The sequence below is a fragment of the Miscanthus floridulus genome, chromosome 17 (genome assembly GCF_019320115.1).
Source record: "Miscanthus floridulus cultivar M001 chromosome 17, ASM1932011v1, whole genome shotgun sequence".
NCBI classification, from domain to species: Eukaryota; Viridiplantae; Streptophyta; class Magnoliopsida; order Poales; family Poaceae; genus Miscanthus; species Miscanthus floridulus.
In genome coordinates, this window is record NC_089596.1 from 50,655,270 (window position 1) to 50,727,358 (window position 72,089).

General features: G+C 44.2%; 1 protein-coding gene and 1 long non-coding RNA gene across 5 annotated transcripts; both read left to right on the forward strand.

The window, feature by feature from the left end:
* The first annotated feature begins 10,277 nt into the window (after nt 1–10,277).
* LOC136514935 (uncharacterized) lies at nt 10,278–11,915 on the forward strand. The gene is made up of 3 exons (XR_010773895.1): nt 10,278–10,334; nt 10,464–10,604; nt 11,681–11,915. It is a non-coding gene; the product is annotated as an uncharacterized lncRNA (long non-coding RNA).
* Nucleotides 11,916–14,041: 2,126 nt separating this feature from the next.
* Nucleotides 14,042–21,048, forward strand: LOC136518989 (uncharacterized). Of its 4 annotated transcripts, none has more exons than XM_066512657.1 (3): nt 14,042–14,296; nt 19,597–19,737; nt 20,814–21,048. In XM_066512657.1, exons 1-3 carry the CDS (start codon nt 14,152–14,154, stop codon nt 20,873–20,875), a joined length of 348 nt encoding a protein of 115 aa, XP_066368754.1. In that variant the 5' UTR covers nt 14,042–14,151; the 3' UTR covers nt 20,876–21,048. The 4 variants fall into 4 exon arrangements, 3 of the variants coding, with proteins under 3 accessions (XP_066368754.1, XP_066368755.1, XP_066368757.1); XM_066512658.1 differs by lacking the exon at nt 14,042–14,296 and adding an exon at nt 16,392–16,516; XM_066512660.1 differs by lacking the exon at nt 14,042–14,296 and adding an exon at nt 16,426–16,456.
* The last annotated feature ends 51,041 nt before the right edge of the window (nt 21,049–72,089 follow it).

Consider the following 72,089-nt stretch of genomic DNA (forward strand, 5'->3'; position numbering starts at 1 on the left):
CATATGTTAGGATTTGGTCATTTTCGTTTTAATCTTTTTCCAGATTTTGTGAGGATCTTGTAAATTCAATATCTAGAGCTACAGAGGTCCGATTTGAGTGATTCCAATTTTGTTGGCTTCCTTAGGAAGTGTAGTATTTATTAAAAAGATAAAACACACAGTTTATGGTATTTTTCATGGTGATTAAAATGTATTTAAATAAGTGCTTTTTCTATGTTTACAATCTTGTAAAATAGATATCTTGAGCTAGAAAAGTGATAAAATTGTGATTCCAAGTTTGTTGGTTTTGTATTGACATGCTTTAGCTAGGAAAAATAGTGAACTTGCTGTAAACTTGATTGGAATAGGGTCTTTCTAATTATCTAGTAATAAATGGTATTTTCTAAGGAAAATGGTAGGGATAAAAATATGTAACATATTCATATGGAACTTTTTGTACAGTAGTATGGCACTAATATGGTGCTAGGAAAAATATATAATCTGTTGTTTGACACTTTTCTATAGGGTTTACTATTTTCGCTAAAATAGACCTTGCTAGCTTGTCATTTTTGTAAAGAATATTATACTTGGTAAAATGGTATGAAACTTTTACAGTAGTTTATTGAGGGCACTTGTAAGCCACCGTAATTTTCTGAGAATTTATTATGCATATTTGGTATAGGTTTATTATTTAACCTAATTATCCAAATAAATTAATAAAGGCAATTAAATCAATAGTTTGGGCTTTGCCATTAGGTTTTCTTGAGTGTATTTGATGTCCCTGAACTGTTGGTGTACTTGGTGGTGCCAAATTTTGAGTGCTTACATGTAGTAGAAATATTGTTGCTTTATAATTCGAGTTAGAAGGGTTTCCGGACAGATTCTGTGGTTTGTTATGTTGCATAGTGAAAATGATGTTTACTATAAAAATGGTTAATAACAAAGTTGTAGGTAACTTCTTCATCTATCTTGTGTTAAAATTTCAGGGTAATAGACCAAAGGGTTTAGGAGTTATAGCTGTTTAAATTTAGTATTCCGAAATGCTTGCTCTCTGGAATTTCTGGACAGCACTGGTTTGATTGTCTGTTTTGGTTATGTTAGATTGTGAATTAGCTTTTGGTGATTCAATAAGAGTTGTAGGAAATTTTATATGCTTTCCAGAAAGTCTAACATCAAAGCATTTGGATAAGTATAACTTCAGTTATGATATAAACTTCTAACTGTCATGTGTAACTGTAACTTAGATATTGCTTTGTGTGAAATTTGTAAATAACTAGAGAAGAGATATGCACCTACTAGGCAAATAAGGAGTTAGCATTTTGCTAATTCAGTTATCATTTTGCTACTAAACATCATTGTCGCTGTATGTACATTCCTTATCACATCCTCCGTGATCCATCTTATGCATTCATGGTACTTACTTATGCATATGCATGCAATAGGTGCAACCGAAGGGATCACGCTTGTGGAGCTCGACGCCGAGCCGCAGGAGGAGAATCAGGAAGTTCAGCACCTAGAGGGTCCCGGAGAAGGAGAGCCTAAAGCCGATCACCTTCCCGAGTGCCCCGATCACCAGCCTTCGACGTTTGTGAAAGGCAAGCCCCGGAGCATTATAAGCCTCCCTATTTTATTAATGTCACAGTTATTCGTATTGCATCATTACGTGACAGGAGTTGTTTGGAAACCATTGTTGTATATTACCTTCCTTGACTAGAAATATTTACCATGAATCCTATTTAAGTCCAGGAACGTTTATCTTGCTTAGCTATGCTTAGACCGGTAGAAGTCGTGTGATTTCCTGTCACCTACGAGCTATAGGTGATAACTTAATCACGGTTATTGTGCTATCGTGGAACATAACCTGGTAATGTGGAGTAAATGGAGACCGGGCGGAGTCTTATATGTGGTATTGTAGTGATTCCGTCTGTGTCATTTAAGGACCGAACATTGGAGGTCATCTTGTCATGTTGAACGCAGCCTCTCACATAGTTGGCCAGATAAGTCGTTCCGACCGTGAAGCCGAGTAGTTCAATTCAGGCTAGGACCATGAGCGATAAAAGTGTGCACTCTGGATGGTAGTAAGGATGTGCGAAGAGCCATTGGCGTAAGCCCAAGGGCGGGTTAGAGTCCCGATCACCCTTGGCTGAGTGGTTCTCTGATTGTGCGGCGCTGGTCGTACCCGCGAATTTGGTTCCTAAGTTGTACCAAAGGTGACCTAAGGCTACCTTCACGAGGTATGCTTGGGTGTGTGTTAGGAATAATTCCCCAGCTGGGTAGGAATCGATTCGAATCGCCGTCTCTCCCGGATAGTGAGAACTTGACTTGAGTTCCTTTCATTGTAGTAAATTATGGAAATGATGGTTATGAGATTATGCAAGAACTCAACTGGATATGGTTATTATTGTGATGACTTAATGGTACCAACATGTTTAGCATAGGATAGTTGCTTATCTAGTATGAGATAGGATTAATAACTGGTGATTCACAATTAAAGAGATGTTGGTTAAATTATGCTTGTTCTGCAAATAATGTTTACCAGCTCTACTTATAAAGCCTTGCATACTCCTTGGTGTCTTAGTATATTAGTTGGATGGATAAGTCTTGCTGAGTACCTTCTCGTACTCTGGGTTTTATTCCCATTGTTGCAGATAACGTTATGTATCATGGCTACTACAAGAACTGTCTTGCTCCTACTGTGGATGAGGACTAGGACCATGGGCAATGGTCATTCTGTATTTCATCTCACCTTTGTGCTTTTGGTTGGAGATGACTATGACACTAGCTTTGTATTAAACTACGTGTGATGTTGATGTTAAACTACTTTGCTTCCGCTACTTTCAAACTTGGTTTGTAATAATTATTCGAACTCTGATGTATGAGACCTAGTTGTGAACTGTGATGTAACATGTGACTGGTTGTGTTGAATCTCTACGATCTTGGTTTGTATGTTGGTTGTTTGAGATCCTTCGTGATTTCGTTGGACTACCGGGTTTATATGGGCTCAAGTATGACGGTTTGATCGCTTCGGTGATTGCTATTGTACTTGTGCTCTTATAAATTGGACGGTTCTGTGACAGCGCGTTCGGCACAAACCGTGCACCTATCTTGCATCAAGACTAGCACTATCTTTAAATAGAACGAAACGAGCTTGCACTTGAGCCTCATCACCTAGGAGTACCATTGGTGCATCCAAAATGGTTTCTGAGCCTATGGTACATTGGCACAAACCGTGCACATGTCTTGCACCGACACTAACACCATCTCCAAACAGACCAAAACATGATTTGACATGACCCGTGTCACCTAAGAGTTCCATCGGGTGCGTCCAAAATGATTTCTAAGCCTATGGTACGTTCCACGCAAACCGTGCATCTATCTTGGGACAAGCCAAGCACGATCTCTCAACAGACCAAAACGAGCTTGCACTTGAGCTTCATCACCTAGAAGTACCATTGGTGCATCCAAAACAGTTTCTGAGCCTATGGTACATTTGACGCAAACCATGCACCTGTCTTACACCCACATGAACATCATCTCCAAATAGATTGAAACGTGATTCAACATGACCCGTGTCACCTAGGATTTCCATCACGTGCATCCAAAATGATTTATGAGCCTATGGTACGTTCCACGCAAACCATGCACCCATCTTGAGTGAAGATTAGCACTATCTCCAAATGGACCAAAACGAGCTTCCACTTGAGCCTCGTCACCTAGGAGTACCATCTGGTGCGTCCAAAATGATTTCTGAGCCATGGTATGTTTGCCGCAAACCATGCAACAATCTTGCACCGACACTAACACCGTCTCCAAATGGATCGAAACGAGATGCGACATGACCCACTCACCTAGGAGTTCCATTAGGTGCATCCAAAATGATTTCTGAGCCAATGGTACGTTTGGCACTAACTGTGCACCTATCTATGTCAAGATTAGCACTATCTCCTAATGGACCGAAACGAGCTTCCAATTGAGCCTCATCACGTAGGAGTACCATCGGGTGTGTCTAAAATGATTTCTGAGCCAATGATATGTCTGGCACATACCATACACCTATGTTGGACTAACATTAACACCATCCCTAAATGGATTGAAACGAGATTCCACTTGACCCACATCACCTAAAAGTTCCATCGGGTGCGTCCAAAATAATTTTTGAGCCTATGGTACGTTCGGCGCAAACCGTGCACCTATCTAGCGTCATGCCTAGCACAATCTCTCAACAGACCGAAATGAGCTTGCACTTGAGCCTCATCACCTAGGAGTACCATCGGTGGATCCAAAATGGTTTCTGAGCCTATGGTACGTTTTGCGCAAACCGTGCACCTGTCTTACCCCAACACAGACATCATCTCCAAACGGACCGAAACGTGATTCGACATGACCTGTGTCACCTAGGAGTTCCATCAGGTGCGTCCAAAACCATTTCTGAGCCTATGGTACATTCCATGCAAACCATGCACCTATCTTGAGTGAAGATTAGCACTATCTAAAAACAGACCGAAACGAGCTTCCACTTGAACCTCGTCACCTAGGAGTACCATCTGGTGCGTCCAAAACGACTTCTGAGCCATGGTATGTTTGCCGCAAACCGTGCAACAATCTTGCACCGATAGTAACACCGTCTCCAAATGGATCGAGATGAGATGCGACATGACCCACTCACCTAGGAGTTCCATCAGGTGCATCCAAAATGATTTCTGAGCTAATGGTACGTTTGGCACAAACCATGCACCTATCTTGCGTCAAGACTAGCACTGTCTCCTAACGGACCAAAACAAGCTTGCACTTGAGCCTCGTCACATCGAAGTACCATCGGGTGTGTCCAAAACGGTATCTAAGCCTATGATACATTTGGCGCATACCATGCACCTATGTTGCACTGACACTAACACCATCTCCAAATGGACTGAAACAAGATTCCACATGACCCACATCACCTAGAAGTTTCATCGGGTGCGTCCAAAATGATTTCCGAGCCTATGGTGCGTTCGGCACAAACCGTGCACCTATCTTGCATCAAGACTAGCACTATCTCTAAACAGAACGAAACGAGCTTGCACTTGAGCCTCGTCACCTAGGAGTACCATTGGTGCATCCAAAATGGTTTCTGAGCCTATGGTACGTTGGCGCAAACCGTGCACCTGTCTTGCACCGACACTAACACCATCTCCAAACAGACCGAAACGTGATTCGACATGACCCGTGTCACCTAGGAGTTCCATCGGGTGCGTCCAAAATGATTTCTAAGCCTATGGTACGTTCCGCGCAAACTATGCATCTATCTTGCGACAAGCCTAGCACGATCTCTCAATAGACCGAAACGAGCTTGCACTTGAGCCTCATCACCTAGGAGTACCATCGGTGTGTCCAAAATGGTTTCTGAGCCTATGGTACGTTTGATGCAAACCGTGCACCTGTCTTACGCCCACACGAACATCATCTCCAAACGGACCAAAACGTGATTCAACATGACCCGTGTCACCTAGGATTTCCATCGGGTGCGTCCAAAATGATTTCTGAACCTATGGTACGTTCCACGCAAACCATGCACCTATCTTGAGTGAAGATTAGCACTATCTCCAAATAGACCGAAACGAGCTTCCCCTTGAGCCTCATCACCTAGGAGTACCATATGGTGCGTCCAAAACAATTTCTGAGCCATGGTATGTTTGTCGCAAACCAAGCAACAATCTTACACCGACACTAACACCGTCTCCAAATGGATCAAAACAAGATTCTACAAGACCCACTCACCTAGGAGTTCCATTGGGTGCATCCAAAATGATTTTCTGAGCCAATGGTACGTTTGGCACAAACTGTGCACCTATCTGCGTCAAGATTAGCACTATCTCCTAATGGACCAAAATGAGCTTCCATTTGAGCCTCATCACATAGTAGTACCATCGGGTGTGTCCAAAATGATTTCTGAGCCTATGATATGTTTGGCGCATACCATACACCTATGTTGGACTGACATTAACACCGTCTCTAAACGGACTGAAACAAGATTCCACTTGACCCACATCACCTAAAAGTTCCATCGGGAGCGTCCAAAATGATTTTTGAGCCTGTGGTACGTTCAACGCAAACCGTGCACCTATCTTGCGTCATGCCTAGCATGATCTCTCAATAGACCGAAATGAGCTTGCACTTGAGCCTCGTCACCTAGGAGTACCATCTGTGGATCCAAAATGGTTTCTGAGCCTATGGTACGTTTGGCGCAAACCGTGCACTTGTCTTACCCCAACACAGATATCATCTCCTTACAGACCGAAACGTGATTCGACATGACCTGTGTCACCTAGGAGTTCCATCAGGTGCGTCCAAAACCATTTTTGAGCATATGGTACATTCCACGCAAACCATGCACCTATCTTGATTGAAGATTAGCACTATCTCCAAACAGACCGAAACGAGCTTCCACTTGAGCCTCATCACCTAGGAGTACCATCTAGTGCGTCCAAAATGATTTTTGAGCCATGGTATGTTTGCCGCAAACCGTGCAACAATCTTGCACCGACACTAACACCATCTCCAAACGGATCGAGACAAGATGCGACATGGCCCACTCACCTAGGAGTTCCATCGGGTGCATCCAAAATGATTTCTGAGCCAATGGTATGTTTGGCACAAACCGTGCACCTATCTTGCGTCAAGACTAGCACTGTCTCCTAACGGACCAAAACGAGCTTGCACTTAAGCCTCGTCACATCGAAGTACCATTCGGTGTGTCCAAAATGGTTTCTAAGCCTATGATACATTTGGCGCATACCATGCACCTATGTTGCATTGTCACTAACACCGTCTCCAAACGGACTGAAACGAGATTCCACATGACCCACGTCACCTAGAAGTTCCATCGGGTGCATCCAAATCGATTTCTGAGCCTATGGTGCATTCGGCACAAACCATGCACCTATCTTGTGTCAAGACTAGCACTATCTCTAAACAGAATGAAACGAGCTTTCACTTGAGCCTCGTCACCTAGGAGTACCATTAGTTCATCCAAAACGGTTTCTGAGCCTATGGTACGTTGGCGCAAACCGTGCACCTGTCTTGCACCGACACTAACACCATCTCCAAACAGACCGAAACGTGATTCGACATGACCTGTGTCACCTAGGAGTTCCATCGGGTGTGTCCAAAACGATTTCTAAGCCTATGGTACGTTCCGCACAAACCGTGCATCTATCTTGCGGCAAGCCTAGCACGATCTCTCAATAGACCGAAACGAGCTTGCACTTGAGCCTCATCACCTAGGAGTACCATCGGTGTGTCCAAAATGGTTTCTGAGCCTATGGTACATTTGACGCAAACTGTGCACCTGTCTTACACCCACACGAACATCATCTCCAAACGGACCGAAACGTGATTCAACATGACCCGTGTGTAACACCCCAGGTGTTTGGCTTCCACATTTGCACTGCATTTCATGAACATGAGCATCATGCATCCATTCTTGAACTTATATCACATGAAACATGATTTTGAAACATTGCAACATATTGTGTATTTCATGTGTATTGTTTCTTTTATGAAATGTAAAGTGTGCAACACTTAAGTGCAACATGTGACACTCACTTAGTGAAACCAGATTAGTTAATACTATGCAACAAGATCATGAAACATGTGAAACATGACTATGAAACATTTGCAACATTTCTTGTGTTTTTCATTGTTTCAGTATATACCTTGATCGATTCTTGTGTGACCAATGCATGGTGTGGCTAGAAATGCTTGTAAGTAACTTAGTTACACTTAGAATGTCATTAGGAACAATGTTCATGTTGATCATTTTGCCTAATTAGGTTTCCAAGTCATGGTTGACCAATTTGGAACCCTAGAGCTCCTGTGTTTGACTGTTTAAAAAGTGTAGCTTAGAATGTTTGCATGTCTGAGCCACCTAAAGCAAAGTTGTAGTAAATTTAATAAGGAACAAACTTTGTTTAGAAGCCAACTCATGAAAATGTGTGGAACATTCTCAAACATGGCCCACAAGTCAGATTTGGGGTTGAATTCTACACTTAGAAATTTTCTAAGTCCAAGGGCTGATTTCCAGTTTTGAAGGAGCTGACTTTGGCTTGATATAACTCGTGATCCGTCGAGAGTTAGCTGTTGATTTCTAAATAAAATTTGTAGCCCTACTATAGATCTACAACTTTCATCTTTACGGATTTCACTTTTGACCAACGAGTTAGCCGTGCCAACGCGATGAAGTTTCGCTGTCAGGCTGTTCACCGGCGTTGATGACTTAACTGATGGCGAGCTACAGTAGCCCGACCGTATTCAGATGGTCACCGCCGCGTGGTGCCGCGCGTCGCCGGTCGCCTGAGCACGCTGCCACGCGCCGCGGACGCCCTGGCGTGGCCGGCCACTACATGAACCCACCCGCGCGCGCTCTGCCTTTCCCATTCACTCTCCTTCCTTCTCCGTCGCAGCCGCAGCAGCACACCGCCGACGCCGTCAGCCCGCCGAACTCGCTCGAGCTCGCCGCGGCACCACAGCCATCACCGTCCCGCCCAGAGCGCTGCGAGCACCCCCTGAACCGTGACGCCACTCTCTCTGAACCTGGCAAGCTCTAGGTAAGCGACATTGCCGAATCGCGCACCACCGTGACATGGCCGCCATGATCGCCGCCGGTGACCTTCCGTGGCCACGTTTGAGCATTTCACCTCAGCCTTTAGCGGTAGCATAGATAGGTCCGTCGTGATCCCTGGAAGCTTTCACGCGCCTTTTTCTGGTCACCGATTGCCGGGGTTCACCGGAGCTCCGCCACTCGCCATGGCTGAGCCGCCGGGTGCCATGGCCGGCGTGCTTAAGGGCCGCTAGGGTCTAGTATTAGGGTATCAATCGACGCGGGGTAGCTTAGGGAACATGCCGGTGTCCTTGATTTGGCCGGAGACCCCGCCGCCGGCGAGCTGCGCCGTCGTCCGCGCATCGCAGCCGCCTCCTCTGTTCTTGGCTCACTGACCGGTGGGGTCGGCTGACATCGGGACCCAGCTGTCAGTGACTGAGCAGTCTTAGGGCTAGTTCAAATTTTCAGTTTTGAATGCTGATTTGTGATTTTTGTAACTCCTAATTGGTAGATCCAAATTGAGTGATTCCAATTTTGTTAGACTCACAGTTAGGTCTAGTATTTAAGAAAAATATATCTTGAGCACATTTTGTAGAAATTTTGGATGAATTAAATAGGAACTTAAAAAGTGTTTTTGAATGCATGCAAACTTGTTTAAATCATATCTTGAGTTTCTGTGATCCAAAAATTATGAAATTTTGTGGGTGAGCTAGTCTTGTATAGTAGAAGCTCTGGTTAAAATTTAAGAGTCATTGCATGTGTAGTTTTTGAGTTATAGATTTTCCTTTTATCATTGGTAGATACTTGGGTAAATTTTAGTAAATTAATTATGAGTCCTATGGCCATGAAACTTGGTAGGTAGTATCTTGATACCTTATAGATGCTAGGAAAAATATGAAATCTGTTGCTTGACACTTTTCATTAGGGTTTCCTAATTATGCCAATTTAAGCTATTATGCCTTATCATTTTTGTGTAGGCTTTTATACTTGCTCAAATGGTGTGAAATTTTTATGGTAGTCTACTTAGAGCATGTAGTGTCTACTGTAATTTTTGTAGAATTAATGGGGTAGTTTTCATATATGTTTACTATTTCCACTAATTAATTAAATAAATTAAGAAAGGTAGTAAAAGAAATGTTTTGGTGATGGACACCCTACTTTCTGGTGTTCTTGTGATATGTGTGATATATCAGTAAAGTTAGTTTTGTCCAATTAAGTGTTTATATCATAAGTTAATAATTAATTGTTTGCATCATGTCCCTCTGGACAGATCTGGGGACTTTAGAAAGCTCCCCATGATAATTTGGTTTTCTGTGAATGAGTTGAATACAAGAGTTGTAGATAAATGAGGTAGCTAGCTCCTGTCAAAATTTGAGGGCATTTGGCCCAGTAGTTTAGAAACTACAGCTGTTTAAAGTTAGGTTGCAGTTTTTGCTGATTCTCTGCCTTGTGAGGATAGACTTCTGTTGATTGATGAATTCGACCTGGTAAAGGTTTGAATCATGCTTTGAGGTCTGAAAATGTTGTGTAGACAATTTTATAAGCTTTCCATATTGTCTTGTTGCATATCAATTGGATTTATAAATCTCCAGTTATAGCTAGTTTACTGCACCGCTACATAGTATTCATTTTGCTGAAATACAGTTGCTTGAGTGTATGTGGTTGCAATGTTCTCGTTGATTGTTTAGGGGTTAGCCTAACTTGAGAATATGCTTAGGTGCAGGTGCTAGGTCGTTAACTGAAGATGAGCAATTATACATTAGGTTGTATAAACTTGGTAAGTAAAGTGATTTGAATAGGGCTTAAGTTGGAATATGCAAACTACAGCGAACATGTGCATTCCCCGAGCATCCCTGACATTCGTTCATGTGCATCCATGATATTTATCTGCGCATTCATGCAATAGGTGTGCCGGAGGGAGTGACGTTGCTGGAGTTCGAGGGAGCCAACCAGGAGGAGGAACCCGAGGTGCAGGAAGCCGACGAAGCAGTCGCCGCGGAGGAATTGCCCGAGTGCCCTGACCACCAGCCTTCCTCGTTCCTGAAAGGCAAGCCCCGAAGCATATTAAGCCTCCCATGTTTTTACAAATACATTGAGTATCTTTTATTGTTGATGATGCATTAAGTATAGGAATTGGTTGGAACCAATTGCTGCATTATATATCCTTCCTTGTCCAGATATCGCACTGGAATCCTATTTAAGTTCAGGAACGGGTTAAATGCTTAGCCATGCTTAGTGCGGTAGAAGTCAGGTGATTTCCTGTCACCTGCGAGCTTTAGGATGAGGTGGATCACGGTTGGCTATATTTGCTATCGTGGAAAAGAACCATGTGAATAATGAATTAAGACCGGGCGGGGTCTTGTGTAGGTTTGAACATAGTGACTCCGTCTGAGTCGTTTAAGGACCGATACGCTGTACGTCCTCATGTCATGTTGAACGCAGCCTAACACTTAGCTGGCCGGATAAGTCGTTCCGACCGCGAAGCCTAGTAGCTCGACTCAGGCCGAGGACGCGAGCGGTGGCGACATTCTGGAGGTAGTAAGGATGTGCGGAGAGCCATTGGCATAAGTCCAAGGCGGGTTAGAGTCCCGAACAACCTTGGCAGAGTGGTTCTCTGAGAATGTCGATCTGTTCGGACTCGCGACTCCTGAATCGTACCAAAGGTGACTTGTTTGCGACCCTGACGGGGGAAGCAGGGTTTGTGTTTAGGAATACCCCTCCAGCTGGATAGGAATCGATTCGAATCGCCGTCTCTCCCGGATAGTGAGAACTTGACTGAGCAGCGGCAACGTAGATTCAATTAATTTAACGATATGGTTAAATGGATGATGATAAGGTTGCCACAATGAATACCTGATATGGTTATTAATGTTTGCACCCTAATAAAATGATTGCTTAGTACAGGTGCTAATATAGATGACAGGTTAATGGCTAAAAAGTCACTGCTAGTTCAGGTTAAGAGTTGATCATTATTACTTATGCTCTTCTGCAAAAAAAAGAAAGTGTCAGCCAGCTCCACTACATTAAGCTATGCATAATCCTTGGTGTCATTTGTTTGGTTTTCGACGGGTAAGTCTAGCTGAGTACATTCCCGTACTCAGGGTTTATTCCCTCTTGTTGCAGATGACCTTCTATATCAGGGATTCTGCAAGTACTGTCTCCACCCGGCGGGTGATGAGGACTAGATCATGGGCATGATCTCCTTTCTCTTATCTGAATGCTTTTGCGGTCTGTGATCAACCAACCAGTATGTGTATTTGAACTCGGTGTGTGAGTTAAACTATTTGCTTCCGCATGTTTTACAAGACTTGTTTTGTAATAACAATGACTCTGTGATGATGTAATCTATTTGCGAACATCTGTGAAATGTTGTAACGTACGATATGTTATGTTGGATTACTGTGATCTTGGTTGTATGCAAGTTGGTTTGAAATCCTTCGAGATTTCGGTTGACTACCGGGTTTATATGGGCTCAAGTTCGAGAATTTGATCGTTTCGGCGATTGTTTTTGTACTTGTGCTCTTATAAATTGGTCGGTTCCGTGACAGCTGGTATCAGAGCTAGATTCAACATTAAACATATCTTACGGCTATTTAAAACAAAAAGCTTTTGTTGTAAAAATGGTTTTCAAACTTATAGTTATATATAAGTGTTCAAAACTCAAAATTTTTATGGTATACTGGTGATCACATCCCTTATAGCCCACTTAAGGACTTCTAGGTGGCTTATATATAATTACTAACTGGGGGAATTGATTGTTTCTATTTCGTCGTCCATGCGGCGTGATATTGCATGGATGCCATTCGTTTGAATGGTAATGTATGGATCAATTGCCTCTATGCTAAGGTAAGTGTGAGTTGCGAGAGCATGACCGTCCAACCGTCGGTCTAGGGGAGAGTTAGTTGTGGTTACTGGAGTATTTACATGTTGCATACATGTATATATGAAAGTACTTAATTATGGGTACATTTCTCGGGTAGTTTGGATACCGAAGTATATATATCGGGGGATGTATATATGGAGAGTATCTTAGTACTACTTGTGTAATTAGCATTATATCTTGTTGGGTTGGGCTGCAATGAAGTTTTTCTGCAGGTACGCTAACAACGCACCGTGTAGATCGACTAGTTACCGCTAATTGAGAGAACGTATGTATGCCACCGTATAGTCCGCTAAAGCTTAAAATTTCTTAGGTTGTGAGGACGTACGGAACGAGCATGCATCATATTCACTCATGACCTTCATATTGCATTACTCCCTCCCTTATAATTGCTTATCCCAAGTTTAAAGTGAAATCTCTCGGCAAGAAGTTTGAAGAAGAGGAATACCAGAAAAAGTCCAAGGTGTTTCCAATGTGGGCAGTAATCGCTTCGACAAGTAGTTTGTTAGCAAGTCTCACTAGTTAAGCTTTTGCAGACATACTGGAAAAGTACCTCAATTCGCTCCCTTCGGGATGCGTATCGTAATGGTGAAGTTTAAAACTTGTCATGTTGGAATGCACTGCGTATAGCGCTAGTAATTTACTTGATGATGTGGTGATTGGAGAAGGAATTATTGCCTCTGTTTATTGTATGAAGTTTTCATTCTCGTCAGTAAATACAGTTTGGCACAATTATATTGTTCTTCTCCAATGTGCTGACATCATCAATAATTACTGGTGGCGCATTGTGCAGATGCCTCGTACTCGTTCCACCGGCGCGAGTGATGATGATGATCTTCCGCCACCACCACCCACACCAACGGAATTAATAGCAATGCTTGCGGAAGGACAGCGCACTATGGCCGAGGCCCTTCGTACGATTGCGAATCGTGATGGCCGTGGTCCACGCCAAGGACCGGATCCAAATCAGTACAGTGATTTCAAGGATTTCCTTGACACGAAACCCCCAATCTTCAAGGAGGCTGAGGAGCCTCTACAAGCTGATGAGTGGTTGAATACTCTCGAGCAGAAGTTTCGCCTGCTCCGCTTGACTGAGGTGCTAAAAACTGAGTACGCATCGCACCAACTGCATGGGCCTGCTGGCATTTGGTGGAGTCATCATCGGTCCACTATGCCTGCTAATGCCCAAATCACTTGGGATCAGTTCAAGTCTGCTTTCAGGGGAAATTACATTCCTCCTGGTCTTATGGCGATCAAACATACAGAGTTCATGAAGCTGACTCAGGGAAACAAGAGCCTGAACGAATACCTGCAAGCTTTCAACAACCTTGCAAGGTATGCTACCGAGTTTGTGGACACAGATGCCAAGAAGATTGCAAGCTTCAAGCGGGGACTTAGCCCCAAACTGATGAAGACCATGGGAAATTGCAAGTGCGCTCATTTTAATGAGTTTGTGAGTGATGCTTTATCGCAAGAGAACAACAATGCTATATATGCGGCTTCAAAAAGTCGTAAGAGGGCCTATGAGGCGGGTGCCTCACAATCTAAGGCTCCCGTCGCACAAAGGACTCCATTCCGTCCTCCAGCATCAGCCGCCAAGTTTCGCCCACCGCAAAAGAAGAATCCCGCCAAGACTGGGTTTCGCAAGGCATTTACAGTTGCTCTTCCCAAGGGCACTACCAGTCAGGGCAGTTCCAGAGCTCCACCAAGCAACATGCCGTGCTGGAATTGCAATAAGACAGGCCACTGGGCAAGGGAATGCCCTTACCCTAAGAAGAATAATTACCAGGGTGGCCGTCAAGGACAAGTGAACCACACTAATATTACTGAGATTCCTTCAGGAGAGGTAGTGACTGCCGGTAAGTTTCTAATTGACCAACACCCCGCAGTTGTACTATTTGATTCAGGTGCTTCGCATTCCTTCATTAGTCCATCATTTGCATCCAAGTTTATGCAGAAAACATATACTGTTGAGGGTGAGGGTTATTGTATAAGGGCTGCTAGTGGTATTATTCCAACCAAGCTGGTAGTTGGGGATGTACAATTTGTGATAGAAGGGCGAAGTTATCAGGTTGATCTGGTAATTTTACCGGGGCTAGGTATCGACGTGATATTGGGAATGAACTGGATGAGCCGTCATGGAGTGCTTATCGATACATCCACTAGGGTAGTTATGCTCAGAGATCCGAGCAATCAGGAGGGTTTTCTAGTACAGTTACCCAAGGATATCAGTCTTTCTTGCACGACCAATGCGGTGCAAGCAAAGTCTCTGGCAGATATCCCTGTCGTGTGTGACTTTCCGGATGTTTTCCCTGATGATTTGCCTGGATTGCCCCCGGATCGAGAAGTAGAATTCAAGATAGAGTTGCTTCCTGGTACAGCTCCCATCTCTAGAAGGCCATATAGAATGCCTCCCAATGAACTAGCTGAACTTAAGACCCAGTTGAATGAACTGCTAAAGAAAGGCCTTATCCGTCCTAGTTCATCTCCGTGGGGGTGCCCAGCCATCTTTGTGAAGAAGAAGGATCAATCTCTACGCATGTGTGTAGATTATAGACCCTTGAATGCAGTTACAATCAAGAATAAGTACCCTCTGCCACGCATAGATATCTTATTTGATCAGTTGTCTAAGGCAAAAGTCTTTTCCAAGATTGACTTGAGATCTGGGTATCATCAAATCAAAATTCGGCCTGAGGATGTCCCAAAAACCGCATTCTCTACAAGATATGGTCTATATGAGTACCTGGTTATGTCTTTTGGATTAACCAATGCCCCCGCACATTTTATGTATCTGATGAATTCAGTGTTTATGCCCGAGTTGGACAAATTTGTGGTGGTATTTATAGATGATATCCTGGTCTATTCTGAGAATGAAGAAGATCATGTTGAACATTTGCGGGTGGTTCTTACTAGATTGCGAGAACACCAGCTGTATGCAAAGTTCAGCAAATGTGAATTTTGGCTTCGTGAGGTACCTTTTCTTGGACACGTGTTGTCCGATGGTGGAATTATGGTTGATCCCACCAAGGTGCAAGAAGTATTGAACTGGAAGGCTCCCATCTCGGTGCACGAGGTTCGGAGTTTTCTGGGGTTGGCTGGCTATTATCGTCGCTTCATCCCGGATTTCTCTAAAATAGCCAAGCCTATGACTCGATTGCTGCAAAAAGACATGAAGTTTGTCTGGACTCCTGAGTGTGATGCGGCTTTCCATACCCTGCGAACTCTTCTAACATCAGCTCCGGTTTTGGCGCAACCGGATATCGAGAAACCTTTTGATGTGTTCTGTGATGCATCAGGTATTGGGTTAGGAGGTGTTCTTATGCAAGAGGGTAGAGTCATCGCTTATACCTCTCGCCAACTTCGGAAGCATGAAGTGAATTATCCAACGCATGACTTGGAACTCGCTGCAGTTGTTCATGCTTTGAAGGCCTGGAGACATTACCTACTTGGCAATGTGTGCAACATCTACACTGATCATAAAAGTCTCAAGTACATCTTCACTCAACCAGAGTTAAATATGCGTCAGAGAAGATGGCTCGAGTTGATCAAGGATTATAACCTTCAAGTGCACTATCACCCTGGCAAGGCAAACGTCGTCGCGGACGCCTTAAGCAGAAAGTCTCACCTATGAAAAGTGTCCAACGCTTTGGTGTGAAGCGAAAGCTTGCGCCGAGATATGTTGGTCCATTTGAAATCATTGGACAAAGTGGTAAAGTGGCGTACAAGATTCAATTACCTCCTGAGATGAGTGCTATCTTCAATGTCTTTCATGTATCCCAATTGAAGAAATGTCTTCGCGTCCCTAAAGAGAGAGTTCCTTTGGGGGATATCGAGTTAAAATCGGATTTGACCTTTGAAGAAAAGCCGGTTCGAGTGATTGACACTCGTGAGCGAGTGACTCGAAGTCGGGTAGTCAAGTTCTATAAAGTCATGTGGAGCAATCAGGGTAGTGAACGCGATGCAACGTGGGAAAGGGAAGACTATTTGAGGGATGGTTATAAGGAATTCTATCAACAATGGTACGCTTTTCAAATCTCGGGACGAGATTTTTATAAGGGGGGAGGGCTGTAACACCCCAGGTGTTTGGCTTCCACATTTGCACTGCATTTCATGAACATGAGCATCATGCATCCATTCTTGAACTTATATCACATGAAACATGATTTTGAAACATTGCAACATATTGTGTATTTCATGTGTATTGTTTCTTTTATGAAATGTAAAGTGTGCAACACTTAAGTGCAACATGTGACACTCACTTAGTGAAACCAGATTAGTTAATACTATGCAACAAGATCATGAAACATGTGAAACATGACTATGAAACATTTGCAACATTTCTTGTGTTTTTCATTGTTTCAGTATATACCTTGATCGATTCTTGTGTGACCAATGCATGGTGTGGCTAGAAATGCTTGTAAGTAACTTAGTTACACTTAGAATGTCATTAGGAACAATGTTCATGTTGATCATTTTGCCTAATTAGGTTTCCAAGTCATGGTTGACCAATTTGGAACCCTAGAGCTCCTGTGTTTGACTGTTTAAAAAGTGTAGCTTAGAATGTTTGCATGTCTAAGCCACCTAAAGCAAAGTTGTAGTAAATTTAATAAGGAACAAACTTTGTTTAGAAGCCAACTCATGAAAATGTGTGGAACATTCTCAAACATGGCCCACAAGTCAGATTTGGGGTTGAATTCTACACTTAGAAATTTTCTAAGTCCAAGGGCTGATTTCTAGTTTTGAAGGAGCTGACTTTGGCTTGATATAACTCGTGATCCGTCGAGAGTTAGCTGTTGATTTCTAAATAAAATTTGTAGCCCTACTATAGATCTACAACTTTCATCTTTACGGATTTCACTTTTGACCAACGAGTTAGCCGTGCCAACGCGATGAAGTTTCGCTGTCAGGCTGTTCACCGGCGTTGATGACTTAACTGATGGCGAGCTACAGTAGCCCGACCGTATTCAGATGGTCACCGCCGCGTGGCGCCGCGCGTCGCCGGTCGCCTGAGCGCGCTGCCACGCGCCGCGGATGCCCTGGCGTGGCCGGCCACTACATGAACCCACCCGCGCGCGCTCTGCCTTTCCAATTCACTCTCCTTCCTTCTCCGTCGCAGCCGCAGCAGCACACCGCCGACGCCGTCAGCCCGCCGAACTCGCTCGAGCTCGCCGCGGCACCACAGCCATCACCGTCCCGCCCAGAGCGCTGCGAGCACCCCCTGAACCGTGACGCCACTCTCTCTGAACCTGGCAAGCTCTAGGTAAGCGACATTGCCGAATCGCGCACCACCGTGACATGGCCGCCATGATCGCCGCCGGTGACCTTCCGTGGCCACGCTTGAGCATTTCACCTCAGCCTTTAGCGGTAGCATAGATAGGTCCGTCGTGATCCCTGGAAGCTTTCACGCGCCTTTTTCCGATCACCGATTGCCGGGGTTCACCGGAGCTCCGCCACTCGCCATGGCTGAGCCGCCGGGTGCCATGGCCGGCGTGCTTAAGGGCCGCTAGGGTCTAGTATTAGGGTATCAATCGACGCGGGGTAGCTTAGGGAACATGCCGGTGTCCTTGATTTGGCCGGAGACCCCGCCGCCGGCGAGCTGCGCCGTCGTCCGCGCATCGCAGCCGCCTCCTCTGTTCTTGGCTCACTGACCGGTGGGGTCGGCTGACATCGGGACCCAGCTGTCAGTGACTGAGCAGTCTTAGGGCTAGTTCAAATTTTCAGTTTTGAATGCTGATTTGTGATTTTTGTAACTCCTAATTGGTAGATCCAAATTGAGTGATTCCAATTTTGTTAGACTCATAGTTAGGTCTAGTATTTAAGAAAAATATATCTTGAGCACATTTTGTAGAAATTTTGGATGAATTAAATAGGAACTTAAAAAGTGTTTTTGAATGCATGCAAACTTGTTTAAATCATATCTTGAGTTTCTGTGATCCAAAAATTATGAAATTTTGTGGGTGAGCTAGTCTTGTATAGTAGAAGCTCTGGTTAAAATTTAAGAGTCATTGCATGTGTAGTTTTTGAGTTATAGATTTTCCTTTTATCATTGGTAGATACTTGGGTAAATTTTAGTAAATTAATTATGAGTCCTATGGCCATGAAACTTGGTAGGTAGTATCTTGATACCTTATAGATGCTAGGAAAAATATGAAATCTGTTGCTTGACACTTTTCATTAGGGTTTCCTAATTATGCCAATTTAAGCTATTATGCCTTATCATTTTTGTGTAGGCTTTTATACTTGCTCAAATGGTGTGAAATTTTTATGGTAGTCTACTTAGAGCATGTAGTGTCTACTGTAATTTTTGTAGAATTAATGGGGTAGTTTTCATATATGTTTACTATTTCCACTAATTAATTAAATAAATTAAGAAAGGTAGTAAAAGAAATGTTTTGGTGATGGACACCCTACTTTCTGGTGTTCTTGTGATATGTGTGATATATCAGTAAAGTTAGTTTTGTCCAATTAAGTGTTTATATCATAAGTTAATAATTAATTGTTTGCATCATGTCCCTCTGGACAGATCTGGGGACTTTAGAAAGCTCCCCATGATAATTTGGTTTTCTGTGAATGAGTTGAATACAAGAGTTGTAGATAAATGAGGTAGCTAGCTCCTGTCAAAATTTGAGGGCATTTGGCCCAGTAGTTTAGAAACTACAGCTGTTTAAAGTTAGGTTGCAGTTTTTGCTGATTCTCTGCCTTGTGAGGATAGACTTCTGTTGATTGATGAATTCGACCTGGTAAAGGTTTGAATCATGCTTTGAGGTCTGAAAATGTTGTGTAGACAATTTTATAAGCTTTCCATATTGTCTTGTTGCATATCAATTGGATTTATAAATCTCCAGTTATAGCTAGTTTACTGCACCGCTACATAGTATTCATTTTGCTGAAATACAGTTGCTTGAGTGTATGTGGTTGCAATGTTCTCGTTGATTGTTTAGGGGTTAGCCTAACTTGAGAATATGCTTAGGTGCAGGTGCTAGGTCGTTAACTGAAGATGAGCAATTATACATTAGGTTGTATAAACTTGGTAAGTAAAGTGATTTGAATAGGGCTTAAGTTGGAATATGCAAACTACAGCGAACATGTGCATTCCCCGAGCATCCCTGACATTCGTTCATGTGCATCCATGATATTTATCTGCGCATTCATGCAATAGGTGTGCCGGAGGGAGTGACGTTGCTGGAGTTCGAGGGAGCCAACCAGGAGGAGGAACCCGAGGTGCAGGAAGCCGACGAAGCAGTCGCCGCGGAGGAATTGCCCGAGTGCCCTGACCACCAGCCTTCCTCGTTCCTGAAAGGCAAGCCCCGGAGCATATTAAGCCTCCCATGTTTTTACAAATACATTGAGTATCTTTTATTGTTGATGATGCATTAAGTATAGGAATTGGTTGGAACCAATTGCTGCATTATATATCCTTCCTTGTCCAGATATCGCACTGGAATCCTATTTAAGTTCAGGAACGGGTTAAATGCTTAGCCATGCTTAGTGCGGTAGAAGTCAGGTGATTTCCTGTCACCTGCGAGCTTTAGGATGAGGTGGATCACGGTTGGCTATATTTGCTATCGTGGAAAAGAACCATGTGAATAATGAATTAAGACCGGGCGGGGTCTTGTGTAGGTTTGAACATAGTGACTCCGTCTGAGTCGTTTAAGGACCGATACGCTGTACGTCCTCATGTCATGTTGAACGCAGCCTAACACTTAGCTGGCCGGATAAGTCGTTCCGACCGCGAAGCCTAGTAGCTCGACTCAGGCCGAGGACGCGAGCGGTGGCGACATTCTGGAGGTAGTAAGGATGTGCGGAGAGCCATTGGCATAAGTCCAAGGCGGGTTAGAGTCCCGAACAACCTTGGCAGAGTGGTTCTCTGAGAATGTCGATCTGTTCGGACTCGCGACTCCTGAATCGTACCAAAGGTGACTTGTTTGCGACCCTGACGGGGGAAGCAGGGTTTGTGTTTAGGAATACCCCTCCAGCTGGATAGGAATCGATTCGAATCGCCGTCTCTCCCGGATAGTGAGAACTTGACTGAGCAGCGGCAACGTAGATTCAATTAATTTAACGATATGGTTAAATGGATGATGATAAGGTTGCCACAATGAATACCTGATATGGTTATTAATGTTTGCACCCTAATAAAATGATTGCTTAGTACAGGTGCTAATATAGATGACAGGTTAATGGCTAAAAAGTCACTGCTAGTTCAGGTTAAGAGTTGATCATTATTACTTATGCTCTTCTGCAAAAAAAAGAAAGTGTCAGCCAGCTCCACTACATTAAGCTATGCATAATCCTTGGTGTCATTTGTTTGGTTTTCGACGGGTAAGTCTAGCTGAGTACATTCCCGTACTCAGGGTTTATTCCCTCTTGTTGCAGATGACCTTCTATATCAGGGATTCTGCAAGTACTGTCTCCACCCGGCGGGTGATGAGGACTAGATCATGGGCATGATCTCCTTTCTCTTATCTGAATGCTTTTGCGGTCTGTGATCAACCAACCAGTATGTGTATTTGAACTCGGTGTGTGAGTTAAACTATTTGCTTCCGCATGTTTTACAAGACTTGTTTTGTAATAACAATGACTCTGTGATGATGTAATCTATTTGCGAACATCTGTGAAATGTTGTAACGTACGATATGTTATGTTGGATTACTGTGATCTTGGTTGTATGCAAGTTGGTTTGAAATCCTTCGAGATTTCGGTTGACTACCGGGTTTATATGGGCTCAAGTTCGAGAATTTGATCGTTTCGGCGATTGTTTTTGTACTTGTGCTCTTATAAATTGGTCGGTTCCGTGACACCGTGTCACCTAGGATTTCCATTGGGTGCGTCCAAAATGATTTCTGAACCTATGGTACGTTCCATGCAAAGCATGCACCTATCTTGAGTGAAGATTAGCACTATCTCCAAACGGACCAAAACGAGCTTCCACTTGAGCCTCGTCACCTAGGAGTACCATCTAGTGCGTCCAAAATGATTTCTGAGCTATGGTATGTTTGCCGCAAATCGTGCAACAATCTTGCATTGACACTAACACCGTCTCCAAACGGATCGGAACAAGATTCTACAAGACCCACTCACCTAGGAGTTCCATCGGGTGCATCCAAAATGATTTCTGAGCCAATGGTACATTTGGCACAAACTGTGCACCTATCTACGTCAAGATTAACACTATCTCCTAACGGACCGAAACGAGCTTCCACTTGAGCCTCATCACGTAGGAGTACCATTAGGTGTGTCCAAAATGATTTTTGAGCCTCTGATATGTTTGGCGCATACCATACACCTATGTTGGACTGACATTTAAACCGTCTCTAAATGGACTAAAATGAGATTCCACTTGACCCACATCACCTAAAAGTTCCATCGGGTGCGTCCAAAATGATTTTCGAGCCTATGGTACGTTCGGCGCAAACCGTGCACCTATCTTGCATCATGCATAGCACGATCTCTCAACAGATTGAAATGAGCTTGCACTTGAGCCTCGTCACCTAGGAGGACCATCGGTGGATCCAAAATGGTTTCTGAGCCTATGGTACGTTTGGCGCAAACCGTGCACCTATCTTACCCCAACACGGACATCATCTCCAAACGGACCGAAACATGATTCGACATGACCCGTGTCACCTAGGAGTTCCATCGGGTGTGTCCAAAACCATTTCTGAGCCTATGGTACATTCCATGCAAACCATGCACCTATCTTGAGTGAAGATTAGCACTATCTCCAAACAGACCAAAATGAGCTTCCACTTGAGCCTCGTCACCTAGGAGTACCATATGGTGCGTCCAAAACGATTTCTGAGCCATGGTATGTTTGCCGCAAACCGTGCAACAATCTTGCACCGACACTAACATTGTCTCCAAATGGATCAAGATGAGATGCGACATGACCCACTCACCTAGGAGTTCCATCGGGTGCATCCAAAATGATTTCTTGGCCAATGGTACCTTTGGCACAAACCGTGCACCTATCTTGCGTCAAGACTACCACTGTCTCCTAATGGACCAGAACGAGCTTGCACTTGAGCCTCGTCACATCGAAGTACCATCGGGTGTGTCCAAAATGGTTTCTAAGCCTATGATACATTTGGCGCATACCATGCACCTATGTTGCACTGACACTAACACCGTCTCCAAACGGACTGAAATGAGATTCCACATGACCCACATCACCTAGAACTTCCATCGGGTGCGTCCAAAACGATTTCTGAGCCTATGGTGCATTCGGCACAAACCGTGCACCTATCTTATGTCAACACTAGCACTATCTCTAAACAGAACGAAACGAGGTTGCACTTGAGCCTTGTCACCTAGGAGTATCATTGGTGCATCCAAAACGATTTCTAAGCCTGTGGTACGTTGGCACAAACCATGCAGCTGTCTTGCACCGACACTAACACCATCTCCAAACAGACCGAAACATGATTCGACATGACCCGTGTCACCTAGGAGTTCCATCGGGTGCATCCAAAATGATTTCTAAGCCTATGGTACGTTCCGCGCAAATAGTGCATCTATCTTGCGACAAGCCTAGCACGATCTCTCAATAGACCGAAACGAGCTTGCACTTGAGCCTCATCACCTAGGAGTACCATCGGTGTGTCCAAAACGGTTTTTGAACCTATGGTACGTTTGACGCAAACCGTGCACCTGTCTTACACCCACACGAACATCATCTCCAAATGGACCGAAACGTGATTCAACATGACCTGTGTCACCTAGGATTTCCATCGGGTGCGTCCAAAATGATTTCTGAACCTATGGTATGTTCCACGCAAACCATGCACCTATCTTGAGTGAGGATTAGCACTATCTCCAAATGGACCGAAACGAGCTTCCACTTGAGCCTCGTCCCCTAGGAGTACCATCTGGTGCGTCCAAAATGATTTCTGAGCCATGGTATGTTTGCCGCAAACCGTGCAACAATCTTGCACCGACACTAAGACCGTCTCCAAATGGATCGAAACGAGATTCTACAAGACCCACTCACCTAGGAGTTCCATCGGGTGCATCCAAAATGATTTCTGAGCCAATGGTACGTTCGGCACAAACTGTGCACCTATCTACGTCAATATTAGCGCTATCTCCTAACGGACCGAAACGGGCTTCCACTTGAGCCTCGTCACATAGGAGTACCTATCGATGCGGGACCCATGGGATACACCGCAAGGAAGAGAGGAGATCTAGTTTGATTAGGATTCCTCCCATGTAATCCTAGTAGTAATACTACCCTATAATCCTACTAGGACTCTACATTGTAAACCGACTAGGACTCTGGCCTCCTGATTATATAAATGAGGGTAGGGCTCCTTAGAAGGAGAGACAGAACATAACACAACACTTTACAATCAATCCAACGCAAAGGCTAACGCCGACTGGACGTAGGGTTATTACTCAACCACGGTCGAGGGCCCGAACTAGGATAAATCGACTGTCTCTTGCGTTAACCATCGAGTTCCGCATACGCTGAAGCCCGAACATAATGCCCCGGGGACCCCCGTGGCAGGCTATCAGTGGTGAAACATCGATAGCTGGCGTGCCAGGTAGGGGCTTTCAGCGACTTTGCATCTGAGAGCTCGATGGACCTCGACAACATGATCTTCTCAATAGGATCAACCTTCATCTTCGGTTCGTGGATCTGCGAGGCAGGAGACGATGGCAAGCTCTAGGGCCATCTGCTCAAAGATTCAGAGCATCATCAAGACCTTTCCATTTCGGTGACTACAACAGATCAACTTGCTAGAAGATTTGCATAGCTCGCGATGTACGATCCAACTCAGATTTCGTGGCTTCATGCATCTGATTCAAAGTCAAGCTCCGCTTCCGAGATGGAGTATTATCCGAGTTCTTTCGGAAAACTGAGTTCTTTTCCGACAAGGCTCCGAAGCACGACATCAACCTATCAAGAATACAACTCAGAGTAGACTTTGAGTACTTTAAAGAAGACAAGTCCTTTTCCGTTCTATCTAGGCAAGATGGCAACGTCTTATCGGGCACAGCTCGAAAGATCTCTTAATCCAGTGCTTAGAATGCCATAGAAAGGAGCCTAGGAAGGTCTCGTCTTAACTATAACATCTCAAGACTGCATCATCCACTAGCCAGGTTCTGTTCCTGAGGATAGCCGCACCCAACTAGTTGACAATGCAACAACAACAGCTCTACCCTACCAAGAGGGAGAATCGATCTACGACCTAGAAGCCTCTACTGAGGTTATCAACAACTCTAACATTACGAAAACCAACGCCGATGATAGAACAACTCACGCTCAAGAAGTATTCATGAGTCGCCATCCTTGATCACCATTGGTCCCCCCAGAAGCGCCCGACGTCAGGTCTTTAGATGAATCTGAGTCCAACATATCACCATTTACCTAGGGGCACGATGGTGAGACCGAGAGTCAGAGGCAAGCCAGAGAGAGAAAGAACAAATTGAAACAAGGACGTCAACATTGTGCTAAGCAATGCAAGGAAGCTTGGATCAGATATGAGTCAAACCTAGCCAAGTATAATAGAAGAAAATCAGAGCGAGAGGTCGAGGAAGGACGAGCAGTGAATACACCCTACGATAAGATCCGAGAGGCACTAGAAGAACTCAGGGCGACTTCACATCCCAGTGAAAAATAAGAATAGCTCTGAGACTTCCTCCGATCAACAGTCCTAAGAACGCACGACAGAAGGGCCCGCTCAAGACTACCTGATAGGTCAACATCTCACGAGCAGGAAGATCAAAATCAAAGGAAGTCCGCTTTCAAGAGACTTGGACCAAGTGGAAGTCACAACAGAGAAAGCAGAAGAAACCATAGTCAAAACGACCGAGTCGAACAACCAAGAAAGTCTAGAAGCAAAGCACCTACTCGGACAGCCACGCAAAACTATTCTCACCAAGACAATAGTTGGCAAGAAGGGGGCGCTAAATCAGAATACACAGAAGCCAAAACGCACAATAGATTCCCCTGTTTTGCAAACATACTTGCTTCAATACGACTGCCTCACAAGTTCAAGCCATCCAACCATTCCAAGTATGATGGCAAGACCGAACCAAAGCAATGGCTCAGGATTTACTCGCAATCGATTGAATTGGCCGGAGGAGAGGATGACATCAAGACCTTGTTCTTTCCCATGGCCCTAGAAACCATGCCACTTCAATGATTTGACAAATTGAATCCAGGATCAATCAGAAATTGGGAGGACTTGCAAAGAGCTTTCTATGAAAATTTTGTGGGTATCATTACACACCCAATTACCCACGTAGAGTTAAAAGGACTCAAGCAGAAAGGAGGTGAAAGTCTCAGAAATTACTATCGATAATTTGGCGAACTACGAGCTCAAGTACATGACATCACCCAATGAGAAGTAATTGAAGCTTTCTCTCATGGAATCATGGCTAGGTGGCAATTTCAAGACTTCTGCAAAGAAAACCCAAGAAACAATGAAGAATTCAGACGAACAGTGGAAAAGATGATTACTGTAGAAGAAAAGACACGAGAAAGATTCCTAGATAGAAACAACCGAGACAACTCAGATAAGCAAAATCATCAAAACAACAGACAACAGGAAAGAAAACGTGGACCAGACAACACCGTAGTAGTGACTGACAAATCAAGAAAGTTTTCCAAGCCCAGGAGGTATGACAACATTGAAAACATGCATTGCATCTTGCACCCCAAAGGAAATCACACCATTGGAGATTGCTACACCTTCAAAGATCGATACACAAGAAAAGATAGTAAGGAGAATACCAAAGAAGGCAATCAAAAAAAAGAAGAAGACAACCACGAAGACAAGTGATTCCAAAAATCCAGGGGGACAGTAGCAGTAATCTTTGTCGGGGTTCCAGATTCTAGAAGCAAACATCAAGAAAAGCTAGCGCTGTGAACCATCAAGGCAGCAGAACCGGCTACTCCAAGATATCTCAACTGGTCACAGTATCCAATCCAATTTTCAAGAGAAGACCAATGGACTAGCATAGGAAACGCAGGCCATTACCCATTGGTTCTAGATCCAACTATTGCTAGTATGACCAAAAGTACTAATCAACGGGGGAGACGGACTCAACATCACTTTCTCAGAAACTCTAAGGAAGATGGGACTACAACTCGCTGAGATGATTACACCAACAAGGACACCTTTTTATGGCATAGTACCCAGCAAGGCAGCAATGCCACTTGGACAAATCACTCTACCGGTCACTTTCAGGACTCCCTCAAACTACCGTACAGAGTTCATCAAGTTTGAAGTTGTGGACTTCGATTCATCATATCACACAATCCTCGGGCGCCCAGCACTAGCAAAATTCATGGCGATACCGCACTATCCATACCTGTTGCTTAAGATGCTAGGGCCTAACGGTGTCCTTTCTCTTTGGACTGATTTGAAGCGCGCTTTTGACTGCGATGTTCAGGCAATCCAAATTGTAGCAAAAGCACAGGCCACCGATGGAAGAAAAGAAATAGCCACTGTTGCAGTAGAAATTAGCCCAAAAGAGCTAGAGATACCGGCTAAAAAACCCAGCATCCTAGCACCACCAAAAGAAGCCGACGTCAAGCAAATCGACCTGGGCACCGGTGATCCATCCAAAACGGCAACCATCAGCGCCCACCTCTCGGCAAAATAGTAACTTGCGCTTACCAACTTTCTTCAGGACAACAAAGATATCTTCGCTTGGAAGCCGACCGACATGCCAGGGGTTCCAAGAGAGTTGGCTGAGCACAAAATTGATATCAATGAAGGCTCCAAGCCTATGAAGCAACGACTACGACAATTCTCACCCGACAAGAAGGAAGCAATTAGAAAAGAAATCATAAAACTAATGGCAGCCAGATTCATCAGAGAAATCCTCCATCCAGATTGGCTAGCAAACCTAGTTCTAGTATAGAAAAAGAATACGGACGAGTGGCGCATGTGTGTCGACTACACAGATCTCAACAAACACTACCCGAAAGATCCGCTCGGGCTACCACGCATCGATCAGATAGTTGATTCAACAGCAGGATCTGCCTTATTGTCCTTCCTTGATTGCTATTCAGGATATCACCAGATCGCATTAAAGGAACAAGACCAGAGCAAGACATCTTTCATCACTCCATTCGGTGCCTACTGCTATAAAACCATGTCATTTGGACTCAAGAATGCTAGTGCCACTTACCAAAGAGCTATCCAAATGTGTCTGGGTGATCAGATCGGTGAAAACATAGAGACATACATGGATGATGTAGTAGTAAAGACAAAGAACCCGGACACACTCATTGAAGACTTAAAGCAAACCTTCGAAAACCTGAAAAGATGGAGGTGGAAATTGAACCCAAACAAGTGTGTATTCGGAGTTCCTTCAGGACAACTACTCGGATTCTTGGTCAGTCATCGCGGAATCGAAGCAAGCGCCAAGCAAATTCGAGCCATAACAAAGATGGGCCCTCCTCGAAGTGTCAAAGATGTGCAGAAGCTAACAGGCTGCATGGCGGCCCTAAATCGTTTCATATCAAGACTCGGCGAAAAAGGGTTACCTTTCTTTAAACTGCTAAAGAAGATAGACAAATTCGAGTGGATAGAAGAAGCCAACGAAGCTTTCAAGAATCTCAAGGCATACCTAACTTCCTCGCCCATTCTCACACCTCCAAAGAAATACGAAGACATGATGCTGTACATTGTGACAACTTCTACTATGATCAGCACAGCGATTGCCATAGAAAGAGAAGAAGGGCATGTATATAAAGTATAACGCTCCGTATACTACATCAGCGAAGTACTGTTAGAATCAAAAATCTGGTACCCGCATGTACAAAAACTACTCTACGCCCTACTGATCACTTCACGCAAGCTTCACCACTATTTTGAAAGCCACAAGATTACCGTGGTGATAGATTTCCCACTCAGAGACATCCTGCACAACAGAGACGCAACAGGGCGCATATCTAAGTGGGGAGTTGAACTTGGTGCTCTCAATATTGATTTCACCCCACGGAAGGCAATTAAATCTCAAGCCCTGGCCGATTTTGTTGCCGAGTGGACAGAAATTAAACAACCTATGTCAAATACCATCCTCGATCATTTGAAGATGTACTTTGATGGATCACTCAAGCTAGGCGGAGCCGGTGCAGGCGTTCTCCTCATTTCTCCAGATGGAAAGCAACTCAAGTATGTCCTTTAGATACTATGGCAAGCTACAAACAATGAAACAGAATACGAAGCCCTCATCCACGGGCTACGAGTGGCAATTACCCTCGGAATCAAGTGTTTACTCGTATACGGTGATTCAGCAGTAGTCATCAATCAAGTCAACAAAGATTGGGATTGCACCAAAGAAAACATGGGCGCCTACTGTGCTAAAATACGAAAGCTCGAAAAACATTTTCAAGGATTAGAAATTCTACACGTCCTGCGTGATTCTAATATTGCGACAGATGTCGCAGAACTGACCAATTTATAAGAATACAAGTACAATGGCAATCCGCAAGCGGTCGCACTGTCATACTTGAACCCATATAAACCCGGTAGTCCGTCGAGTACCACGACGGGTCTCGATAAACGATTTACAACAACCAAGATCGTACATGATTCAACATACATGCCACACATTACATAAAGTTCACAGATACTTTTCATCATCAGAGTACGACTATAAAGTTATTACAAACCGAGTTTGATAATTAAAGTGGAAGCAAATAAGTTCGAAGATAAAGTTTCCAACATAGTTTGATACAGTGCCAAACCAGATCACGGTCCACAAAAGCAAGGATAGGAATTACTAAGGAAGCCTGCCCAAGGCTTACTCCTCATCCACAGCGGGATAGAAGCAACTCTTGCAATAACCATGATACACAGTGCCATCTGCAACAATGGGAAAATAAACCCTGAGTACGAGAAGGTACTCAGCTAGACTTACCCGTCATGAACCAGAAATAAAATGACTCCAAGGATTATGCAAGGCTGTATAAGTGGACGTAACTTGACAACATTTTGCGTAAAAGGCAATTACCCATTGTACAATTATGATTCCTTTATCAAGTTAATTATAGCTATCCATTTCTAGATTAGCAACTATCCTGTGCCAAACATGTGGTATATCATTTAGAAGCATACAAGAGTAACCATAGCAGGTATTGTAATTCCATATTCATCTGAACCATCATGTTTCATAATATAGCTGCTATGATGTTGGGACTAGCCAAGTTTCTCACTATCCGGGAGAGACGGCGATTCGAATCGATTTCAACCAGCTGGGAATTTATTCCTAACACAAACCTAGATCTACCAGCCACGATAGTCTTAGGTCACCTTTGGTACAACTCCGGTACACATTTCGCGGGTTCGAACTGCGCCGCACAATCTGGAACACCAGATGCTAGGATGCTTAGGCCAAACCTGCCCTTGGGCTCAGTCTGATCGTTCCCCGGAAGGAGCACACAACAGAACGATTCCCGGCCTGAGTTGAATTACTCGGCTTCGCGGTCGGAACGAGTTATCCGGCCAGCTAAGTGAGAGGCATGCGTTCAATCTTGTCAGAAGCGCCAACAACGGTACGGTCCTTAATCGACACGGATGGGGATAAGTCCACACCCAAGACCTCCATGCCTTGTTGCTTCCCTATCGACCTCCTGTCCGGTCTCAATTTACTTTTACCTTATGGTTCTGTTCCACGATAGCAGATATAGCCAACCGTGCTCCGGTATCCACCTATATCTCACAGGTGACAGGACATCACCCGACTTCTACCGGTCTAAGCATGGCTAAGCATATATATTCGATCCTGGACCTATACCGGTTAAAGGTGTAATATCTGGACAAGGAATGTACATGCATCAAGTGGTTTCATTCAACTCTTATAACCTAATGCATCAATCATAAATACGTAAGTAAACATTTGTAAATTACTAGGAGACTTATAATGCTCCGGGGCTTGCCTCGCAGAAAGGAAGTAGGGCGATGGTCAGGACACTCCGGAAGCTCTTCAGGGTTCTGCTCCACGCCTTCGGGAGCTGCGGCTTGCGGATCCTCCTGCAGGTTCCCTTCCTCTGCTTCTTCGAATTCCAGCAACGTGATCTCTTCCTCCGATCCTAGATGCATGAGTATGGTATAAGTATTACGAATGCATATATGTTAACAAGTGCATCATGTTGTTTGAGTAGGTGCATATCTCTTCTCGATTACTACTTAACTACTTTTACAATGCATCGACTATGCCATACAGTAGCTACTTGTTTCACTCATAACTGGAGTTCTACAAATCCAAAACAGTGATCCTGGACTTTCTGGAAAGCTTATCAAATTCTCTACAACTTTGTTATTAACCATTTTTACAGTCTACATCAGTTTCAACATGTAACTCCTCACACTCTAGAATCAGTCCGGAAATGATTTAACATGCAATATAAAGTAAGAATACTTCTACTTTATGTAATCATTCAACATTTGACAAACTAGAACCTACCAACAGTGTAAGCATACCAAATACAGTTAAGATGATATAATGGTGAAGCCCAAACTATTTATTAAATTGCCTTTATTATTTTATTTAGATATCTAGGTTAAATAATAAATATATATCAGATGTGCTTAATAAATTCTCAAAAATTTACAGAGCCTTACTAATTCTATCAAAGGACTACTATAAAAATTTCATGTCATTTTACTAAGTAGAACATTCTATACAAAAATGATAAGGAAGCAAGGCTTGAAATAGCATAAATGGAAAATCCTACTGAAAAGTGTCAAGCAACAGATTTCTTATTTTTCCTAACATCCATATGGTACTAGTATCACCTCCAACAAATTTCATGAATTTTGGACTCATAATTAATTTATAAAAATTCATGCAATGATTAACTATTTATAAAAGAAAAAATCTATAACTATAGATCTACACATGCACTGGTCTTCAAATTTTTATCCAAGCTCATATATGCTAAGACTAACTTACCACAAAAATTTCATAATTTTTGGAGCACAGGAACTCTAGATATAAAATAAACAAATTTGAATGCATTCAAAAGCACATTTGAAATCCCTATTTAAATCTCCAAAACTTTCTACTGTAAATGTTAAAAACATATTTTTCCTAAATACTACACTTCCTAAGGAACACTACAAAATTTATTTCACAAATTTGGGAGCTACCAAACTAAAGATACAAAAATAACAAAACACATGTGAATCTGCATGCAAACTGAACTAGATTTGAAATGCTGAGTCGCTGACACGCGGGACCCACTGGTCAGCGAGACAAAAACAGAGCACAGCGGCGCTGCACGACGGACGCGGCCAAAACTCGACGGCGGTGAGTTCGCCAGCGGTGACATCATCACTAGACCTTCTACTCGACCTAGCGCGTCGATTGGTATACTTGGCCGGTCCTATTGCCGACCCTAGAGCTGACGGCGGCGACCATGGCGGAACGACGGAGCTGGACCACGGCGGCACGCTAGTGTGGGCTACGGTGGCTCGAACGGACGCTGCGCCGAGCATCACCGAGCTACGGCGGAGCTATCTAGTGCCCTAACGCGGCCTGGGATGGACGGTGGCGATGTGGCCACGGAGACGGAGCTCACGGCGGAACTCCGGCGAGCTTAAACGCGCGGCGATGGCTTACCAAGCTGGAACAGCGGACACGGGAGGAGGTAGTAGGTTGCTGGGGAGCTAGTGGTGCTACTGCGGTGAAGAATGGACGGCTCGTCGCGAGCTGTGCACGGCTATGGCGACGGCGGAGCTGCGGGCGCTCGGCGGCTGCTGCAGCGAGGAAGAAAGGGAGCCAGAAGCGAAATGGGAGCGCGGAAGGGGTCGGGCGGACGCTGGCGGGGTTAAGGCCGCGCCCAGGCGCGTCATGGCCTGCGCGGACAGACCGGCGGCGACGCACGGTCGTTTCCCGCGCCACACGGCGGCCACGGCCTGACGGCGGTCGGCCACTGAATCAGCCGATTCAGTTCGTCAGTTAACCCGAAGTCGAGCCTGACAGCTAGTTTTCAAGTCGACATATCTGCTAATCCGTAGCTCCTAAGCGAAAACGATCTACATGGTTTTTGTAGCTTGAAGTACCAGCTACAACTTTGGTTCAAGCACCTCGTTCTAATTCGCAATAGAGACGGAGTAATATCGTGCTCAACATCGGCTGTCAGTCGGTTAGTCGATCAACCACTTAGAAAATTTGTTAAGTGTTGAAAGCTGGATTTTGCTGGTTTTTGTGGGACCCATTCAAGCATGTTAGAAGCTGAATCAGTCCATGACCCAAAAATAAAAGTTGTTCCTTATGTCAAACACTCCAACTTTGCTTTAGTGAACTCCTCCATGCAAGGTCTCTAACACCTAGTTCAACTTTAGTCAAACATGTCACTTTGAAATCATGATACATATTCAAACCATTACCAGATGACCAAACTAGCCCTAGCCCTAAATACCAAAGTTGTTCATAATGATACTCTAAGCATGTTTAAACAATTTGCAAGGTCATTTAAGCATTTCATGTAGTAGTCACTCATAGAGCTATTGAAAGTAATCACATGAAATATCACCTAAGTGCTTGGTCATGAAATGTGGCCTTCATGAACAAGGTTCCTTTTGTTAACCTAAGTATAGCTAAGGTGTTTTAGTGACCAACATTACCCACTTGCATTCATTTGTACAAGATCATATGCATATGTTCCAAGAAACACGAAATAACAAGCAATGTTTCATATGTTTCGGTCAAATGTTTCAATGGCAAATGATGATTTATGAATGCTTGATGCTCATGCTCATGTTATGCAAGTCAAGTTATGCAAGGCTAACACCCGAGGTGTTACAGCCCCTCCCCCTTATAAAAATCTCGTCCCGAGATTTGCAAGACCTACCATTCTTGGAAAAAGGCGGGATAAACTTCTTGCAGATAATCTTCTCTTTCCCATGTAGCATCTTGTTCACTATGATTGTTCCACACCACCTTATAGAACTTAATAATCTTACTCCTTGTTACTCTCTCCATCTCTTCTAATACTCGAATTGGCTTTTCTTCATAGGTCAAATCCGATTGAAGTTGCACGTTGGTGGGTGCAATAGCTTCTCCCGGTACTCGAAGACATTTCTTTAGTTGAGAAACATGGAACACATCAAAGATTGCACTCATCTCTGTTGGTAGTTGTAGCTTATACGCAACATTTCCCTTTCGTTCCAAAATTTTGTATGGCCCTACATATCTTGGTGAAAGCTTCTTTTTCATCCCAAATCTCTTCACACCTTTCATGGGTGATACTCTCAAGTACACATAGTCACCTACTTCAAAAGTTAGTGGTCTTCTTCTTTTATCGGCATAACTCTTCTGTCTTGATTGAGCTGCCTTCATGTGTTGTTGGATGATACGTACTTGTTCTTTGGCTTCATTGACAAAATCAATACCAAAGTATCTCCTTTCATCGGGCTCAATCCAATTCAATGGAGTTCTGCACTTTCTGCCATACAAGGCTTCAAATGGAGCCATTTTGATACTCGCTTGATAACTATTGTTATAGGAGAATTCAGCTAAAGGTAACCATTTCTCCCATGAACCTTTTGAAGATATAACACAAGCCCTAAGTAAATCTTCTAGGATTTGGTTCACTCGCTCTGTCTGTCCTGAAGTTTGCGGATGATAAGCTGAACTTCTGATTAGCTTGGTTCCCAAAGCTTGGTGTAAGTGCTCCTAGAAACGAGCTATGAACTGTGGTCCTCTATCTGAGATTATGGTCCTGGGTACTCCATGCAATTTCACGATCTGGGCAACATATATTTCAGCGTATTTCCCAACTATATACCGCGTGTTCACGGGTATAAAGTGTGCTGACTTGGTGAGACGATCAACAATGACCCAGATTGAATCGTGACCTTGTGGTGTTGTTGGAAGGCCTGTGATAAAGTCCATACTGATCTCCTCCCATTTCCATCCTGGAATAGGCAGTGGCTGAAGTAATCCAGCGGTTTTCATATGGACGGCTTTCACTCTACTGCAGTTATCACACCTAGCAACATAGGCTGCGATCTCTTTCTTCATCTTAGTCCACCAAAAATGGTTTCTTAGATCTTGATACATTTTACTACTACCCGGGTGGATAGACAATTTGGACGAGTGAGCTTCTTCTAAAATTTGATTCCTTAGCTCACGGTCTTTTGGTACCACTAGCCGGTTCTCAAACCATAATACACCTCTTTCGTCCAATCTAAAATGTTTGGTTTCTTGCTCTTGCATTTTTCTCTTAATGTGACTTATTCCAACATCTGTCTGCTGTAGCTCTATGATTTTGCCCTCAAGCGAACAACTGATTGTGATATTGTGTAGTACAGCAGGATGTAGCAAGTTGAATCCATCTTCCAATAGTGCTTCCACAGGGTTGCAATGGGACTTTCGACTAAGTGCATCGGCTACTACATTAGCTTTACCTGGATGGTAATGCACTTCCAAATTATAGTCCTTAATCAATTCCAACCATCTACGTTGTCTCATGTTCAGTTCTGGCTGGGTAAAAATATACTTGAGGCTTTTGTGGTCAGTACAGATATGACATACATTGCCCAGCAAGTAATGTCTCCATATCTTTAGTGCATGGACAACGGCTGCAAGTTCCAAATCATGTGTAGGGTAGTTGACTTCATGTTTTCTCAGTTGCTGAGAGGCATATGCAATTACTCTCCCTTCTTGCATAAGCACACATCCCAAACCTATTCCTGATGCATCACAAAATACATCAAAAGGCTTTTCAATGTCTGGTTGTGCTAGCACAGGTGCTGTAGTCAACAAAGTTTTGAGGGTGTGAAAAGCTGTTTCACATTCTGGTGTCCATTTGTATTTCTCATCTTTCTGAAGTAGTCTAGTCATAGGCTTAGCTATCTTTGAGAAATCTGGAATAAACCGGCGATAGTATCCTGCTAACCCTAGAAAACTCTAAACTTCATGCACCGAAGTTGGGGCTTTCCAATCCATGACCTCTTGTACTTTTGATGGGTCTACTGAGATTCCATCTCTCGATAAAATGTGACCTAAAAATGGTACTTTGCTCATCCAAAATTCACATTTGCTAAACTTGGCATATAGTTTATGCTCCCTCAGTCTGGATAGGACAATCCTCAGATGCTCTTCATGAGCTGACTCATTTTCTGAATAAATCAATATGTCATCGATAAACACGACCACGAACTTATCAAGTTCGGGCATGAATACCGAGTTCATTAGGTACATGAAATAGGCTGGAGCATTCGTTAGTCCAAAAGACATAACCAAATACTCGTATAAGCCGTACCTAGTAGAGAAAGCAGTTTTGGGTATATCCTCCGGTCTGATCTTTATCTGATGGTAACCTGATCTCAAGTCAATTTTGGAGAATACCTTTGCCTTCGCTAGCTGATCGAACAAGATGTCGATGCGGGGTAACAGATATTTGTTCTTGATGGTCACAGCATTGAGTGGTCTGTAATCTACACACATCCTCAGTGACTTATCCTTCTTTTTCACAAACAGTGCTGGACATCCCCACGGAGATGAGCTAGGTTGGATAAGACCTTTGTCCAATAGATCTTGCAATTGAACCTTAAGTTCTGCTAACTCATTGGGTGGCATTCTATATGGCCTTCTGGATATAGGTGCGGTACCTGGCACTAATTCAATCTTAAATTCCACGTCCCTATCCGGTGGTAGACCTGGTAATTCCTCTGGAAATACATCCGGAAACTCACAAACCACGGGAATATCACATATGGTGGTGGCTTGGATAGCACAGGCTAAATGTTGGGGTTCGAAATCGCGGGAGAGTGGAACTAGAAAAGCATTCCCTCCCGTGGGTTCTCTCAACATGATAGTATGGGTGCTAGTGTCAATAAGAGCACCATGATACTTCATCCAATTCATGCCTAAGATTACACTTATCGACAATCCCGGCAATATTATCAAATCTGTTGTGTACTCCCTCCCTTGTATCAAGATGAGTACATTTTTGACTATCTTTTTGGTAGTAACAGTTCCCCCTGCTGAACTTATGTTAAAACCCCCTTTACTTACTTCTATTATTTCTTGATCATGTCTAGATGCAAATGCTTGACTCATAAATGAATGAGAAGCTCCCGAATCAAATAAAACAACAGCGGGATGCTTGTTGATGAGAAACATACCAGCCGTGACAACTTCTCCGGCGGGCACTTCCTCCACAGTGGTATAATGCACTTGTCCCTGACGTGCCCTGGCATTCACCTGCCTCTGATTGTTCTGATTTGGGTTGCCATTCCTCTTGGGGTGGGGGCACTCCTTGGACCAATGACCCAATTGGTTGCAGTTGAAACAAGGTTGATTACTTCTGAATCCGGCGGAGCTGTCCTGATTACCATTTCCTTTTGGTAAGGCAATAGTGAACGCCTTACGAAAGGGTTTCTGTGGCCTATTATTCTGAGCTTTTGGTGGTGGAGGCCTAAACTTGGGCGCAGGTGGACGGAATTGTGGCCTAGCTGTGATAGGCGCTTTTGACTGGAAAGATCCAGATGCACCGGCCTCATATGCCCTCTTGTGACCTTTAGCAACTGCATGCATGTTGTTGTGGTTTTCTTGGGTCAAGTCATGACTAATAAACTCATTGTACGTGGCACATCGAGAGTTTGCCATAGTCTTCATTAATTTGGTACCCAACCCTCGCTTGAAACTCTCAATCTTTTTCTCTTCAGTATCCACGAAACTTGGAGCATATCTTGACAAGTTGTTGAATGCGTGCATATATTCTGTGAGTGACTTTGTTCCCTGAGTGAGCCTCATAAATTCTGCTGCTTTCATGCGCATCAGGCCCGGGGGAATATGGTGTCCCCTAAAAGCCAACTTGAATTGATCCCAGGTCACTCTCGCATTAGCAGGCAGAGACGACAGAAAGTGCGTCCACCAGATTCCTGCTTGTCCTTGCAATTGATGAGAAGCATATTCTGCTTTCAGGTGTTCTGTGACCCTTAGCAGACGAAATTTCTGCTCGATGGTATTTAGCCACTCATCGGCCTGCAGTGGTTCCTCAGCCACCTTGAAGATCGGAGGCTTCGTGTCCAGAAACTCTTTGAATGAACTGTGCTGATTTGGCTCGGCCCCCGGTTGTTGTGGGTGGCCACGAGCAGTGTTTTGCGCGATAAGGCGCAAGGCTTCTTCCATTGTCCTCTGGCTACCCAGGAACTAGGCAAAGAATTCCTGAGCAGACGGTGGGGGTGGGGGTGGCAAGTCATCATGGTTGCCATCCTGGCTGCTACTAGCTCCTGCACGGGTGCGCGTCATCTGCGAAGTTGCAACAATAAGTGATTATTGGTTGATGCCAAGAGATTGCAGATGAATTAGGTACTCATGCCAAACTGAAATTACTGGAGAAAATTCTCAAAATCACAATAAAAACAGGGGCATAATAATTCTTTCTCGCAACATGACATCACCAATTTGACCACTTATCGTGCTCATAACGCATGCAATTTTAAAGCGTGATTACCGACAAAGAACTGGAATTGCATCGACGTTCGTCCAAACATGCGATTAACATTACATGATAGTCTGGTTACTAATGCCAACTTCAAACTACATGTCCATTACATAAATAGAGGTGATACATTAGTCCTTCCACTAAGTGCTAAGCGATCTAATCCTCATCATGATCACTATCGAGGTCAGACGCAGAATCATCTCCGTCCTCAGGTTCTACTTCTTCTTCAGGTGCCACTTCTTCTTCACCTTCCTCGTATCCTTCTAGATCCATTTCTGCGACTCCGGGTGGGACATAAGGGTGGAGCTGATTGTGCAGTAGATGAACCTCTTCATGCAGATTATTGTTGTATTCTTCCGCATTGGCCAGCTGCTGTTCTAGCTCAAACTGTTGAGCTCTCAGGACATCTTCCCTGGACCAAGCTGCATTTTGCTGGTGAGTTAACCGAGTCATCTCTTCAGTGAGCCTCTCTATCTCGGCGTCGTGCTCCCTCTGAAGCTGACGTCGATCCTCGCGGGCATGACCAAGAGCACCAGACACACGTCTGAGGCTACCCTCAACTCCATCTAACACTCTCATCATTGCGAACATGGCGCTCATTGCAGGGTTATCACTGTTCTGCCCTTCTGCTGCACCAATCTCCAAAGGTCTTCCTCTTGCCTGCTGCCATGAGTCAGTGGAGGGATTACCTCTTGGAAAGACTCCAACCAAAGCGGCTGCCAGCTCCTGAGGAAAACGATCCATGATATTCCTCAAGATCCCAAAAGCTGCCCTGCCAGCTGCTTCTTCGACAGTCCTACCAGTTGACTCATAACACCAGCCGGTCCACTCAGAATCGTCACCTCGGGGACGAACAACGGCCTCCACAGTAACTAAGAGACCTTCTCCCAACCGCTCATTCGCCCAGAAGTAGCGGGGTTCCATTCCATCAGGATAACCTACATAGCTGAGCACTCTCCACAAGAGTGTAGGCATCCCAAACTCTCCAAGGAACGTGTGACGTTGACGGGTACGTGGAGCAAGCTGACGGCTAGGAGCTCTGCCTCCGGTGGACTTGCGAGCAGTCTGCTTGGTGCGTGCCATCTGCACCATTAACGTGTACCCCTTGGTGAGACATTGCCATAATGGATAAGAGTTACATAACCGAGTAAGAATCTTTATAAGGGGAGGAACAATGTAGTTATGTGAATGGTACTTTAACATGATGCATGCTCGTTCCGTACGTCCTTACAAACTTAGGAAAAAAAAATTTGTTTCTAACGGTTGACACGGTGGCATACATACGTTCTCTCATAAATAGCGTAACTAGTCGAGCTACACGTTTCGTTGTTAGTGTACCTGCATAAAATTTCATTTCAGCCCTAAACCCATAAGGAAATATGCAGAATGTAATTGTAAATACTTCCATATATGTATACCCATACATATACTTCCGTATCAATCTACCCGACAAGAATTTAAACCCACAATTAAATACGTACCATATACACATGCAAGCATGTATACATAGTCGTACCAAAGCTAACTCTTCCCGACCGCACGCTCACATCTTGCGGTCATACACTTATCTTACCTTGGCGTAGAGGCATTTGATCCATACATTACCACTCAAGTGAATGGCATCCATACTATAGCACGCCGTATGGACGACGAAGTAAAAACCCCCATGTTAGTACTTAAATAGCCACCTAATAGTCCTTAATTTGGGCATAAGGAAGTGATCATTGGCACACTTTAGATTTCAAATACCTATTATATAACTAATAGTTGCTAGAGAAGGGTTTTTGGAAAACAAAACTTTTGTTTTAAATTCACTTGTGACAATTAACGTTGAATCTTGCTCCGATACCAGCTGTCGCAGAACCGACCAATTTATAAGAATACAAGTACAATGGCAATCCGCAAGCGGTCGCACTGTCATACTTGAACCCATATAAACCCGGTAGTCCGTCGAGTACCACGATGGGTCTCGATAAACGATTTACAACAACCAAGATCGTACATGATTCAACATACATGCCACACATTACATAAAGTTCACAGATACTTTTCATCATCAGAGTACGACTATAAAGTTATTACAAACCGAGTTTGATAATTAAAGCGGAAGCAAATAAGTTCGAAGATAAAGTTTCCAACATAGTTTGATACAGTGCCAAACCAGATCACGGTCCACAAAAGCAAGGATAGGAATTACTAAGGAAGCCTGCCCAAGGCTTACTCCTCATCCACAGCGGGATAGAAGCAACTCTTGCAATAACCATGATACACAGTGCCATCTGCAATAATGGGAAAATAAACCCTGAGTACGAGAAGGTACTCAGCTAGACTTACCCGTCATGAACCAGAAATAAAATGACTCCAAGGATTATGCAAGGCTGTATAAGTGGACGTAACTTGACAACATTTTGCGTAAAAGGCAATTACCCGTTGTACAATTATGATTCCTTTATCAAGTTAATTATAGCTATCCATTTCTAGATTAGCAACTATCCTGTGCCAAACATGTGGTATATCATTTAGAAGCATACAATAGTAACCAAAGCAGGTATTGTAATTCCATATTCATCTGAACCATCATGTTTCATAATATAGCTGCTACGATGTTGGGACTAGCCAAGTTTCTCACTATCCGGGAGAGACGGCGATTCGAATCGATTTCAACCAGCTGGGAATTTATTCCTAACACAAACCCAGATCTACCAGCCACGATAGTCTTAGGTCACCTTTGGTACAACTCCGGTACACATTTCGCGGGTTCGTACTGCGCCGCACAATCTGGAACACCAGATGCCAGGATGCTCAGGCCAAACCTGCCCTTGGGCTCAGTCTGATCGTTCCCCGGAAGGAGCGCACAACAGAACGATTCCCGGCCTGAGTTGAATTACTCGGCTTCGCGGTCGGAACGAGTTATCCGGCCAGCTAAGTGAGAGGCATGCGTTCAATCTTGTCAAAAGCGCCAACAACGGTACGGTCCTTAATCGACACGGATGGGGATAAGTCCACACCCAAGACCTCCATGCCTTGTTGCTTCCCTATCGACCTCCCGTCCGGTCTCAATTTACTTTTACCTTATGGTTCTGTTCCACGATAGCAGATATAGCCAACCGTGCTCTGGTATCCACCTATATCTCGCAGGTGACAGGACATCACCCGACTTCTACCGGTCTAAGCATGGCTAAGCATATATATTCGATCCTGGACCTATACCGGTTAAAGGTGTAATATCTGGACAAGGAATGTACATGCATCAAGTGGTTTCATTCAACTCTTATAACCTAATGCATCAATCATAAATACGTAAGTAAACATTTGTAAATTACTGGGAGACTTATAATGCTCCGGGGCTTGCCTCGCAGAAAGGAAGTAGGGCGATGGTCAGGACACTCCGGAAGCTCTTCAGGGTTCTGCTCCACGCCTTCGGGAGCTGCGGCTTGCGGATCCTCCTGCGGGTTCCCTTCCTCTGCTTCTTCGAATTCTAGCAACGTGATCTCTTCCTCCGATCCTAGATGCATGAGTATGGTATAAGTATTACGAATGCATATATGTTAACAAGTGCATCACGTTGTTTGAGTAGGTGCATATCTCTTCTCGATTACTACTTAACTACTTTTACAATGCATCGACTATGCCATACAGTAGCTACTTGTTTCACTCATAACTGGAGTTCTACAAATCCAAAAACAGTGATCCTAGACTTTCTGGAAAGCTTATCAAATTCTCTACAACTTTGTTATTAACCATTTTTACAGTCTACATCAGTTTCAACATGTAACTCCTCACACTCTAGAATCAGTCCGGAAATGATTTAACATGCAATATAAAGTAAGAATACTTCTACTTTATGTAATCATTCAACATTTGACAAACTAGAACCTACCAACAGTGTAAGCATACCAAATACAGTTAAGATGATATAATGGTGAAGCCCAAACTATTTATTAAATTGCCTTTATTATTTTATTTAGATATCTAGGTTAAATAATAAATATATATCAGATGTGCTTAATAAATTCTCAAAAATTTACAGAGCCTTACTAATTCTATCAAAGGACTACTATAAAAATTTCATGTCATTTTAGTAAGTAGAACATTCTATACAAAAATGATAAGGAAGCAAGGCTTGAAATAGCATAAATGGAAAATCCTATTGAAAAGTGTCAAGCAACAGATTTCTTATTTTTCCTAACATCCATATGGTACTAGTATCACCTCCAACAAATTTCATGAATTTTGGACTCATAATTAATTTATAAAAATTCATGCAAGGATTAACTATTTATAAAAGAAAAAATCTATAACTATAGATCTACACATGCACTGGTCTTCAAATCTTTATCCAAGCTCATATATGCTAAGACTAGCTTACCACAAAAATTTCATAATTTTTGGAGCACAGGAACTCTAGATATAAAATAAACAAATTTGAATGCATTCAAAAGCACATTTGAAATCCCTATTTAAATCTCCAAAACTTTCTACTGTAAATGTTAAAAACATATTTTTCCTAAATACTACACTTCCTAAGAAACACTACAAAATTTATTTCACAAATTTGGGAGCTACCAAACTAAAGATACAAAAATAACAAAACACATGTGAATCTGCATGCAAACTGAACTGGATTTGAAATGCTGAGTCGCTGACACGCGGGACCCACTGGTCAGCGAGACAAAAACAGAGCACAGCGGCGCTGCACGACGGACGTGGCCAAAACTCGACGGCGGCGAGTTCGCCAGCGGTGACATCATCACTAGACCTTCTACTCGACCTAGCGCGTCGATTGGTATACTTGGCCGGTCCTATTGCCGACCCTAGAGCTGACGGCGGCGACCATGGCGGAACAACGGAGCTGGACCACGGAGGCATGCTAGTGTGGGCTACGGTGGCTCGAACGGACGCTGCGCCGAGCATCACCGAGCTACGGCGGAGCTATCTAGTGCCCTAACGCGGCCTGGGATGGACGGTGGCGATGTGGCCACGGAGACGGAGCTCACGGCGGAACTCCGGCGAGCTTAAACGCGCGGCGATGGCTTACCAAGCTGGAACAGCGGACACGGGAGGAGGTAGTAGGTTGCTGGGGAGCTAGTGGTGCTACTGCGGTGAAGAATGGACGGCTCGTCGCGAGCTGTGCACGGCTATGGCGACAGCGGAGCTGCGGGCGCTCGGCGGCTGCTGCAGCGAGGAAGAAAGGGAGCTAGAAGTGAAATGGGAGCGCGGAAGGGGTCGGGCGGACGCTGGCGGGGTTAAGGCCATGCCCAGGCGCGTCATGGCCTGCGCGGACAGACCGGCGGCGATGCACGGTCGTTTCCCGTGCCACATGGTGGCCACGTCCTGACGGCGGTCGGCCACTGAATCAGCCGATTCAGTTCGTCAGTTAACCCGAAGTCGAGCCTGACAGCGAGTTTTCAAGTCGACATATCTGCTAATCCGTAGCTCCTAAGCAAAAACGATCTACATGGTTTTTGTAGCCTGAAGTACCAGCTACAACTTTGGTTCAAGCACCTCGTTCTAATTCGCAACAGAGACGGAGTAATATCGTGCTCAACATCGGCTGTCAGTCGGTTAGTCGATCAACCACTTAGAAAATTTGTTAAGTGTTGAAAGCTGGATTTTGCTGGTTTTTGTGGGACCCATTCAAGCATGTTAGAAGCTGAATCAGTCCATGACCCAAAAATAAAAGTTGTTCCTTATGTCAAACACTCCAACTTTGCTTTAGTGAACTCCTCCATGCAAGGTCTCTAACACCTAGTTCAACTTTAGTCAAACATGTCACTTTGAAATCATGATACATATTCAAACCATTACCAGATGACCAAACTAGCCCTAGCCCTAAATACCAAAGTTGTTCATAATGATACTCTAAGCATGTTTAAACAATTTGCAAGGTCATTTAAGCATTTCATGTAGTAGTCACTCATAGAGCTATTGAAAGTAATCACATGAAATATCACCTAAGTGCTTGGTCATGAAATGTGGCCTTCATGAACAAGGTTCCTTTTGTTAACCTAAGTATAGCTAAGGTGTTTTAGTGACCAACATTACCCACTTGCATTCATTTGTACAAGATCATATGCATATGTTCCAAGAAACACGAAATAACAAGCAATGTTTCATATGTTTCGGTCAAATGTTTCAATGGTAAATGATGATTTATGAATGCTTGATGCTCATGCTCATGTTATGCAAGTCAAGTTATGCAAGGCTAACACCCGAGGTGTTACAACAGACGTCCTCGCCAAGCTCGGATCAGATAGGGCAAAGATCCCACCTGGTGTTTTCATAGAAGAGTTATTAGCTCCCTTTATCAAACAACCCGGTGAGATAACCCTAAAATCTCAGCTAAAGGCACCTAGATTTTGGTAATCACTACTTCATGGACTCAGGTTTTTATTGATTACATCAAAGAGAATAAGTTGCCAGTGGAAAAAGAGGAAGCTACCTGAGTTGTTCGTAGAAGCAAGAATTACGTCCTAGTGGGAGACAAACTATATAGAAGAGCCGCATCATCAGGAGTACTCCTAAAATGTGTCTCATTTAAAGAGGGCAAAGAGATCCTAGACGAAATACACTCAGGTTGCTGTGGAAATCACGCTGCTTCAAGAACACTAGTCGGCAAAGCATTCCGCGCCGGATTCTACTAGCCAACCGCTTTGAAAGACGCAGAACTTGTCAGAAGATGCAAAGGCTGTCAAATGTTCACAAGCCAAGCTCATGTGCCAGCTCACAATCTCATCTGCATCCCACCCGCTTGGCCTTTCTCCTACTGGGGGTTGGATCAAGTAGGACCTCTCAAGAAAGCAAAAGGAGGTTTCGAGTACATCTTCATAGCAATTGACAAGTTCACCAAGTGGATTGAATACAAACCACTCGTAAAATACAGCGCAGCCAAAGCAATCGAGTTCATCCAAGACATTATGCACCGTTTCGGCATGCCCAATCGAATCATCACAGATTTGGGTTCTCCCTTCATAGCCACAGAATTCCAAAGTTGGGCACAGGACTGCGGCTTTAGAATAGATTACGCATCAGTCGCACATCAAGAGGCCAACGGACAGGTAGAAAGGGCTAATGGACTCATACTAGCCGGATTAAAACCAAGATTGTATGAAGAACTAGTGGAGGATCAAAATGGATTGAAAAATTACCCAAGGTCGTATGGGGGCTACAGACTCAAATAAGCAGGGCCACCGGATACTCACCTTTCTTCCTAGTTTATGGATCAGAAGTCGTACTACCTGCCGACTTGATCTGGACGTCACCAAGGATAGAACAATATGACGAAGGAGAAGCAGAACACACCCGAAGATTAGAGCTCGACTGTATAGAAGAAGTCAGAGTAAACGCTACCCTTCAATCAGCAAGATACCTCCAAGGATTAAGGCGCCACTACAACAAGAATACCTAGTCTCAATCATTACAAGTCGGAGACCTAGTACTAAGAAGAATACAAAAAATTGACGGACGCCATAAACTACTCAGTCCATGGGAAGGTCCTTTTATCGTCAAAAAAGTCACCAGACCAGGCACATACAAGTTGATAACTGAAGATGGAAAAGAAGTCAACAATACATGGCACATCAGCCAACTAAGAAGATTCTACGCATGAAAACAACTCAAGGGAGAATATATATACAAGCCACAAGAGATCAACGTTCATGATCAATAAAGATGGTGTTCCTCAACAACATATGTCTTATTATGACTTTTCCCGAGTTGTTTTCACTAAACAGACCGGCCAAGAGCAAAAGAGCTGAAAAGATGCTTGAGCCCGCCGATGAGGGTAGCTAATAAGCTAACACCCGAACCAAAAAGTAAAATGGCTGAAATTATGCCTGAGTATACCGGCTGAGAGCAAAAGAGCTGAAAAGATGCTTGAGCCCACCGATGAGGGTAGCTAATAAGCTAACACCCGATCCAAAATGCAAAATGGTTGAAATTATGCCTAAGCATACCGGCCGAGAGCAAAAGAGCTGAAAAGATGCTTGAACCTGCCGATGAGGGTAGCTAATAAGCTAACACCCGAACCAAAAAGCAAAATGGCTAAAAATACGCCTAAGCATACCGGCCGAGAGCAAAAGAGCTAAAAAGATGCTTGAGCCTGCCGATGAGGGTAGCTAATAGGCTAACACCTGAACCAAAAAGCAAAATGGCTGAAAATACGCCTGAGCATACTGGCCAAGAGCAAAAGAGCTAAAAAGATGCTTGAGCCTGCCGATGAGGGTAGCTAATAGGCTAACACCTGAACCAAAAAGCAAAATGGCTGAAAATACGCCTGAGCATACTGGCCAAGAGCAAAAGAGCTGAAAAGATGCTTGAGCCCACCGATGAGGGTAGCTAATAAGCTAACAACCGAACCAAAAAGCAAAAAGGTTGAAAATACACCTGAGCATACCGGTCGAGAGCAAAAGAGCTAAAAAGATGCTTGAGCCCACCGATGAGGGTAGCTAATAAGCTAACACCCAAACCAAAAAGCAAAATAACTAAAACTAAGCCTGAGCATAAATCAGAGCAATTTCAAGATAAGAACCTCCAGCTCCTTGTGCCAAGTACCAAGCACTACACGGTTTCACTCAGGAAAACACTCAGACGACGCTTGTTCCTACTCGGCAGGACCTGAAGGAACAAGACAAGGCTTCCAGAACTCAACCATGAAGTGTTTGGGGGCTTGTCGATCCTAGGATGTTTTTGCAACCAAGGAAAGGACCAGATGTTGACCACATCTCGAGTTAAGCCAAAAAGAAGAAGCTGAAGATACTCAAGATCACCGGTCCTAAGTCTTTTTAGTACTAACAAGAACATAAAGTTTGTCAAGACAACGATCTATACCGAGTTGTTTACAAGTCACAGATGAAAGCCAGACAAGCACTTGACAAATCAAAGAAGTTTGTCAAGACAACAATCTATACTGAGTTGTTTACACGGCGCAGATGAAAGACAGACAAACACTTGACAAATCAAGGGACTATGACAAGACAATGATCTTCATACCCCTAGTTGTTTACACGGCGTAGATAAAAGCCAAATAAGCACTCAACAAGTCAAGGCTAAGATAAAAGCCATACAAATGCTCGACCTATCAAGGAAGTATCCTACAATGGATGAAAGAACACGACCACTCTAAACTGTGGATGCATGCCACGCCCAAGAAATGACTACTCAAAAAAAATTCTGATCACTTGGACAACTCATTTGAAGAATAAACAAGGCGAAGACATCCATTGCAAAGAAGACATCAACAAAAAATAAAGAATCTTCATTCAAAAAGGAGTATAATATCCTATCATAGAGGCTGGCATACAAAGGTCAATTACATCAAGCATCGTCATCAGGAGAAGAAATATCAATATTAAGATTATCCATAATCCTCCTGGCTAAATCTTTGACCTCAGGCTCCACCTTTTCAACGGCATCCATATATTCTTGACTCTCGGCTTCCTCTGTAATCTTGGACAAAGGGACCTCCGGAGCAAGAACCCTAGACCTAGGCAAGAACATTTCTGGTACATTCAAGATATACAAGAACTACAAAATACGCTCGGGGGCTACTCTACTTCAGAAACTATCATATTCATGACTACGGAGATTTTAGACCACGCAACAAAATGCTTGATGAATCAAAACAGCACACCAGGAGGGTATTTATAGACCAAAGAAGCGGTGCACATGGACTGGGAGCACTAATGGAACAAACCTAACAAAGGACATAGTGAAAAGACAGAATTCAATGAAAGAGGACTTAGGCATGAAGGAACAGTACTCAAGAACAACCATATTCAGAAGAATATACCAACACTATACAACTCATGAACAAATAGCGTTTACACTCAACCACCACCATACAACTATATCTGACAACAATAGACTACTAGAGAATATGCCAAGACCCTACATCCGAGTTCTTTCTGAATAAAAGAACCTGGATATATGCTCAGGGGCTGCAACAGGAGAGGTTTTAGCTCTTTGAACAACTCAGATTCAAGACCTCTCCAACTCTTTGTTCCAAATAGCAAGAGGCTCGGGGACTACACTCAGTGAGTGCACTTTTTTCGAAAAAATGCACACATCACTCAGAATACTTCTTCGAAGACAGCAGATTTTCAAACAACATAAGATTCAAGACCCTCCAACTTTTCGTTCCAAATAGCAAGAGGCTCGGGGGCTATACTCAGTGAGTGCACTTTTTTCTTTGAAAAAGCACATGTCATCAAGAAGACTTCTTCAAGACAGACCACTTCAAGGCCTCACGACAAAAAGAACCCAGACCGAGCTATATCTGAGTTCTTTTTGATAAAGAACCTGGGTATATGCTCGGGAGCCCTTCGACGAAGAATCAGAACAATTTCAAGACAAGACCCTCCAGCTCCTTGTTCCAAATAGCAAGAGGCTTGGGGTCACACCTAGATGGGAGTACTTTTTTCTTCAAAAAGCACACACCACTCGAAGATCCCAAGAAGCGCTACACGGTTTTACTCAAGAAAGCACTCGAGCGACGCATGTTCCTGCTCGACAAGACCTGGAGGAACAAGACAAGGCTTCCAGAGTTCAACCATGAAGTGCTCGGGGGCTTGTCGATGCGGGACCCATGGGATACACCGCAAGGAAGAGAGGAGATCTAGTTTGATTAGGATTCCTCCCATGTAATCCTAGTAGTAATACTACCCTGTAATCCTACTAGGACTCTACATTATAAACCGACTAGGACTCTGGCCTACTGACTATATAAAGGAGGGCAGGGCTCCTTAGAAGGAGAGACAGAACATAACACAACACTTTACAATCAATCCAACGCAAAGGCTAACACCGACTGGACGTAGGGTTATTACTCGACCACGGTCGAGGGCCCGAACCAGGATAAATCGACTGTCTCTTGCGTTAACCATCGAGTTCCGCATATGCTATAGCCCAAACATACTGCCCCGGGGACCCCCATGGTAGGCTATCGGTGGTGAAACATCGACAGCTAGCATGCCAGGTAGGGGCTTTCGGCGAATTCACGATTAGGAGCTCGACGGACCTCGACAACATGATTTTTCCAGCGGGATCAACATGTATCTTCCACGCCATCTGCGACAGCTGGGTTTCTCCGTGCAGATCCCCATCGTCCTACATAGTTAACTCATCGGCCACATCAAGTCGACATCAATTCAGATCCTCACTATGGCGTCTCATCAACGGCGCACCAACCAAACTCATCATACTCGGATCGAACTCATGAGATTCAGAAGCAACGCGTGCCTGCACGCACTAGACATGCTAGCGTCATCTACTCTGCCAAATGATTAAAGAAAGCAAGCTCGAGAGTCGTCCATGTTGTGGGAGCAAGCAAGGGAAGGTGTATATGTGTATATGCATGCACGAACACGTCATGCAAACCATGTCCGACTACCAGACCATGTTGACTCCACTCGACGATTGAGTTTGACTCTAACTCAGACACGCCGAGGGGCTTCTCGCTCAGCTACTTCACACCTATTACGCCTTCGTTGGACACGCCGAAGCCTTCGCCTCTCCATGATCCACGCACTCCTCCGACTATGGCTCCACGTACTTGTCCGACTACGACTCCACACACCGACTAAGCTAGAAGCAAGCCGTTTGACTGCTCTTCAGCTACATCAAGCTTTCCAACTGCACCAAGCTGTCCGACTGCATCGAGCTAGCAAGCGAGCTGTTCTACCGAGCCGCCGAGCCTACATCCGACTACTCGGATACAACAGCTTGCCGACTTCTCCATGCGGCCGTCAATCAAAGCTAAGTACATGGTTTAATATTTTTTCAAATATTCTTTAATCATCATATATCTCTAGGATATTATCCATATGCCTCCGCGGCTCTACTATAGTTGATTTACCTAGGTTGTTGAGGCCTTAATCCAGTGAAGCCTACTCGCCGAAATAGTGCGAGAGGTGTTTAAACGTAACAGGCTACCTACCTAGGGAAATTACATAGCCTAGTAAGAGCGAGACAGCGAAAAAATTTAATATGCATTTTATAATGTCTTCTCTTAATGGTTGTTAATTTACCTACAGTTGCTAAGGCCTTAATCCGTGAAGCCTACTCGCCGAAAAGGTGCGAGAGGTGTTTAAACATAACAGGCTACCTACCTAGGGAAATTACATAGCCTAATAAGAGCAAGACATGAAAAAATTTAATATGCATTTTATAATACTGGGACATACTTCCAACTTGATATCTTGTATATCAATTATTACATACTTTCGTATGATTACTTTGCAGGGGAACCATTTTCTAGGACCACGTCATCAAATAAGGAGCTCGCCCACCACTAGGCTGCCTTACTTGGCAAGATCCTACATATCCTCAGAAGAGGTTTTCAGTTCTTTGAACAACTCAGATTCAAGACCCTCCAACTTTTTGTTCCAAATAGCAAGAGGCTCGGGGGCTACACTCAGTGAGTGCATTTTTTCTTCAAAAAAGCGCACATCACTCTCAAAAAAGCACACACCACCCGAAGATCCTAAGAAGCGCTACATGGTTTCACTCAAGAAAGCACTCGAGCAACGCTTGTTCCTGCTCGGTAAGACCTGGAGGAACAAGAGAAGGCTTTCGGAGCTCAACCATGAAGTGCTTGGGGGCTTGTCGATGCGGGACCCATAGGATACACCACAAGGAAGAGAGGAGATCTAGTTTGATTAGGATTCCTCCCATGTAATCCTAGTAGTAATACTACCCTATAATCCTACTAGGACTCTACATTGTAACCGACTAGGACTCTAGGCCTCCTGACTATATAAAGGAGGGTAGGGCTCCTTAGAGAGGTGGAATGGATGGTCAGAACAGAGAACATAACACAACACTTTACAATTAATCCAACGCCAAGGCTAACGCCGACTAGACGTAGGGTTATTACTCGACCACGGTCGAGGGCCCTGAACCTAGGATAAATTGACTAGTCTCTTGCGTTAACCATCGAGTTCCTGCATACGTTGAAGCCCGAACATACTACCCCAGGGGACCCCCGTGGTAGGCTATCGGTGGTGAAACATCGACAGTACCATCGGGATGTGTCCAAAATGATTTCTGAGCCTATGATATGTTTGGCGCATACCATACACCTATGTTGGATAGACATTAACACCATCTCTAAATGGACTGAAATGAGATTGCACTTGATTTTCGAGCCTAAAAGTTCCATCGGGTGCGTCCAAAATGATTTTCGAGCCTATGGTACGTTCGGCGCAAACCGTGCACCTATCTTGCGTCATGCCTAGCACGATTTCTCAACAGACCTGAAACAAGCTTGCACTTGAGCCTCGTCACCTAGGAGTACCATCGGTGGATCCAAACTGGTTTCTGAGCCAATGGTACATTTGGCACAAACTATGCACCTATCTGCATCAAGATTAGCACTATCTCCTAACAGACCGAAAATGAGCTTCCACTTCAGCCTCATCACGTAGGAGTACCATCGGGTGTGTCCAAAATGATTTCTGAGCCTATGATACGTTTGGCGCATATCATTCACCTATGTTGGACTGACATTAACACCGTCTCTAAATAGACTGAAATGAGATTCCACTTGACCCACATCACCTAAAACTTTCATCGGGTGCAGTCCAAAATGATTTTTGAGCCTATGGTACGTTCGGCGCAAACCGTGCACCTATCTTGCGTCATGCCTAGCACGATCTCTCAACAGACCGAAATGAGCTTGCTCTTGAGCCTCGTCACCTAGGAGTACAATCGGTGGATCCAAAATGGTTTCTGAGCCTATGGTACTGTTTGGCGCAAACCATGCAACTGTCTTACCCCAAAACAGGACAACATCTCCATACGGACCGAAACATGATTCGACATGACCCATGTCACCTAGGAGTTCCATTCGGGTGCGTCCAAAACCATTTCTGAGCCTATGGTACATTCCACGCAAACCATGCACCTATCTTGAGTGAAAATTAACACTATCTCCAAACAAACCAAAACGAGCTTCCACTTGAGCCTCGTCACCTAGGAGTACCATCTGGTGCATCCAAAACTGATTTCTGAGCCATGGTATATTTGTCAGCAAACCATGCAACAATCTTGCATCGACACTAACACCTGTCTCCAAACGGATCGAGACGAGATGCGACATGACCCACTCACCTAGGAGTTCCATCGGGTGCATCCAAAATGATTTCTGAGCCAATGGTACGTTTGGCACAAACCGTGCACCTATCTTGCGTCAAGACTACCACCATCTCCTAACAGACCAAAACGAGCTTGCACTTGAGCCTCGTCACATCGAAGTACCATCGGGTGTATCCAAAATGGTTTCTATGCCTATGATACATTAGGCGCATACCATGCACCTATGTTGCACTGACACTAACACCGTCTCCAAATGGACTGAAACTGAGATTCCACATGACATACGTCACCTAGAAGTTCCATCGGGTGCGTCCAAAATGATTTCTGATCCTATGGTGCGTTCGGCACAAACCGTGCACCTATCTTGCGTCAAGACTAGCACTATCTCTAAACTGAACGAAACAAGCTTGTACTTGGGCCTCGTCACCTAGGAGTACCATTGGTGCATCCAAAATGGTTTCTGAGCCTATGGTACATTGGTGCAAACCGTGCACCTGTCTTGCACCGATACTAACACCATCTCCAAACAGACCGAAACATGATTCGACATGACCCAGTGTCACCTAGGAGTTCCATCGGGTGCGTCCAAAACGATTTATAAGCCCTATGGTACGTTCCATGCAAACCGTGCATCTATCTTGCGACAAGCCTAGCACGATCTCTCAATAGACCGAAACGAGCTTGCACTTGAGCCTCATCACCTAGGAGTACCATCGGTGTGTCCAAAATAGTTTCTGAGCCTATGGTACGTTTGTCGCAAACCGTGCACCTGTCTTACACCCACACGAACATCATCTCCAACGGACCGAAACATGATTCAACATGACCCGTGTCACCTTGGATTTCCATCGGGTGCGTCCAAAACGATTTCTGAACCTATGGTATGTTCCACTGCAAACCATGCACCAATCTTGAGTGAAGATTAGCACTATCTCCAAACGGACCGAAACGCGCTTCCACTTGAGCCTCGTCACCTAGGAGTACCATCTGGTGCAGTCCAAAATGATTTCTGAGCCATGGTATGTTTGCCGCAAACCGTGCAACAATCTTGTACCGACACTAACACCGTCTCCAAACGGATCGAAATGAGATTCTATAAGACCCACTCACCTAGGTGTTTCATCGGGTGCATCCAAAATGATTTCAGAGCCAATGGTACTTTAGCACAACCTGTGCACCTATCTACGTCAAGATTAGCACTATCTCCTAACGGACCGAAATAAGCTTCCACTTGAGCCACGTCACGTAGGAGTACCATTGGGTGTGTCCAAAATGATTTCTGAGCCTATGATACGTTTGGCGCATACCATACACCTATGTTGGATAGACATTAACACCGTCTCTAAATGGACTGAAACGAGATTCCACTTGACCCACATCACCTAAAAGTTCCATCGGGTGTGTCCAAAATTATTTTTGAGCCTATGGTACGTTCGGCGCAAACCATGCACCTATCTTGCGTCATGCCTAGCCCGATCTCTCAGTAGACTAAAACAAGCTTGCACCAGAGCCTCGTCACCTAGGAGTACCATCAGTGGATCCAAAACGGTTTCTGAGCCTATGGTACGTTCGGCGCAAACCGTGCACCTATCTTGCGTCATGCCTAGCATGATCTCTCAACAGATTGAAACGAGCTTGCACTTGGGCCTCGTCACCCAGGAGTACCATCGGTGGATTCAAAATGGTTTATGAGCCTATGGTACGTTTGGCGCAAACCGTGCATCTGTCTTACCCCAACACGGACATCATATCTGAATGGACCGAAACGTGATTCGACATAACCCATGTCACCTAGGAGTTCCATCGGGTGCGTCCAAAACCATTTCTGAGCCTATGGTACATTCCACGCAAACCATGCACCTATCTTGAGTGAAGATTAGCACTATCTCCAAACAGACCGAAATGAGCTTCCACTTGAGCCTCATCACCTAGGAGTACCATCTGGTACGTCCAAAACAATTTCTGAGCCATGGTATGTTTGCCGCAAACCATGCAACAATCTTGCATCGACACTAACACCATCTCCAAACGGATCGAGACGAGATGCGACATGACCCACTCACCTAGGAGTTCCATCGGGTGCATCCAAAATGATTTCTGAGCCAATGGTATGTTTGGCACAAACCATGCACCTATCTTGCGTCAAGACTACCACTGTCTCCTAACAGACCAAAACGAGCTTGCACTTGAGCCTCGTCACATCGAAGTACCATCGGGTGTGTCCAAAACGGTTTCTAAGCCTATGATTCATTTGGCGCATATCATGCACCTATGTTGCACTAACACTAAATCGTCTCCAAACGGACTGAAACAAGATTCCACATGATATACGTCACCTAGAAGTTCCATCGGGTGCGTCCAAAATGATTTTTGAGCCTATGGTGCGTTCGGCACAAACCGTGCACCTATCTTGCATCAAGACTAGCACTATCTCTAGACTGAACGACACAAGCTTGCACTTGGGCCTCGTCACCTAGGATTACCATTGGTGCATCCAAAATGGTTTCTGAGCCTATGGTACGTTGGCGCAAACCATGCACCTATCTTGCACCGACACTAACACCATCTCCAAACAGACCGAAACATGATTCGACATGACCCGTGTCACCTAGGAGTTCCATCAGGTGCGTCCAAAATGATTTCTAAGCCTATGGTACGTTCTGTGCAAACTGTGCATCTATCTTGTGACAAGCCTAGCACGATCTCTCAATAGACCAAAACAAGCTTGCACTTGAGCCTCATCACCTAGGAGTACCATCGGTGTGTCCAAAACAGTTTCTGAGCCTATGGTACGTTTGACGCAAACCGTGCACCTGTCTTACACCCACATGAACATCATCTCCAAACGGACTGAAACGTGATTGAACATGACCCATGTCACCTAGGATTTCCATCGGGTGCGTCCAAAACGATTTTTGAATCTATGGTACTTTCCATGCAAACCATGCACCTATCTTGAGTGAAGATTAGCACTATCTCCAAACGGACTGAAACGCGCTTCCACTTAAGCCTCATCACCTAGGAGTACCATCTGGGACGTCCAAAATGATTTCTGAGCCATGGTATGTTTGCCACAAACCGTGCAACAATCTTGTACCGACACTAACACCGTCTCCAAAAGGATCAAAATGAGATTCTACAAGACCCACTCACCTAGCAGTTCCATCGGGTGCATCAAAAATGATTTCAGAGCCAATGGTACGTTTGGCACAACCTGTGCACCTATCTACGTCGAGATTAGCACTATCTCCTAACAGACCGAAACGAGCTTCCACTTGAGCCGCGTCACGTAGGAGTACCATCGGGTGTGTCCAAAATGATTTCTGAGCCTATGATACATTTGGCGCATACCATACACCTATGTTGGACAGACATTAACACCATCTCTAAATGGACTAAAACGAGATTCCACTTGACCCACATCACCTAAAAGTTCCATCGGGTGCGTCCAAAATGATTTTCGAGCCTATGGTACGTTCGGCGCAAACCGTGCTCCTATCTTGCATCATGCCTAACATGATCTCTCAACAGACTGAAACAAGCTTGCACCAGAGCCTCGTCACCTAGGAGTACCATCAGTGGATCCAAAACGGTTTCTGAGAATATGGTACGTTTGGCGCAAACCATGCACCTGTCTTACCCCAACACGGACATCATCTCTGAACGGACCGAAACGTGATTCGACATAACTCGTGTCACCAAGGAGTTCCATCGGGTGCGTCCAAAACCATTTCTAAGCCTATGGTACGTTCCACGCAAACCATGCACCTATTTTGAGTGAAGATTAGCACTATCTCCAAACAGACCGAAACGAGCTTCCACTTGAGCCTCGTCACCTAGGAGTACCATCTGGTGCATCCAAAACGATTTCTGAGCCATGGTATGTTTGCCGCAAACCGTGCAACAATCTTGCATCGACACTAACACCGTCTCCAAATGGATCGAGACGAGATGCGACATGACCCACTCACCTAGGAGTTCCATCGGGTGCATCCAAAATGATTTCTGAGCCAATGGTACATTTGGCACAAACCATGCACCTACCTTGCGTCAAGACTAGCACTGTCTCCTAACGGACCAAAACGAGCTTGCACTTGAGCCTCGTCACATCGAAGTACCATCGGGTGTGTCCAAAATGGTTTCTAAGCCTATGATACATTTGGCGCATACCATGCACCTATGTTGCACTGACATTAACACCATCTCCAAACGGACTGAAACAAGATTCCACATGACCCACGTCACCTAGAAGTTCCATCGGGTGCGTCCAAAATGATTTCCGAGCCTATGGTGCGTTCGGCACAAACCATGCACCTATCTTGCGTCAAGACTAGCACTATCTCCAAATAGAACAAAACAAGCTTGCACTTAAGCCTCGTCACCTAGGAGTACCATTGGTGCATCCAAAACGGTTTCTGAGCTTATGGTACGTTGGCACAAACCGTGCACATGTCTTGCACGGAAACTAACACCATCTCCAAATAGACCAAAACATGATTCGACATGACCCGTGTCACCTAGGAGTTCCATCGGGTGCGTCCATAATGATTTCTAAGCCTATGGTATGTTCTACGCAAACCATGCATCTATCTTGTGACAAGCCTAGCATGACCTCTCAACATATCAAAATGAGCTTGCACTTTAGCCTCATCACCTAGGAGTACCATCGGTGTGTCCAAAACGGTTTCTGAGTCTATGGTACGTTTGATGCAAACTGTGCACCTGTCTTACACCCACACGAACATCATCTCCAAACGGACCGAAACGTGATTAACATGACCCGTGTCACCTAGGATTTCTATCAGGAGCGTCCAAAATGATTTCTGAACCTATGGTACTTTCCACGCAAACCATGCACCTATCTTGAGTGAAGATTAGCACTATCTCCAAACGGACTGAAATGAACTTTCACTTGAACCTCGTCACCTAGGAGTACCATCTGGTGCGTCAAAAATGATTTCTAAGCCATGGTATGTTTGCCGCAAACCATGCAACAATCTTGCACCGACACTAACACTGTCTCCAAATGGATCAAAACGAGATTCTACAAGACCCACTCACCTAGGAGTTCCATCGGGTGCATCCAAAATGATTTCTGAGCCAATGGTATGTTTGGCACAAACTGTGCACCTATCTGCGTCAAGATTAGCACTATCTCCTAATGGACCAAAACGAGCTTCCACTTGAGCCTCATCACGTAGGAGTACCATCGGGTGTGTCCAAAATGATTTCTGAGCCTATGATACATTTGACGCATACCATACACCTATGTTGGACAGAAATTAACACCATCTCTAAATGGAAGGAAATGAGATTCCACTTGACCCGCATCACCTAAAAGTTCCATCGGGTGCATCCAAAATGATTTTCAAGCCTATGGTACGTTCGGCGCAAACCGTGCACCTATCTTGTGTCATGCCTAGCACGATCTCTCAACAGACTGAAATGAGCTTGCACTTGAGCCTCGTCACCTAGGAGTACCATCGATGGATCCAAAATGGTTTCTGAGCCTATGGTACGTTTGGCGCAAACCGTGCACCTGTCTTACCCCAACACGGACATCATCTCTGAACGGACCAAAACGAGATTTGTCATGACCCATGTCACCTAGGAGTTCCATCGGGTGCGTCCAAAACCATTTCTGAGCCTATGGTACATTCCACGCAAACCATGCACCTATCTTGAGTGAAGATTAGCACTATCTCCAAATAGACCAAAATGAGCTTCCACTTGAGCCTCGTCACCTAGGAGTACCATCTGGTGCATCCAAAATTATTTCTGAGCCATGGTATGTTTGCCGCAAACCATGCAACAATCTTGCACCGACACTAACACCGTCTCCAAACGGATCGAGACGAGATGCGTCATGACCCACTCACCTAGGATTTCCATCGGGTGCATCCAAAATGATTTCTAAGCCAATGGTACGTTTGGCACAAACCGTGCACCTATCTTGCGTCAAGACTAGCACTGTCTCCTAATGGACCAAAACGAGCTTGCACTTGAGCCTCGTCACATCGAAGTACCATCGGGTGTGTCCAAAACGGTTTCTAAGCCTACGATACATTTGGCGCATACCATGCACCTATGTTGCACTGACACTAACACCATCTCCAAACGGACTGAAACGAGATTCCACATGACATGCGTCACCTAGAAGTTCCATCGGGTGCGTCCAAAATGATTTCCAAGCCTATGGTGCGTTCGGGACAAACCGTGCACCTATCTTGCGTCAAGACTAGCACTACCTCTAAACAGAACGAAACGAGCTTGCACTTGAGCCTCATCACCTAGGAGTACCATTGGTGCATCCAAAATGGTTTCTGAGCCTATGGTATGTTGGCGCAAACCGTGCACCTATCGTGCACCGAGACTACTACCATCTCCAAATAGACCGAAACATGATTCGACATGACTCATGTCACCTAGGAGTTCCATCGGGTGTGTCCAAAATGATTTCTAAGCTTATGGTATGTTCCACGCAAACCGTGCATCTATCTTGCGACAAGCCTAGCACGATCTCTCAACAGACCAAAACAAGCTTGCACTTGAGCCTCATCACCTAGGAGTACCATCGGTGTGTCCAAAACGGTTTCTGAGCCTATGGTACGTTTGATGCAAACCGTGCACCTGTCTTACACCCACACGAACATCATCTGCAAACGGACCAAAACATGATTCAACATGACCCGTGTCACCTAGGATTTCCATCGAGTGCGTCCAAAACGATTTCTGAGCCTATGGTGCATTCGACACAAACCGTGCACCTATCTTGCGTCAGGACTAGCACTACCTCTAAATAGAACGAAATGAGCTTGCACTTGAGCCTCGTCACATAGGAGTACCATTGGTGCATCCAAAATGGTTTCTGAGCCTATGGTACGTTGGCGCAAACCGTACACCTATCGTGCACCGACACTAATACCATCTCCAAATAGACTGAAACGAGATTCGACATGACCCGTGTCACCTAGGAGTTCCATCGGGTGCGTCCAAAACGATTTCTAAGCCTATGGTACGTTCCGCGCAAACCATGCATCTATCTTGCGACAATCCTAGCACGATCTCTCAACAGACTGAAATGAGCTTGCACTTGAGCCTCATCACCTAGGAGTACCATCGGTGTGTCCAAAACGGTTTCTGAGCCTATGGTATGTTTGACGCAAACCGTGCACCTATCTTACACCCACACGAACATCATCTGCAAATGGACTGAAACATGATTCAACATGACCCGTGTCACCTAGGATTTCCATCGGGTGCGTCCAAAATGATTTCTGAACCTATGGTACGTTCCACGCAAACCATGCACCTATCTTGAGTGAAGATTAGCACTATCTCCAAACGGACCAAAACGAGCTTCCACTTGAGCCTCATCACCTAGGAGTACCATCTAGTGCGTCCAAAATTACTTTTGAGCTATGGTATGTTTGCCACAAATCATGCAACAATCTTGCATTGACACTAACACCGTCTCTAAATGGATCGGAATGAGATTCTACAAGACCCACTCACCTAGGAGTTCCATCGGGTGAATCCAAAATGATTTCTGAGCCAATGGTACGTTTGGCACAAACTATGCACCTATCTGCGTCAAGATTAGCAGTATGTCCTAACGGATCGAAACGAGCTTCCACTTGAGCCTCGTCACATAGGAGTACCATCGGGTGTGTCCAAAATGATTTCTGAGCCTATGATACGTTTGACGCATACCATACACCTATGTTGGAGAGACATTAACACCGTCTCTAAACGGACTAAAACAAGATTCCACTTGACCCACATCACCTAAAAGTTCCATCGGGTGCGTCCAAAATCATTTTCGAGCCTATTGTACGTTCGGTGCAAACCGTGCACCTATCTTGCGTCATTCCTAGCACGATCTCTCAACAGACCGAAGCGAGCTTGCACTTGAGCCTCGTCAACTAGGAGTACCATCAGTGGATCCAAAACGGTTTCTGAGCCTATGGTACATTTGGCGCAAACCGTGCACGTGTCTTACCCCAACATGGACATCATCTCCGAATGGACCAAAACGAGATTTGACATGACTCGTGTCACCTAGGACTTCCATCAGGTGTGTCCAAAACCATTTCTGAGCCTATGGTACGTTCCACGCAAACCATGCACCTATCTTGAGTGAAGATTAGCACTATCTCCAAATAGACCGAAACGAGCTTCCACTTGAGCCTCGTCACCAAGGAGTACCATCTGGTGCATCCAAAACGACTTCTGAGCCATGGTATGTTTGACGTAAACCGTGCGACAATCTTGCATCGACACTAACACCGTCTCCAAATGGATCGAGATGAGATGCGACATGACCCACTCACCTAGGAGTTCCATCGGGTGCATCCAAAATGATTTCTGAGCCAATGGTATGTTTGGCACAAACCGTTCAACTATCTTGCGTCAAGACTAGCACTGTCTCCTAATGGACCAAAATGAGCTTGCACTTGAGCCTTGTCACATCAAAGTACCATCGAGTGTGTCCAAAATGGTTTCTAAGCCTATGATACATTTGGCGCATACCATGCACCTATGTTGCACTGACACTAACACCGTCTCCAAACAGACTGAAACGAGATTCCACATGACATACGTCACCAAGAAGTTCCATCGGGTGCGTCCAAAATGATTTCTGAGCCTATGGTGCGTTCGGCACAAATCGTGCATCTATCTTGCGTCAAGACTAGCACTACCTCTAAACAGAACGAAACGAGCTTGCACTTGAGCCTCGTCACCTAGGAGTACCATTTATGCATCCAAAATGGTTTCTGAGCCTATGGTACGTTGGCACAAACCATGCACTTATCGTGCATCGACACTAATACCATCTCCAAATAGACCAAAACATGATTCGACATGACCCATGTCACCTAGGAGTTCCATTGGGTGTGTCCAAAATGATTTCTAAGCCTATGGTACGTTCCGCGCAAACCGTGCATCTATCTTGCGACAAGCCTAGCATGATCTCTCAACAGACCGAAACGAGCTTGCACCTGAGCCTCATCACCTAGGAGTACCATCGGTGTGTCCAAAATGGTTTCTGAGCCTATGGTATGTTTGACGCAAACCATGCACCTGTCTTACACCCACACGAACATCATCTCCAAATGGATCGAAACGCAATAACCATGATACACAGTGTCATCTGCAACAATGGGAAAATAAAACCCTGAGTACGAGAAGGTACTCAGCTAGACTTACCCGTCATAAACCAGAAATAATTTGACTCCAAGGATTATGCAAGGCTGTATAAGTGGACGTAACCCGACAACATTTTGCATAAAGGCAATTGACTCATTGTACAATTAAGATTCCTTTATCAAGTTAATTATAACTATCCATTTCTAGATTAGCAACTATCCTGTGCCAAACATGTGGTATATCAATTTAAAAGCATACAATAGTAACCATAGCAGGTATTGTAATTCCCTATTCATCCAAACCATCATGTTCCATAACACAGTTACTACGATGTTGGGACTAGCCAAGTTTCTCACTATCCAGGAGAGACAGCGATTCGAATCGATTTCAACCAGCTAGGAATTTATTCCTAACATAAACCCAGGCATACCGCGCGAAGGCAGCCTTAGGTTACCTTTGGTACAACTCAAGTCTACATTTCGTGAGTCCGTACTGCACCACACAATCTAGAACACCAGACGCCAGGATGTTCAGGCCTAGCCTGCCCTTGGGCTCAGTCTGATCGTTCCCCGGAAGGAGCACACAACAAAACAGGTCCCAGCCTGAGTTGAATTACTCAGCTTTGTGGTCCGAACGAGTTATCCGGCCAGCTAAGTGAGAGGCATGCGTTCAATCTTATCAGAAGCACCAACAACGGTACGGTCCTTAATCGACATAGACGGGGATAGATCCACACCCAAGACCTCCATGTCTTGTTGCTTCTCTATCGACATCCCACCCGGTCTCTATTTTCTTTTACCCCATGGTTCTATTCCACGATAGCAAATATAGCCAACAGTGCTCCGGTATCCACCTATATCTCGTAGGTGACAGGACATCACTTGACTTCTACCGGTCTAAGCATGGCTAAGCATATATTCGATCCTGGACCTATACTGGTTAAAGGTGTAATATCTGAACAAGGAATGTATATGCATCAAGTGGTTCCATTCAACTCTTATAACCTAATGCATCAATCATAAGTACTTAAGTAATCATTTGTAAAATACTAGGAGACTTAGAATACTCCGGGGCTTGCCTCGCAGAAAGGAAGTGGGGCGGTGGTCAGGACACTCTGGAAGCTCTTCAGGATTTTGCTCCACGCCTTCGGGAGCTGCGACTTGAGGATTCTCCTGCTGGTCCCCTTTCTCTGCTTCTTCGAAGTCCAGCAATGTTATTTCTTCCTCCGATCCTAGATGCATGAATATGGCATAAGATATCGTGAATGCATATATGTTTACAAGTGCATCAAGTTTATTGAGTAGGTGCATATCTCTTCTCGATTATTTAATTAACTACTTCTACAATGCATCTACTATATCACAAAACAGCAGCTACTTGTTTCACTCATAACTGGAGTTCTACTAATCCAAATGTAGTGATCCTAGGCTTTCTGGAAAGCTTATCAAATTATCTACAACTTTGTTATTAACCATTTTTATAGCAAACATCATCCCTATCATGCAACTTATCAAACTATAGAATCTGTCCGGAATCCTTTTAAATTTGGATTTTAAAGCAACAATACTTCTACTTCATTTAATCACTCAAAGTTTGACAACATAAAGCCTACCAACAGTTTAAGCATACCAAATACATTCAAGATAATATAATGGTGAAGCCTAAACTATTCCTGTATATGCCTTTATTATTTTATTTGGATACATAGGTTAAATAATAAATATATATCAAATGTGCATAAAAAATTCTTAAAAATTTACAGTGCCTTACTAATGCTATCAAAGGACTACTGTAAAAGTTTCATGCCATTTTATTCAATAAAACACTCTATACAAAAATGACAAGACAGAAAGGCTTAAAGTAGCATAAATAGAAAACCCTAGTGAAAAGTGTCAAGCAACAGATTTCCTATTTTTCTTAGCATCCTTATGGTACTAGGATTACCCCCAACAAATTTCATGAATTTTGGATTCATAAATAATTTATAAAAATTCATACAAAGATTAACTATTTATAAAAGAAAAATCTATAACTATAAATCTACACGTGCACTGATCCTCAAATTTTTACCAGAGTTTATACATGACAAGAATAGCTTACCACAAAAATTTCATAATTTTTGGAGCACAGGAACTCTAGATATAAAATAAACAAATTTGCATGCATTCAAAAACACATTTCAAATCTCTATTTAAATCTCCCAAAATTTCTACTACAAATGCTAGTATCATTTTTTTCATAAATACTACACTCCCTAAGGAACACTACGAAATTTGGTTCACAAATTTATGATCTACACAGCTCCACTTATAAATTTTCAAAGTTGCACATAACACAGGAAACAAATGCACTATCTTTCTGCCCTATAGTCACTGGCAACTGGGGTCCACCGGTCAGTTGACCCCACGCACCAGCGGAACAAAGTAGGGCAGCGGCGCTAGAATGATGCTGTTCAGCCACGGCTCATCGCCGGCGAGCTTCACCGGCGATGACACCTAGTCTACGGTGACCCTCTAGACCTTGCGCACACGCTAGGCTATCTAGGCGGGTGAATCACCGGCGCGAAGGACGACGGTGTCGGCCATGGTGGCATAGCGGCGCTGCTCGACATGTGGCGGCCGTTTCTGGCCACGGTGAAGCCAAGCGACGTGCTCTACAGAACTACGGCAACCCTGCGACTGTGACTAAGCAACCTAGACGGCGGGAGCTGCTCCGAAGAAGCACGGCCACTACAGCGGCCATGGCGGCACTCCGGCGAGGGCGTACCCATGACGGCGCAAAGCTAAACATGGCTCACCTAGGGCATAGATGGGGGCGTTGCACGGTGGAAACGATGGGGATGGTTGAGGCGGAGCTACGAGCGCGACTGATTGGTGAATGGAGTGGTGGTGAGCGTAGGCAAGCTCGGCGGAGCGTCTGCGACGGCGATGGCATGACGGACGCTCGGCGGCTGTGCTGCGGTGAAGGAGAAAGCTAGAAAAGCGAAATGGGAAGCGCAGGGCGATGCGGGCGAGCGCGGGGGTGTTGAAGGCACTCACTGGCCCGACGTGGCCTGGCTGGGCAGAGCAGAGGCGACGCGTGGCCTCTTCTCCTCCACGCGGCGGCCATGGCTTGAAGGCGGTCGGCCACTGAATCGCTCAATTCAGTTGGTTCAGAGTCCGCGAAGAAGCCTGACAGCGCGTTTTTGCGAAGCTCGATCTTCCAATACGTGAAGAATTAGCGCGCATAATCTAAATCGAAATTGTACACCTATGTTCTAGCTCAAATTTCTATTCAAGGACCTAGTGCTAATTCACAACCAGTGCCGAGAAAAATCCATCCAAAATCGAGCTTGTCAGCTGTCAACCGAAAAAGACTTGGTGAAATTTGCTAAGTGTTGAAATCAGTGCTTTGATGATTTTTGTGATCCAAATTCAATCATGTTAGAAGCTAAATCAGTCAATGACCTAAAAATAAAAGTTGTTCCCCTTGCTAAACACTACAACTTTGCTTTAGTGACCTCATCCATGCAAGGTCTCTAGCACCTAGTTCAAACTTTGTCAAACATGTCACATTTAAATGATGATACACTTCAAAGCATAGCTTAATGACCTAATTACCCCTAACCATGAATATCAAAGTTGCTCATAATGATACTCTAAACATGTTTAGGCTAATTGCAAGGTCATACAATCATTTCATGTATTAGTCACTCATAGAGCTAGTTAGTGTAATCACATGAAACCTGACTTAAGGCTTAATCATGGAAAATGACATTCATGAACTATGTTCCATTTGTGAACCTAAGTATTGCCAATATATTTTGGTGACTCAATTCAACCATCTACATGTATACACTCATGATCATATGCATATACACATGGAGACATGAAATAATGAGAAAAGTTGCATAAGTTCAAGAAACATGCGATAACTAGCAAACGTTGCAGAGGTTTCAATCCAATGTTTCAATTGTAAATGCTTGTTTATGAAATGCTTGATGATCATGCTCATGTTATGCAAGTCAAGTTATGCAAGGCTAACACCCGAGGTGTTACAGCCCCTCCCCCTTATAAACTTCTCGTAAATAATCTTCTCTTTCCCACGTAGCATCTTGTTCACTATGATTGTTCCACACCACCTTATAGAACTTAATAATCTTACTCCGTGTTACTCTCTCCATCTCCTCTAATACTCGAATTGGCTTTTCTTCATAGGTCAAATCTGATTGAAGCTGCACATTGGTGGGTGCAATAGCTTCTGCAGGTAATCGAAGACATTTCTTCAACTGAGAAACATGGAACACATCAAATATTCCACTCATCTCTGGTGGAAGTTATAACTTATATGCAACATTTCCTTTCCATTCCAAAATCTTGTATGGCCCTACATATCTTGGTGAAAGCTTCTTTTTCATCCCAAATCTTTTCACACCTTTCATGGGTGATACCCTCAAGTATACATAGTCACCCACTTCAAAAGTCAGTGGTCTTCTTCTTCTGTCAGCATAACTCTTTTGTCTCGATTGAGCTGCCTTCATATGTTGTTGGATGATACATACTTGTTCTTCGGCTTCATTGACAAAGTCAATACCAAAGTATCTCCTTTCACCGGGCTCAATCTAGTTCAATGGAGTTCTACATTTTCTACCATGCAGTGCTTCAAATGGGGCCATTTTGATACTTGCTTGATAACTATTGTTATAGGAGCACTCAGCTAAAGGTAACCATTTCTCCCATGAACCTTTTGAAGATATAACACAAGCTCTAAGCAAATCTTCTAGGATTTGGTTCACTCGCTCCGTCTGTCCTGAAGTTTGTGGATGGTATGCCAAACTTCTGATTAGCTTGGTTCCCAAAGCCTGGTGTAAGTGCTCCTAGAATTGAGCTATGAACAGTGGTCCTCGAACTGAGATTATAGTCCTAGGTACTCCATGCAGTCTCATGATCTGGGAAACATATATTTCAGCGTATTTCCCAACTAAATACCATGTGTTCACGGGTATAAAGTGTGCTGACTTGGTGAGACGATCAACAATAACCCATATTGAATCGTAACCTTGTGGTGTCATTGGATGGCCTGTGATAAAGTCCATGTTGATTTCCTCCCATTTCCATCCTGGAATAGGCAATGGTTGAAGTAATCCGGTAGTTTTCGTATGGATAGCTTTCACTCTACTACAGTTATCACACCTAGCAACATAGGCTGCGATCTCATTCTTCATCTTAGTCCACCAAAAACGGGTTCTCAAATCTTGATACATCTTACTACTACCTGGATGGATAGACAATTTGGATGAGTGAGCTTTATCTAAAATTTGATTCCTTAGCTCACGGTCTTTTGGTACCACAAGTCGGTCCTCAAACCATAATACACCTCTTTTGTCCAATCTAAAATGTTTGGTTTCTTGCTCTTGCATTTTTCTCTTGATGTGACTTATTCCTACATCTGTCTGCTGTAGCTCTATGATTTTGCTCTCAAGTGAACAACTGATCGTGATATTGTGTAGTACAGCAGGATGTAATAAGTTGAATCCATCTTCCAATAATGCTTCCACAGTGTTGCAATGAGACTTCTGACTGAGTGCATTGGCTACTACATTAGCTTTACCCAGATGGTAATGCACTTCTAAATTGTAGTCCTTAATCAATTCCAACCATCTTCGTTGTCTCATGTTCAGCTCTGGTTGGGTAAAGATATACTTGAGACTTTTGTGGTCAGTATATATATGACATACATTGCCCAACAAATAATGTCTCCATATCTTTAATGCGTGAACAACTGCTGCAAGTTCTAAATCATATGTAGGGTAGTTGACTTCATGTTTCCTCAATTGCTGAGAAGCATATGCAATAACTCTTCCTTCTTGCATAAGCACACATCCCAAACCTATGCCTGATGCATCACAAAATACATCAAAAGGCTTTTCAATGTCTGGTTGTGCTAGCACAGGTGCTGTAGTCAACAAAGTTCTGAGGGTGTGAAAAGCTGCTTCACATTCTGGTGTCCAATTGTACTTCTCATCTTTCTGAAGTAGTCTGGTCATAGGCTTAGCTATCTTTGAGAAATCTGGAATGAAACGACGATAATACCCTACTAACCCTAGAAAACTCCAAACTTCATGAACCGAAGTTGGGGCTTTCCAATCCATGACCTCTTGTACTTTTGATGGGTCTATAGAGATTCCATCTCGTGATAAGATGTGACCTAAGAAAGGTACTTTGCTCAACCAAAATTCACATTTGCTCAACCAAACTTGGCATATAGCTTATGCTCTCTCAATCTAGATAGGACAATCCTCAAATGCTCTTCATGATCTGACTCATTTTTTGAATAAATCAATATATCATCGATAAACACGACCACGAACTTGTCAAGCTCGAGCATGAATACCGAGTTCATCAGGTACATGAAGTAGGCTGGAGCATTTGTTAGTCCGAAAGACATAACCAAATACTCATATAAGCCGTACCTAGTAGAGAAAGCAGTTTTAGGTATATCCTCTGGTCTGATCTTTATCTGATGGTAGCCCGATCTCAAGTCAATTTTGGAGAATACCTTTGCCTTCGCTAGCTGATCGAACAAGATGTCGATGCGGGGCAATGGATATTTGTTCTTGATGGTCACAACATTGAGTGGTCTGTAATCTACACACATTCTTAGTGACTTGTCCTTCTTTTTCACAAACAAGGCTAGACATCCCCATGGAGATGAGCTAGGTTGGATAAGACCCTTGTCCAATAGATCTTGCAATTGAACCTTAAGTTCTGCTAACTCATTGGGTGGCATTCTATAGGGCCTTCTGGATATGGGTGTCGTACCTGGCACTAACTCAATCTTAAATTCCACCTCCCTATCAGGTGGTAAGCCTAGTAGTTCCTCTAGAAATACATCCGGAAACTCACAAACCACTAGGATATCACAAAGTGTGGTGGTTTGGATAGCACAAGCTAAATGTTGGAGTTTGAAATTGCGGGAGAGTGGTACTAGAAAAGCATTCCCTCCCATGGGTTCTCTCAACATAATAGTGTGGGTGCTAGTGTCAATAAGAGCACCATGATACTTCATCCAATTCATGCCTAAGATTACACTTATCGATAACCCGGGCAATATTATCAAATCCGTTGTGTACTCCCTCCCTTGTATAGAGATGAGTACATTTTTTACTATCTTTTTGGTAGTAACAGTACCCCTTGCTGAACTTATGTTATAACCCCCTTTGCTTACTTCAATTATTTCTTGATCATGTCTAGATGCAAATGCTTGACTCATAAATGAATGAGAAGCTCCCGAATCAAATAAAACAACAGCGGGATGCTTGTTGACAAGAAACATACCAGCCGTGACAACTTCTCCAGCGGGCACTTCCTCAATAGCGGTATAATGCACGTATCCCAGACATGCCCTTGTGTTCGCCTGCCTCTGATTGTTCTAATTTGGGTTGCCATTCTTCTTGGGGTGGGGGCATTCCTTGGCCTAATGACCCATTTGGTTGCAGTTGAAACATGGTTGATTATTCCTTGGTCCGGTGGAGCTTCCCTGACTACCAGTTCCTTTTGGTAAGGCAATAGTGAACGCATTACAAAATGGTTTTTGTGGTCTGTTATTTTGAGTTTTAGGTGGTGGAGGCCTAAACTTGGGTGCAGGTGGATGGAATTATGGCCTAGCTGTGATAGGCGCTTTCGATTGGGAAGATCCGGAGGCACCTGCCTCATATGCCCTCTTGCGACCTTTAGCAACGGCATGCATGTTGTTGTGGTTTTCTTGGGTCAAGGCATCACTAATAAACTCATTGTACATGGCACACCTAGAATTTGCCATAGTCTTCATTAGTTTAGTACCCAGACCCCGTTTGAAGCTCTCTATCTTTTTCTCTTCAGTATCCACAAAATCTGGAGCATATCTGGACAGGTTGTTGAATGCGTGCATATATTCTGTGAGAGTCTTTGTTCCTTGAGTGAGCCTCATAAATTCGGCCGCTTTCATGCGCATCAGGCCCGAGGGAATATGATGTCCCCTAAAAGCCAGCTTGAACTATTCCCATGTCACTCGCGCATTAGCAGGCAGAGACGACAAGAAATGCATCCACCAGATTCCTGCTGGTCCTTGCAGCTGATGAGAAGCATACTCAGCTTTTAGATGCTCTATGACCCTCAACAGACAAAATTTTTGCTCAATGGTATTTAGCCACTCGTCAGCCTACAGTGGTTCCTCAGCCACCTTGAAGATTGGAGGCTTCGTATCCAGAAACTCCTTGAATGTACTGTGCTGATTTGGCTCGGCCCCTGGTTGATGTGGGTGGCCACGAGCGGTGTTTTGCGCGATGAGGCGCAAAGCTTCCTCCATTGTCCTTTGGCTCCCCAAGAACTGGGTAAAGAACTCCTGAGCGGATGGCGGCGGTGGTGGTGGTAAGTCATCATGGTTGCCATCCTGGCTGCCACCAGCTCCAGCATGGGTGCGCGTCATCTGTGAAGTAGCAACAATAAGCGATTATTGGCTGATGTCAAGAGCTTGCAGATGAATTATAATCATGCCAAACTGAAATTACTGGAGAAAATTCTCAAATTCACAATAAAAACAGAGGCATAACAATTCATTCTCGCAACATGGCATCCCCAATTTGACCACTTATCACGCTCATAACGCATGCAAATTTAAATCGTTATCACCAACAAAGGACTGGAATTGCATTGATGTTCAACCAAACGTGCGATAGTCGTGCGATTAACGATATTACATGATAGTCGGATTACTAATGCCAAATTCGAACTATAGGTCCATTACATGAATAAAGGTGATACATTAGCCCTTCCACTAAGTACTAAGCGATCTAATCCTCATCATGATCACTATCGAGGTCAGACGTAGGATCATCTCCTTCTTCAGGCTCCACTTCTTCCTCTTCCTCGTCCTCCTCTAGATCCATCTCTGCGGCTCCAGGTGGAACATAAGGGTGGAGCTGGTTATTCAGTAGATGAACCTCCTCATGTAGGTCGTCGTTGTATTCTTCTGCATTGGCCAGCTACTGCTCCAGCTCAAACTGTCGAGCTCTCAGAACATCTTCTCTGGACCAGGCTTCATTCCTCTGGTGAGTTAACTGAGCCATCTCTACATTGAGCCTCTCAATCTCGGCGTCGTGCTCCCTCTGAAGCTGACGTCGGTCCTCATGGGCATGACCAAGAGCACCAGACACACGTCTTAGGCTACCTTCTACTCCATCTAACACCTTCATCACTGCGAACATGGCGCTCATGGCAGGGTTATCACTGTTCTACCCTTCTGCTGCACCAATCTCCAAAGATCTTACTCTTGCCTGCTGCCATGAGTCAGTGGAGGGGTTGCCCCTCGGAAAGACTCCAACCAAAGCGGCCACCAGCTCCTGAGGAAAACGATCCATGATATCCCTCAGGATCCCAATGGCTGCCCTACCAGTTGCTTCTTCAGTAGTCCTGCCAGTTGACTCATAACACCAACCTGTCCACTCAGAATCGTCACCTCAGGGACGAACAATGGCCTCCATAGTAACCAAGAGACCTTCCCCCAACTGCTCATTCGCCCAGAAGTAGTGGGGTTCCATTCCATCAGGATAGCCTACATAGCTGAGCACTCTCCACAAGAGTGTAGTCATCCCAAACTCCCCAAGAAACATGTGACATTGACGGGTACGTGGAGCAAGCTGACGGCTGGGAGCTCTGCCTCCGGTGGACTTGCGAGCGGTCTACTTTGTGCATGCCATCTGCACCATTAACATGTACCACTTGGTGAGATAATGCCATAATGGATAAGAGTTACATAACTGAGTAAGAATTTTATAAGGGGAGGAACAATGTAATTATGTGAATGGTAATTATCATGATGCATGCTCGTTCCATACGTCCTCACAAACTTAGGAAAAATTTGTTTCTAACGGTAGACACGGTGGCATACATTCGTTCTCTCATATATAGCGTAACTAGTCGAGCTACACATTTCGTTGTTAGTGTACCTACATAAAAATTTCATTTCAGCCCTAAACCCATAATGAAATATGTAGAATATAATTGTAAATACTTCCATATATGTATACCCATACATATACTTCCGTATCAAGCTACCCGACAATAATTTAAACCCACAATTAAATACGTACCATATACACATGAAAGCATGCATACATAGCCGTACCAAAGCTAACTCTTCCCGACCACACGCTCACATCTTGCGGTCATACACTCATCATCTTACCTTGGCGTAGAGGCATTTGATCCATACATTACCACTCAAGTGAATGGCATCCAAACAATAGCACGCCGTATGGACGACGAAGTAAAAACCCCCATTTTAATACTTAAATAGCCACCTAAGAGTCCTTAATTTGGGCATAAGGAAAGTGATCATTGGCACACTTTAGATTTCAAATACCTATTATATAACTATTAGTTGCTAGTGAAGGGTTTTTGGAAACAAAAACTTTTGTTTTAAATACACATGTGACAATTAACGTTGAATCTTGCTCCGATACCAGCTGTCGCAGAACTGACCAATTTATAAGAGTACAAGTACAATGGCAGCCCGCAAGTGGTTGCACTGTCATACTTGAACCCATATAAACCCGGTAGTCCGTCGAGTACCACGATGGGTCTCGATAAACGATTTACAATAACCAAGATCGTACATGATTCAACATACACGCCATATATTACATAAAGTTCACAGATACATTTCATCATTAGAGTACGAATAAAAGTTATTACAAACCGAGTTTGGTAGATAAAGCGGAAGCAAATCAGTTCGAAAATATAGTTTCCAACATAGTTTGATACAGTGCCAAGTAGGATCACGGTCCACAAAAGCAAAGACAGGGATTAATAAAGAAGCCTGCACAAGTCTTACTCCTCATCCACGGCGGGATAGAAGCAACTCTTGCAATAACCATGATACACAGTGCCATCTGCAACAATGGAAAATAAAACCCTGAGTACGAGAAGGTACTCAGCTAGACTTACCCATCATAAACCAGAAATAAT

Coding starts and splice junctions, on each gene's coding strand:
- LOC136518989 (XM_066512657.1), top strand. CDS start 14,152: ATGCCGTGCTGGAATTGCAATAAGACAGGCCACTGGGCAAGGGAATGC. Junction 14,297..19,596: donor AGGAGAGGTAGTGACTGCCG/GTAAGTTTCTAA, acceptor TTCATGCAATAG/GTGTGCCGGAGGGAGTGACG. Junction 19,738..20,813: donor GCCTTCCTCGTTCCTGAAAG/GCAAGCCCCGGA, acceptor CTCTTGTTGCAG/ATGACCTTCTATATCAGGGA.